The 72,089-nt window shown below is 35.6% G+C and overlaps 1 protein-coding gene across 1 annotated transcript; it reads left to right on the forward strand.

Annotated features, from left to right (window-relative positions):
- Window positions 1-28,999: 28,999 nt before the first annotated feature.
- LOC108488616 (sulfate transporter 3.1-like) lies at window positions 29,000-33,989 on the forward strand. Its single transcript, XM_017792906.2, has 12 exons — window positions 29,000-29,438; window positions 29,548-29,755; window positions 30,133-30,304; window positions 30,451-30,516; window positions 31,446-31,559; window positions 31,810-31,926; window positions 32,192-32,318; window positions 32,476-32,762; window positions 32,856-33,046; window positions 33,145-33,230; window positions 33,315-33,391; window positions 33,488-33,989. Exons 1-12 carry the CDS (start codon window positions 29,120-29,122, stop codon window positions 33,674-33,676), a joined length of 1,953 nt encoding a protein of 650 aa, XP_017648395.1. The 5' UTR covers window positions 29,000-29,119; the 3' UTR covers window positions 33,677-33,989.
- Window positions 33,990-72,089: the final 38,100 nt, after the last annotated feature.

Here is a 72,089-nt window from a genome sequence, read left to right on the forward strand (position 1 = left end):
GATATGCGACTGGCCCAACTCGTTCGGATACTTCATATGGCCCGATGAACCTCGGACTCAATTTGCCCTTACGACCAAATCTAAGCACCTTCTTCCAAGGTGAAACTTTGAGAAAGACCTTGTCTCCAACTTGATATTCAATATCTTTTCTTTTCAAATCCGCATACGACTTTTGGCGATCCGGCGACTTTCAAACTTTCACGAATTACTCGAACTTTTGCTCGGCATCCTTAACCAAATCAACCTCAAGAATTTACCTTCACTAAGTTCACCAGAATAATGGAGTGCGGTATTTACGATAGTATAAAGCCTCGTAAGGCGCCATCTTAATACTTGATTGAAAGCTATTGTTGTAAGCGAATTCAATCAAAGGCAAATATCTTTCCCATGAACCACTAAACTCAAGGATGCAACATCTCAACATATCCTCCAGGATTTGAATTATCCGTTCGGATTGACCATCGGTTTGGGGATGAAAAGCAGTGCTAAAATGCAGCTTGGTACCCAAAGCCTCTTGCAATTTCTTCCAAAATCGCGATGTAAATCTTGGGTCTCTATCCGACACGATAGAAATAGGCACCCCATGCAATCGAATAATTTGGGAGACGTATAATTCTGCCAATTTATCAAGCGAAAAATCCGTGCGGACAGGAATAAAATGAGCAGACTTGGTCAGTCTATCAACAATGACCCAGATCGCATCCTTCTTACTTGCTGACAATGGCAGTCCGGATACAAAGTCCATGGTGACTCGATCCCATTTCCACTCGGGTACCGTGATCGGCTGAAGTAATCCCGATGGCACTTGATGCTCCGCTTTCACTTGTTGACATATTAAACATCTCGAAACAAAGTCAGAGATGTCTCGTTTCATACCATGCCACCAAAACCGACGTTTCAGGTCATTGTACATTTTAGTACTACCCGGGTGGATTGACATTCGACTACTGTGAGCCTCGTTCAAAATCATCAAAACAAGTTCCGAATTCCTTGGAATACATAATCGACCCTTGAACGTCAAGCAATCATGGTCGTCAATCTGAAATTCTGATTCCTCCTTCGAAACACATTCGGCTCGCTTAGCGACCAATTCGGCGTCGACCTTCTGAGATTCAAGTACTTGTTGAATCAATAACGGTTTGGTCTCTAATTCGACTACTAGCACCTCATCGGGTGAAACGGATAGATGAGCATCCATCGCTCTCAAAGCAAACAGTGCCTTGCGACTTAAAGCATCGGCCACCACGTTGGCCTTTCGGGTGATAATCAATGATGAGTTCGTAGTCTTTCAACAACTCAAGCCAACGTCTTTGTCGCAGTTTAAATCTCTCGAGTCATCAAATATTTTAGACTCTTGTGGTCCGAATAAATGTGACACCTTTCTCCAAACAAGTAATGCCGCCATATCTTCAAGGCGAACACTATGGTCTGCTAGTTCAAGGTCATGGGTCGGATAGTTTCTCTCATGCGGCTTTAGTTGTCTCGACGCGTAAGCCACAACTCGACCTTCTTGCATCAACACACAACCTAACCCAAGCAAGGATGCGTCATCAGATATGACAAACTCTTTCTGGGACTCGGTTGTACTAGCATTGGGGCCTCGGTTAAACAAGTTTTTAGTCGATCGAAACTTTCTTGACACGTTCGACCACTCGAACTTAACATCTTTTGGAGTAGTTTCAGTCATCGATACAGCTATCATCGAAAAACCTTTCACAAATCGTCGATAGTATCCGCAAGCCCCAAAAGCTCCTAACCGGTAACATTCCTTGGAGGTTTCCAATCGACTATGGCGAAATTTTGTTCGGTCGACTCGAATACCCGTCTGAGATATCACATGACCCAAGAAGCTAACCTCCTCAACCGAACTCACACTTGCTGAACTTAGCATATAAGCGCTTATCCGTAAAATTCGCAACACTATCCTCAGGTGTTCAGCGTGTTCGGTCTCATTTTGCGAATAGACCAAAATGTCATCAATGAAGACAACTACGAACCGATCCAGATATGGTCTGAAGATCCGATTCATCAAATCCATAAATACCGCAGGGGCATTAGTAAGCCCAAATGGCATCACTAGGAACTCTTATTGACCATATCTCGTTCTGAAGGCAGTCTTGGGTACGTCCGAATCTCGACCAAGAATCGATAATAGCCCGATCTCAGATCTATTTTCGAAAACACTGAGGCTCCCTTCAGTTGATCGAACAAATCATCGATACGCGGTAACGGATATTTGTTCTTTATCGTCGCTTTATTAAGCTGACGATAGTCGATGCACAGCCTCATGGTTCCATCCTTCTTTTTCACAAACAACACTGGCGCACCCCAAGGAGAAAAACTCGGGCGAGCAAAACCTCTATCCACCAATTCTTGCAACTAAGCTTTCAACTCCTTTAATTCCGTTGGTGCCATACGATACGGAGCTATCGAAATTGGAGTGGTACCAGGTACCAATTCGATGCCAAACTCTATTTCCGAACAGTGGCAAACCGGCAATTCTTCGTGGAAAACATCCGGTATTCACAAACCAGCGCGCAGATTCGGGTTTCTTTTCCGACTCCTTGTCATCGAGCACATACGCAAGGTACGCCGCACTTTTTCTTACATATTTCGGGCCAACATTGCGATATTACGGTGGCAACCCCTTTAAGTCCGTAGACTCAACCCGAATTATCTTGTTATTCGCGCACCTCAGATCGATAGTCTTGCTTTTGCAATTTACAACCGCATCGTGCATGGTCAACCAATCCAACCTAAGAATAACGTCGAATTCGTCGAACGGCAAAAGCATCAAGTCCGCCGAGAAAACAAGAACCTCAAACACTAGGGGACTTTTCTTACACACTTTGTTGACAAGCACGTAATGACCCAAGGGTTTGACACCGAATTACAAACTCGAGAGACTCAATAGGCAAAGTCTTCTTGGATGCTAAGGTTTCGCATATATAAGAATGAGTAGAACCAGGTCAATCAAAGCAATCACATTAGTATCGAAAAGAGTGAAAGTACCGGTGATAACGTCGGGAGAATGCCTCCTCTCGTCGTGCGGATGGCATATGCTCTAGCAGAGCGCTGGTCTCGGATCGAACAGCCGTGTCGGTGGCTCCTCTCGATTACCACCCCTACCTCCCGAAATCCTCGAGGGTCTACCTCTAGTCGTCGCCCCACTAGATCTTGCACCTTGCATCTTATTCTTCTCATCTAGTTCGTGCAATCTCTAATGAAGTGGTCCTTGAACCACATCCGTAATGAGCCAGGTTAACGGACTTACCCCAACATTCACCTAGGTGTCGTCTTCCACATTGGGGGCATTCAGGTCGCTCTTGACGATTATTGCCCACACTAGCTACCGATGTAGCTCGGGAGTCCGTCAATGGTCGGGCTCTGATGGAAATTCCATGATCGCCCTCGACTTACTAGTGTCCTCCCTGAATTTCTTTACGGTCGAGAACGGAGCTTTACTCGCCGATCTTTTACGATAATCTCTTGCTTTAAATTCAGCCTTCTTCTTCTCCTTTCCAAGTTCTTCCGCCTTGCAGGCTCGTTCGACTAGTGTTACGAACTCCTTTATCTCCAAAATACCCACTAGTAGCTTTAAATCTTCATTCAATCCTTCTTCAAATCTTTTGCACATAGCAACCTCATCAGCCACACACTCCGAGCATACCGACTAAGTCTTACGAACTTATGTTCGTATTCAGATACTGTCATACGGCCTTGCTTGAGCTCCAAAAATTCCTTACGTTTCGATCGATGAACCGTTGACTAATATATTTCTTCCGAAATTCGTTTGAAAGAAATCCCAAGTAACTTGTTCCTTTGGGACTATGGAAATCAAGGTCCTCCACTAATAGTAGGTGAGTCTCGTAACAAAGATATAGCACACTTAAGACATTCATCGGTGTGCATGAGTTCATCAAACACTCTAATGGTGTTATCAAGCGAATTGGCCCTTTCGGCATCATCGGTAACTATGGCCTTAAACTCCTCGCCCCACTTCCTAATCAAGTCCACGGTGGTTTACTCAGCCTCACGGGATCGATGGCGATGGCATCACAGCTCTTAGGGTGGATTATTTAAATTCGGGAATGGTTGGACAGCCGGATTAGTTCGGGCATACTGCGCGACCCACTCATTCATCATGGTGAAGAAGGCTTGTTTCGCCCCTTCATTTTGATTATTCGCGGATGACTGAGGCTCAATAGGCGGTGTCCCTTGCACAGGAGCAGCCGCTACACTTTCAACGTCATCCGCCAAGGGTGTCTCTATCCCGAGTTCCATCGCTAATCAAAACAAAAATTTCAACCGTCAGAAGTCATCACATTATTAAGCACTAACAATTTGGCATGTATAGCTAGACTCACACGCTCTATGGTAGTCCTAGAACCGACTAAACCATAGCTCTGATACCAATAAAATTGTAACACCCCGAACCCGTGACCGTCGCCGGTGTCGGACACGAGGGGTTAACGGGCCAAATCCTCTCAAGGTACCAACCAATTTGGCATTTCCAGACAGGCTGGAAAACTGCGTCACTGTCGCCTTAAAAATCATATCTCGAGTTCCAAAACTCGGAAACTGATTCTGTAAATTTTCCCTGAATTTAAACTCATATATCCATCCATGTATTTATTTCTAGAATTTTTGGTCGGGCCAATTGGTACAGTTTATTAGTTAAAGTCACCCATGTTACAGGGGTCGACTACACTGACCTTCGCGCGTTACAACTTGAATATCATCTCGTACAGAGCTCTAATGCTCATGTTGTTTGTTTCTAATGAAACTAGACTCAAAGGGAAATCTATTAATATAAGGCATGACTTCTAATTGTTTCTGGATAATTTATGGTAAATTTTCAAAGTCGCGACAGGGGACCCAGAAACAGTTCTGGCCCTGTCTCACGAGAACTTTAATATTTCTCAGTATACTGCTCATATGGTCATTTCGTTTCGTCCATATAAAATAGATTCATCAAGGTTCAATTTCATAATTTACTCACTATTTAATTCTACTTCTACTATTTTAGTGATTTTTCAATCTCATCTCACTGCTGCTGTCCGCAACAGTTACTGCAGAGACTATGCCAATTTCATGAATCTTTCCTTGGCCTTAATCATCCATCATACATGACACAAATTATGGCCACCTTATCAAAATTAAAGTTTCTAAGACTCGTGGCTATAGGTTCTAGCATCCCACTCGACGACCACATAGGCCATTTTCACATGGCTTAAAGTTTACAACCCACAGTTCAACAAAATATAATAGCCTATACATGCCAAATGTTCTTCAACAACGAAGACAATACCAAAAGATTTCAGCCGGTGTGATGACTTCAACGACGGTTCCGATCACGCAAACAATACGAGTCCGAGAGACCTAAAATGGGTGACAAGAAAACACCGAGTGAGTTTATAACTCAGTAAGTCATAAGCATTCATCAATCCACTGATAAAGTTACTACAACATGAACAATAAACGAGGCTAGGTACTCATCCATATCGAATCTATACCATAATTCCTCGGACCTTTTGGTCCAATCTCATACCAAGTCATACATCCACATTTCATATTCTACACAACAAGATATTTGAAGCATTTTCACACACTAACTCATTTCCACCACAATCATACAATTTCAATCATCACATAGATTTAAGGCTTACCAAATTCAACCCCGAGCATGAACGTATTTTCTATTCGTCATGAGCTCGAGGTACTTACCCGATCCACTGTCCATACTCAACTCGATGGAGACACACCCTCCATATATATAGAGTACGCACACACGTGCTTAATACTCGATTTCGCACACTTAGTGCCACGCAATTTAAGCCCGCACACATAGTGCCATACCCTTCGAGCTCGCACACCCAGTGCAGTATTTTTCCAGCATGCACACTTAGTGCCATATATTTCCAGCATGCACACTTAGTGCCAATCTCGTCACCGTACACACGTATTGCCCGCACACTTAGTGCCGAAAGCAAACCTTCTACACATTTCACTATTTCTTTTACATTCAACAATTGTCATCACTCCATACACATACAATTTCATTTATATATATATATAGCATCCCATTAAATACAATTGCATAGATTTTACAATCATTTAAGCAATATCAAACATATGTGCTTAATGACTTACCTTGTGTTGGGCAAAATGGTTCCAACTCGGCTACTCGATGTTCTTTCCTTTGCCTTTGCTTGTTTCTCCACCTCGAGCTTCTTGAGCTTAGTCAATAAATTAACTAGTTTAACCGTCTTGCCAAATATTTATACATATATACATGACATCAACTATACTATCATCATTAATACATCAATTCACAAAATTTTATCTCATGAGCATATGACCCATTTTTACCCCATATGGCGAATGCTTCATTCATTACCCAACTAGCCATTCAACAATTTTCAACCTCATTACCACCCTTTTATGTCTAATTGTCTAAATGAGATTATCAACATGCCTATCTATAGCCGAATGTGCTAAAATTGATCTAACATCACCTACACACTTGATTAAATGGCGAATACCTATACTATCAATTATGGCATCATTTTTTATTCTTTCAAACACTTAGTTTTCCTCCCATGAACACTTGGCAATTTCTTTTCTCTTCTAGCATAGCTTCACACCTATTTGTAACATCCTATGAATCCACATACATCACATTTCTACATAAATTTCTTTTACTTTTCTTCTACTTCCATTCACAACATCAAAGACACCATACACATATATCATTACAAAGCTTGACACTTAGCATGCAAATGACATCCACACAAACCCACCTTAGCGAAACTTAACTCATCTTCATGCCTCACCACCACAACATCAAACATCAAACATCAATGATACCAAGAAGACAACACCCATGGCGAATATCATCCCCATTTCATGGTAAAGGTTTAGACCATGGGTTAGGTGGAACTCAAACTATCAACTAAAACATGCATGAATCTCATGGATAACATCAACATACCTTAGTCTAGCAAACTCCCATGGCTGATTTTCTCAAGCTTTCCCCCTTTCTTCTTAGTACATTCGGCCAAGCAAGGAGAAAATGAGAGAATGAACACTTTTTTTTCCTTTTCTTTGTTTTCTTCATATTCTCTTTCTTTTTTTTTCATTTCTTTATTCTTTCTACATAATCCACTAACTAAACATGTTGGCAACATGTTTCCACTCATAGCATGGCCGGCCATCATGCTTCATTTTGGCTAATTTGACATGCAAGGACAACACTTTCCCACATGTATTAATAGGCCACCTTACATTTGCCTAGCACATTTCTAAATTTTCTCACATAAGTCCTATTTGATAAAAATTCACTTACACTTAACAAAATCCAAACATGAAATTTTCACACATGCATATATGCATATAATGAGCATCAATTATGATGGTTAATTATTATTATGACTCGGTTTAGTGGTCCCGAAACCACTTTCCGACTAGGGTCAATTTAGGGATGTCACACGGGTACAATGCCAACATCCCAAACGTGGTCTGTAACAACCCAAACCCGTCCCGGACGTTATGGTCGAATTCGGCGTGTCACATTGAAGTGTTTTAGCGAAAAATTGTGTTTTCATTGAAAACCCTTCCTAAAATAAAAGAAAATCCTTAATTAACAAGAAAACTTCTTTCAATCACTTGTTTGAAACATAAGATTTGATGAAAACATGTCACTTAAAAATTTAGTTGCGGAAACGCAGAAAAAACATACTATAGTTTAAGAAACCATGTTCAACTTCTTATAATTACATCACATAGAAATAATAATCCAAATAATAACAAAATGGAAGCCCTATTACAATCTGATTTGAATAGTACTTAATAAAAAAGAAACTTATATGTTTTTTTAAAAAAAAAAACAAGTCCAAATTATCTTGCTAGCTGGCCACCCAGAGTCCCTCCAAACATCGAACCTTCTACTGAGCATCACCTGAAAATAAAATAAAAGAGGGGGTGAGTTTTTGCAAACTCAGTGTGTACAACCCTCATCGAAAAACAAGCACTCAAAAATCATCATACAACAAACATGCAATGCAATCCCATCCCAACAATCCATCCGCTACACACCAGCTCCATCCCTCGTCACACCATGTGGGGATATAAATATCAACCCACCCAATTAACACATCAATGGTAGCCCGGTTGCGGAACTACCTTGATTTACATATTGGGCTTTAAAAGCCGTCGGCGGATCCACGATTGTTAAGCAACCATGCGATCCTTATATACTTCCTCCGTTCCATAATTCCTAACCCATATGCAACCTAAGCAGAATATCATATGTATGTAATAGATATGCATATCACATCCATAAAACTTACATTCAACACCTAGGGGTATTTTGGTCATTTTCGCCATTAGGGGCATTTCAGTAATTTTTCCTTTAATATGGTTTTCACTTACATCGGCCCGTTAACAAATCTCGTGAGCTAGATGAACGAATACTATGCGCCAGGTAGGATTCCAGAGAAAATGAGGTGGGTCATTAAGACCGCTTAAGTACCAAGCTCTTCCTAGATCCAATCCTAGACATGCATATACCCGTTGCCACACCTTCACCCTTTGACTTATCCACGGTCGCAATATATTAATTAAGTCTTATGTAGTTATCATATACTAGGCCCAAAATCCCTTACAAAGCCCAAACAAATTCACATACCTGTATCTGGCCCATTAAGCCCAATCATATTCATATGGCCCATTAGGCCCAAATCACCTGTATATGGCCCATTAGGCCCAAATCACATTTATATGACCCGTTAGGCCCAGTCATATTCATATTCATGCTCACATACAAATTCCTATCACATAGCATCAATATTCAATTTTTGCCTATTATGGGCCCAACAGCCCATCGGACCCATTTAGCCCATTCTGGCCTGTATGGCCAAATCACAACCCAAGTCCACGAAATCGCCTGTGGGTCTCAGGCAACCTATTGGTCTCCCCTTACGAGTGTTCGCGCACCCGCAAGACTGCTGTAGCCAAACTTTCGGCTTTTCGGCATTTTAGATTTTCGACATTTCGGCTTTTGCCGATTCATAGTGTGTGTGCAGTGTATGTACACACCTGGTAAGCAAGCGTGCCATGATTCCCTTAGTCACCAACCTACAAATGTTATCACCCTCAATTAATCGCATGTTTAATACATATTTTACCCAAAAACCGAAACCTTACCTTAACGTTACCTTGAACACCAATTCTTAATAGCTTCTCCTTGATCACGTACTTCCTAGATCTGCATTAATCTTACTCATTAAAACCAAATACTAGGGGAATCACAACCAACATAATTCACCCCCTTATCTCACTTAAGATTATTCGGCCAACCTTAACCAAAAAGAGAGGAATACTTACCAAAACCGCAAAACACCTTAGGAGAAATTCGGTAAGAGCTACAATCCGAGATCCGATACTAATTCCCTACCAAATTTTATTAGACAGAGTGAGGGACAATATTCGATACTTAGCAAAGAAACCGATTGGAAGAACAATACTTACACTAGATTTGACCAAAGTAGAAGGAGTAGTGATTGCACCAAGGGTATTCGGCCAAAAAGGTTCGGCCCTTTATGATTTTGTATGGCAAAAGAGGGTTATTCGGCTCTAAGGAAAAAGAAAGAAAAGTCAGCAATGAGGTAGATGAAGAATAGAATTCGGCAAAAGGAAGAAGAAAAAGAAAATAAAGGCAGAGGGTTTTTGGCTTTTAGAGAAAAGAGTTTCTGGTTACAGGGTGAAGGAAATTCGGCATTAGCTTCATACCCTAGCACTCGGCACCTATTTATAAGCCTTATAGCCGAATTTTCCCATACCTAATTCCCCATTTAGCTCCATCACTTCTCCCTTCTCATCTCCTCGTTTTTCTCTCTGATAACCCATTGATATTTTCCTTAATTTTCTCTCCTGAACACTTCCCTTGGAGTCCACTCTCACACCACTTCCATCCTTCTAGAAGGCCAAAGTTAAACTTCTAAAACACTAAGCTAGGATTCGAACCTTGGACCTCCTTGCTAGCTATTAACGCCACCTCCCTACACTCTAAGTGGCGTTACTTAGCCACTCTTCTATAAGGCTTTTTAATACTATTTTCCCCTAACTTTATTTAAAAGCCCAACTACTTGCCAGCCCTGATTGTTTTATTATCTAAACTATAATTTCATTTATTCCTAGGTTCGAACTCAAACCTTAATTAAGACCTCCTATAATTATCACATGGCTAGGAACATAAAACACAATTTTTATCAAAACCGAAAACAAAAAAAGTTTGGGATTTTGGGATTTTCGGGTTTCGAGATTTTGGGGGCGTTACATGGTCTTACATGTAATTTAGTATCAATGCCTCTATCCCAGACAGGGTCTTACATGAAATCAGATACGATGTCAATGTCCCAGACATGGTCTTACACATAAATTTCAAATCAAGGCATGTGTCCCAAACACGGTCTTACACGATATCTCGGATCAATGTCAACGTTCCTTTAGAGACATACAGAGCTTTTCAAATACTAACATATTATTGGAATTTACTCGAAATTCATTCATCAAGCTCTCAAGGCCGTCCAATACAGATTACAGTTTATATGTGCATAATTTAATCAATTTAACACGAAATTGTAATTTGACTTACCTCATACGAATTTCGGAAGGAAACGAGTCGACTATTCAACTATCTTGGACTTCCCTCGATCTAAGTCTGATTTTCTTTGTTCTTGATCTAATACAATTCAAATTCAACCATTCAATCATTCATTTCATTCAAAATAACCCATGAACACATATTTAGGGCACTTTACATTTTAGCCCTTACATTTTCACACATTGACAATTCAGTCCATTTTTCACAAAATCAAAAATATGCAAAATTTCTTTGCAACAAGGGCTAGCCAAATTTTCATGGCTTCTATATAAACCTACACAACATGTTTATTTCACATTTTTGTCCCCCAAAACATTATTTTCACAATTTAGCCTAAATAGTTCAATCTCATCAAAAATTCAAAAACAAAACTTATGAACCATCTACCAAGCCTTCATAATTCATCCAAAAACATCACAAAACTCATGATATCAATAATGGCATTTCATGAAATCATTAACAGAAACATAAATTCAGACATGGGCTCAGTAGAACACAAAGCAACGATCACAGAAATGTAAAAATCATCAAAAACCGAGCAAAATAAGCTCACCTATTTAGACATGCACTAGCCGAACATCAAAATGCTTCAATGGCTTCTTCTTTCTCTTAATTTCGGCTAAACAAAGTGTTTTTGCATGCCTCTTTTTTTTATTCATTAATTTACTCTATTTATTTCATAGTTTACCATTTTGCCCATGGCATATATCATTGAATTTTTACCAACTAATGTCCATCATTGTCCACCATTAATATTAATGGAATAATTGACATGCAAGGACCCTTATTTTAATGCTTCATAGCTATTAAACACTTTAAATAATTAGCATACAACTTTCACCCTTTATGCGATTAAATCCTTTTTCATAATTAAGCACAAAAACAGACAAATTAAATCACAGAAATTTCACGGATGCAAATTCATTCATCATGGACACAGAAAATAATATTAAAATATTTTTTGGACTCATATTTGTGGTCCCGGAACCACTATTTTGACTAGGGTCAAAATCAAACTGTTACAATATGATTGCATTATGTTTAAGATACATGATGACCTTGTGGTGAATTATGTTTGATTGAATGATGAACATGAGGTATGATGCAAATTATGTGTTCATAAGCTATGACATGGGAAGGTAAATGTGTGATAAGACTTTTGAATGGAAACTATGTAAATATACCCATAAGATACTTGTGATATATACCATGCTGTGATTACAATTTTGAATGAAGTAAAGAAATGGCATGGAATGCTTATTATTTTTTATACGGGCTTACTAAGCTTTAAAGCTTACTCCCTCCTTTCCATTTCTTTTAGTGTTGTCAAGTTGGCTCAGGTTTGGAGATCATCGGAGGCAGCATCACACTATCAAGCTATCACCTTTGGGGTATTGATAAACCTTAAGTGTCTTCGAGTAAGTGGTATGTATAGGGACTTAGATATTATGTTATGTGTTCTTATGATTTAGCCAAATGTATCAGCTTATATCGATTTATTGTATATGGCCATGAGATGTGGCTCATGTTGATTATGGTTTGTAAGCCTATCTATCCATGCTATGTTCTAGTACTTTGTGATGTGATAAAGCAGTCATGCTTATTTGCTATGAATGGTTAGTGTTATGACATATGTGCATGATGAATGCTTTATGACCAATTGAAATGGTCATAGCCAAGAAGTAATTGTGTGATATGGTAATAAGATGATGATGATTGAACATGAGTGCTTGATGATTAAGTTAGGATTAACTGATAAGTTAAAAATCATGAATTAATGGTAAAAGTGGTAACACAATGGCAAGGCCAATGAATATGAATTGTTGTGCCTAGACTTGGTATCACATGAGTATGTGGTACATATGAATGATGACATGCTAAGAATGTGTCTTAAGAAAGGATGCTTAATCATTAAACTAATGTTATGATATGTGTCTTTGATGTATATAAATGTGTAAGGGATTAAGGATAACAAAAGGCTTGGAAAATAGCATAAGTACTGGTCACACGGGCAGAGACACGGTCGTGTGTCTCAACCGTATGGAGGACTCGACCTGGAGACATGGGCATGTGTCTAGGGCGTGTGAAGTCTGTAGCATTTTGTGAGAATTTAATTCGTCACACAGCCTAGCATACAGGCGTGTGGCTTGGCCGTGTGGTTCAATTTGTTTTGCTAACGTCATAAGCAGAGAGTTACATGACCTGAGGACATGGGCGTAGAGGGCACATGGGTGTGTCCCTGTGTCCACACAGGCGTGTGAATTGTTGTAACACAATGGCAAGGCCAATGAATATGAATTGTTGTGCCTAGACTTGGTATCACATAAGTATGTGGTACATATGAATGATGACATGCTAAGAATGTGTCTTAAGAAAGGATGCTTAATCATTAAACTAATGTTATGATATGTGTCTTTGATGTATATAAATGTGTAAGGGATTAAGGATAACAAAAGGCTTGGAAAATAGCATAAGTACTGGTCACACAGGCAGAGACACGGTCGTGTGTCTCAGCCGTGTGGAGGACTCGACCTGGAGACATGGGCATGTGTCTAGGGCGTGTGAAGTCTGTAGCATTTTGTGAGAATTTAATTCGTCACACAGCCTAGCACACAGGCGTGTGGCTTGGCCGTGTGGTTCAATTTGTTTTGCTAACGTCATAAGCAAAGAGTTACACGACCTGAGGACATGGGCGTAGAGGGCACATGGGTGTGTCCCTGTGTCCACACAGGCGTGTGACCCTGTTTCATGGAAAAATTTTCTAAGTTTTTTTTTTAAAACTTTCCAAAGTTCTCAATTTAGTCTCAAATCAATTTTAATGCATGTTTTGGGTTCGTAGACCCAAATAAGGAACGAAACGCATGTGTTTGAATAGTTTTGAATATGAATGAAATTTTGTGGTCCAGTTTTGCATGTTTGTGTACATTTAAGTCTAGTAATGACTCGTACCCTGTTCCGACGTCAGACACGTGTAAAGGGTATTACAAATATTCATTAAGTGTTATCTCATATCCATAATACATATACTGCAGTTAAAAACTCTATTAATGCTTGAATCAATATTTACCATGTCAAAACTCATTCAAGAAACATATATAATTCATTCTTTCCTTTCATTACATTTATATATCCATAGCATGTCATAAGCATCTATATGTCAATAAAGCACATCTTATCTATATGAGATCAACTATACATGCCGATTCATTTTCAACTAAACATGACATAACACATACCAAACAATATTATGAAATCAAATCAAATTAACAAAAACTAACTCGTTGTCTGCTCTTTTCTTTTCTTTATCCCTTGACATTTCGTCCTTTTATTTAACCTCGTTCAATAATACGATTATAGAAACAATATTAGCTTCTCATTGTCAAACAATTGAGGCATTCAAATCGTACATATTATTCATACCTTTTGTTGTCATCACTTAAAATCCTAATATCCAAATTTCCTATATTTTACAATCTGCCTTATCAAATCTAAATCCAACTTCATATTTGTACTCTAGGGACCTTGAACTATCATGATATACTAATAAATACTATGGTTTTAATTTCTTACAAATAGGCCCATTACAATTCAACAATGACTTTAAAGCTTAAACTTAATTAAGCTTTGTTTCAACATCACCCACTTTATTTCTAACACGTGTAACACATAATATCAACTCAACGACTAATATTTCATGATTTTCTACTTGAATTATCTAAATTTTCTTTATTGGCAACTTAATTTAAATTCAAAAATCTAAAATCTAACCATTGGGTTGGTTAAGCTAGGCTTTGGGTTTTTCCCAACAATATATGTCTCTATCGTTTGGGAATCATCCACTCTGATGCTCAAAACATGTAACACCCCGAACCCGAGACCGTTGCCGGTGTCGGACACGAGGGGTTAACAAGCCAAAACCACTTATGGCACCGACCAATTTGACATTTCCAGGCAAGCTGGAAAACTGCATCGCTGTCGCCTTAAAAAGCGTATCTCGAGTTTCACAACTCGGAAACTGATTCCGTAAATTTTCCCTGAATTTAGACTCATCTATCCATCCAAGGATTTATTTCTAGAATTTTTGGTCAGGCCAATTGGTACAGTTTATTAGTTAAAGTCACCCATGTTACAGGGGTCGACTACACTGACCTTCGCGAGTTACAACTTGAATATCTCTCTGTACAGGGTTTCAATACTGATTCCGTTTGTTTCTAATGAAACTAGACTCAAAAAGGAATCTGCACATATAAGGCATGACTTCTAATTTATTCTGGATAATTTATGGTAAATTTTCAAAGTCACGACAGGGGACCCAGAAACCGTTCTGGCCCTGTCTCACGAGAACTTTAATATCTCTTGGTATACTGTTCATATGATCGTTTCGTTACTTTCATATGAAAATAGACTCGTCAAGGTTCGATCGTATAATTTATTCACTAATTAACACCATTCCTACAAATTTTTGTGATTTTCCACATCCACGTCACTGCAGCTGGCAGCATCTGTTTTTAAGGTAGGCTTTACCTATATTGTAGTTCCCATGGACCAACTATAGTCTAGTCATACTTAGGTCCAACATATGATCATATTTAGCCATTCCAATGGCTGATCATGTGACCAACTCTCTCATTCCAAACCATAATCACATCATGAAACCAAATATAATTACAAACCACATATGGTCAAATTCCATACTCCACTTTTACGAACCATTTTCGCATGGCCGCACACATATACATCACAAGTACTTAAAAACAACCGAGAGTAGTCCTATACATGCCATATCCAAAACTCAACTAAAGGAGTACCAAAAGGGCTTTGATAGTGTGGTTGACTTCAACTTCTATGATCCCGAATCCGATCGCTAACGAGCAAAATCTATAAACAGAGAAACAAAGAAACGGAGTAAGCAATTTATGCTTAGTAAGTTTTGAGCCATAATATACACACAACCAAAGCATAGCATTCAAGTAGCTAAACAATAATTCATATGCACAATTTCTCAAAGACATGCTTACTTCACAATCCCAACTCTTATATTCATACACAAATAACGGCCTAGTTAATGCCGATAGCTCATTTATCATTAGAGCGAATATTCATACAAGACTTACTCATAGTGTGCGAAGCACACACAAAACATACCTTGTTGTTGGGAATTTCACAAGTGCATTAACTGAAAATTTTCCAGCAAGTTCAAAGTTCTCGAATCACATACCTTCGGAGTTTATCCGGATATAGCTACTGTTCAAACGCCTTGGGACATAGCCGGTTATGGTAACCCGCACAAAGGCCTTCGGACTTAACCCGGATATCACAATTTGCACAATTGCCTTGGGCTTAGCCCGGATATCATAACTCGCACAATTGCCTTGGGCTTAGCCCGGTATCACAATTTGCACAATTGCCTTCGGCTTAGCCCGGATATCACTCGAACATTCATACACATCTTTGTTTCAATTTCATAACACAACTTTTATGCACAATTCCTTAGCAAAAATATCATTTCGCTCAATGGCCACATACAAAGGCACAAATTCGATTGCTCATTACTTCATTCAATCAAATCAAAATCTAAGTTTCGATACTCAAAACTTACCTCGGACGTGGTCGAACGATTTCGACGGCTATTCGACGACTTTTTCCTTCCCTTATCGGATTTAGCTCCCTTTGCTCTTGAGCTTAATTTAACAAATAAATTGGTTTTATCATTTGAGCATCGAAGAGGAATTCAAGATACCTAGCCAATATATATGCTCATTAGGCATCAAAGTCACATATGTACGAAATCACGAATCGAACTCAACACATTAGTTAATATTCCTCTTAGCCAATTTTCTAAGCCAAGAATAGGCATCAATATGCTTGCCTCTAACCGAATGCATGCACACCAATTTCCCCTCATGTGGCGAATATGCATGTCCATGTTGAGGCCAATTATGCACTTAATACCACACAAAAACAGCATGCATTTTACTAACTAACGATTACATATTGTAGCTCAATACACATCTCTCATGTACTTCATAACCGAAACATCATCACAAGCAAATATATACCTTGAAATAGTATATATGTCATGCCAATACATCATGTGCAAACATGTATACACATATAGGTGCAAGGTCAATCTCAAGGGTTCATACCCATCCAAACACAAATTTTACCAATCAAGTAACAAGCATAAATCATGCTCATGAATGCACCATGGCCGAATACATCACAACCATACTCTTTCAACTTCGGTCATGGTTAAACAAAGAATTCAATGTCTTACTCAAGATTGCTACAAAGAAATTTCAAGAGTAGTCAATCCATCATTGCATGCATCATTAGCAAGCTTCACATTTAGCATGCAATGGCTTCAACACAATAACAACCTTGGCCAAATACCATTTCCATGGCATAACAAGGATTTGAACCATGGCTAACATGAACATCAAGTTAGCAACTAAAACATGCATGAATCTCATGACACAACCTCATACATACCTTAATCTTGATGCAAGTATAGCCAAAATCTCCTTCTAGATCTCTTCCAAACCAAAAAATGGAGCAAAAATCCCTCCTTCTTCCTTAGTTTTGGCTCAAAGAAAGGATGAACAAAATTTTTCTTTCTTTCTCTACAACTCACGGCAATGGGGGGGAATACCACACTCACACACATTTTTTTTTCATTCTTTTCTTACCCATACACCTTTGTTTATTATTTCTCCCTAATGCACCAACAAAACATGTTTCATGACATGTTTTGCCCATCCTCTCTTGCCATGGCTGGCCACTTCATGTTGGGGGGGAAATTTGACATGCAAATCCCTTATTTTTGCATGCATGAGCAACTAGTCATCACACATTTCCCCATCATACTTTCAAAGTTCACTACTAGGTCCTTTCTAGTGAAATTCACATTTATAACACTAAATCGAAACATCAAAAATGTCACACACAAATTAACACATATCATAGGCATCAAAATAAATTTTAAATTATTTTTATGCCTCGGTTTTGTGGTCCCGAAACCACATCCCGACTAGGGTCAATTTTAGGCTGTCACAAAACAGGGCATCTCATCAATTGGACTTGATAAACAACATAATAATCTTTCAATCGATTTGCTCAATTTTGATTAGACTACAGGCTATTTGAATTTCTATTAATATAAGTTGTGTTCTCACATTATGATCCAACCACATAATGTAACTTAATATTAGTTAAACGTAAGATAATCAATAAGCCAAATTTTGCATACATTTTGCTTTGCATACAAAAACTATTGAGGACATATACAAATGATATTAATGTATAATGAAATTTTATTTAAACCAATTTGTTCAAAAAATTACAAACTTAAATTGACAAATATACTACACTTAGGGCACTAGATCCAAATGATTTTGGCCTAAGATTTGTAACCTCACATCAATTTTGATAATATTTGACCTTAGAACTTCGTATGTGGACTCTTTTGAGTTTGACTTTTACTTGTAGTGATCTGTAAACTCCCAATGCATCGACTTGCATGTTTTAACTCTAAAATTTTATGTAATATGATTGTATTAAAGTTTGATTGAGTTGTTTCGGCAACGAATGTAGTGCTTTACATTCTATCATTTTTTGGACTAGGTGTAATGTGTTACTCTAAGAACACACATTTTGTTGCTCTTTGAAAAAATTGGTGTAGTAGATCATCTCGACCATCCTTAAGGTATATGATCCATTTTATCCACTACAACTGGAATACCTTGCACTAAGAGAAAAAGAGTAGCGACATTTACCATGAGGGTTTATTATTACTCCAAGAGAATGCCTTTTTCCTTGAAGAAAAACTGATGTAGTGGATAATCTCAAGCATCCCCAAAAGAGATGATCAAGATAATCGAGTTCATATGTCCTATCAAGAATAGCTCGCACCAAGAGAAAGTGAGTAATAAAATTCACCTAGAGAGTTCATCTACTACTCTATGAAGATTGTAACGCCCCGTACCCGAGTCCGCTGCCGGAATCGGACACGAGGGGCTAACGGCTTAAACCATTCACTTTTACAGTCCATTTTAAAATTTTTCCAGGCAGTCGGCTAACTGCGTCACTGACACTTTAAAAATCATAACTTGAGTTCTACAACTCAAAAATCAGTTTCGTAATTTTTCCCTGAAACTAGACTCATATATGCATCTACAAATTTTTTTCTATAATTTTTGGTCAGGCCATTTAGTACAGTTTATTAGTTAAAGTCTCCACTATTACAGGGTGCGACTACACTGACCTTCATGCATTACGACCTGGATATCTCCCTGTACAGGGATTCAATACTGATGCCGTTTGTTTCTATAGAAACTAGACCCAAAGAGGAATCTATACATATATAGCATGACTCCTAATTATCTCTGGTTAATTCACAATGAATTTCCAAAGTCAGAACAGGGAATCCAGAAACTGTTCTGGCCCTGTTTCACGAAAACCTAATTATCTCGTAACATACAACTCACATGACCGTTTCGTTCCTTCCATATGAAAGTAGATTCATTAAGGTTCATTTACATAATTTATTCACTATTTAATTCCATTCCTACTATTTTTAGTGATTTTTCACATCCACCTCACTGCAGCTGTCAACCTCTGTCATTAAGGTAGATTTTACCTACTTCATAATTTCCTTGATTCAACTAGCCCTTTTAACATACATGGCACAAAAGATAATCACGATTAACCATTCCAAGGGCTAATCGATTCTAAACATTACCACATCTCTTAATGAACAACATACAAAATGATCATGATACCATGCCAAGGTGCATACAAGCCATTTTCGCATGGCTAAAAGTTTACATACCAAACTTTCAACAAAACATATTAGCCTATACATGCCAAAATGCTCTCCTAGACCCACTAAGAAGAAAGTACCAAAAGTTGCTAGCCGGTGTGATGACTTTGACGACGGTCTCGAGCACACCAAAATGGATCAAGAACCTAGGTAAGCAACAAACAAGCACACCAAATGAGTACATAACTCGAAGTCATAAGCACTACTCTACCATCCAACATTAATAATCATTTTTTGTTTCTTTCAAATCATAACAACTATGCTACAGTTTCTTAAATTCTTGGTTCGATCTCATGCCAAGTCCTTCAATTAATTCAATGCCAAGTCAGCCCAATCAATGTAGACCCATTTCCTCAAGTTTGGAACAACGATGCACTAGATAAATCTATGCATACACCGCACAACCTCAAATTCGATATTTAGTTAATAGCTCAATCACTTACCTCATTCATCACAATTTATACCAACAACCAAACGTTGCACACATAGTGCTTATTATGTTCGCACACATAGTGCCATAGTAAATCGCACACATAGTGCTATAGTAAATCGCACACATAGTGCCATAGTAAATCGCACACATAGTGCATTTGAGATTCCTCATGCTTCAACCTCCCAATCGGCACACATAGTGCCACTTAATTTTTGCACACATTGTGCCCTATGTCAATTCATCATGGTAAAGCAATTTGCTAAATTCAAATTGTACATATGGTCATATTAACAAGTAGGAGAATCACTCCGAAAAATATCTATCCAAGGAGTTCTCACAACAAGTGCTTAAGGACTTACCTTATGTTGAGTATAACTGTTCGACCGGCTACTCGATGTCCTTGGCTTTGCCCTTGCTTGTTTCTCCTTCTTTAACTTCTCGGCTTAATAGATAAATAAACTAGTTTAATCATCTTGCTGTACATTTATAATTCAATTACACATGCATATATATATTTGCATATTCGCAACCCTCTTACTAATTACCCATTTAGTCGATTATATACATGATTAAAGGTAACATCATGAATGGGCATACTTATATATATATATACATACCCGATTGTGCACCAAAATTTGACTCAACATCACCTACATACTCACTTTGATGGCCGAATATATATATACATGTATAGTGTTATCTACAACATCACCTAAACACCTAAATTTTTCTCATGCACACTTGATCAACCTTTTTCCCAATCTAGCATAGCTTCACCTCCATTTGTGATATCATATAAATTTGCATGTTGCTACATTTCTTAAGTTCAACATCTCTATGTCCATTATAGCCACTCCCATAATCAAATTCTAAAATCGGCAACATCCCTTTCAACTATGTTAGCGAATACTCCTCCCTTCTTAGTCCCAACTTCGCACCTCCAACAAAAGGACTTAACATCTTCCCTTTCATGCTAACATAACAAGCAACTTAGTTCATCCATACAACTAACATGTTAATAGCATCAAGGTATCAACTAAAATTTTTAAGCTTCTTGTCAACTTCCAACTCTCCGACAACCCCAAATCCAACCTTGGGATAGATAGTATTTAGACCCATCACCCAAAGGTTGTGTAAACTTCAAAAAAATATCATTGAACATACCTTGATCTAAAGGACCACCTTGGCCGAATCTTGCTTCCTCTTCTTCCTCTAGTTACGACAATTGCAAAAGAAAGAAAACATGAGCACTCCTTCTTCCCTCCTTATTAAGCATTCAAACTCTCTCATTTTCATGCCACAAGAAGTGAAAGAAAATGATGAACATTTTTTTCTTTCTTCCCACCCTCAACTCACGGCAATGGGGGGTACACCCACACCATTCTCTTTCCTTTTTTTTTTTCTTTATTACCCATGTTTCTTATTTTATTTTTTTCTACATACCCACTAACTAAACATGTTTGCAACATGTTTCCACCCATAGCATGGCCGGCCATCATGCTTAAATTTGGGTAAATTGACATGCAAACCCACTTTTTTTTCACAACATGCACTTATAGGCCACCCTACATTTGCCTAGCACATTTCTAAATTTTCTCACATAAGTCCTATTTGACAAAATTCACTTATAATTAACAAAATTCAAACATGAAATTTTCACACATGCATATGTACATATAATGAGCATCAACTATGACAGTTAATTATTTTTATGACTCGGTTTAGTGGTCCCGAACCCACTTTCCGACTAGGGTCAATTTAGGGCTGTTACAAAGATGCCTCTTGCCACTCCTTAAAGAAAAACTTATGTAGTGGAGCATCTCAACAATCTTAAGGAAAATGATCGAGTTCATCCGCTACATTGTGACTCGTTTGTGCCAAGAGAAGAACAATAGTAAAATTTGCCAAGAGAGTTTATTCACTACTTTGAAAAGAAGCCTTTTTCCATTCCTTAAAGAATAATTGGTGTAACTAATCATCTCAATTATCCTCAAGGGAGATGATTGAGATGATCGGGTTCATCCGTTACTCTAATAATAGCTCATGCCAAGAGAAGAAAAGTAGCAAAATTCACGAAGAGAACTCATACACTACTTTAGGAAGATACTTCTTGCCACTCCTTGAAGAAAAAATGGTGTAGCGCATCATCTCAAGCATCCTCAAGGGAGATGATTGAGTTCATTTGTTACAACAGGAGGACCTTGGCCAGGTGAAACCATCCTTCAATATCATCTTGGGAGTTTGTCCATTGCTCTAAAAGGACTTCAAACCACGTTAGGTCATGTTTTAGATCTTCTTGGAGGATTATCAAATGAAATCAACTTAGACTTCATTCCCTAGCATCACCATCTCATTCAAAACCGCCTTAGGCGTCACCATCAATGATCTTATTTGAGGATGTTCTGCCTTCGCTCACCAGCATCGCTCACTCTTAAGAACCGTGTAACACCCCTTACCCGTACCCAAGACCAGGACAAGGTACAAGGCATTACTGTACATAAACAGGGCATTTTTGAAAAATACAGGTCATAAAATTTCATTCCAAATTAAAACTGACCAATCAAGATCATATTATCCTTATTATGGACCTACGAGGTCCTAAAACATACATTAGATGAAATCCGGAACTAAACCGAGAACTTAAAAAAATTCTAAAAAAGTTTCTAGGTTTAAGCCTCACACGCCCGTGTGGAGGCAATGCACATGCTCGTGTCCCATACCCTTGTGGAATTACTAAAATTTATTTTTCATTTCAAACCTACAGGAGTTTTCACACGGCCGAGCACACGCCCGTGTCCCTCACACGGCTTAGACATGCCCGTGTCCAAAAACCTAGACATTTTGTTTATGATGCCATCGCTCATTTAGGGGAACACAGCCAAGGCACATGCCCGTGCACTAGGCCGTGTCCTCCACACGACTAAGACACATGGTCGTTTCTCTACCCGTGTGTTTACTATCATGCATACTGACTTAGAAATTTTAGGTGCAGGGGACACACGGCCATTCAACACGCCCATGGGGCAGACTGTGTGTCACACACAGTCTAGACACACACCTATGTGTCTACCCGTGTGGACCATTTAAAGGCTATTTTCCAAGCCAATAGTCACCCATAGTCACTCATACATTCAAATACTTTATAACATGCAACATGACATATTCAAGCACTCAAATATTCCACACCATGGCACTCTCACATCTTCATAAAGTCATCCTAGTGCACATTCATCTGTAACTCTATTTAGAGGCATTCCACACCAATTTCATGCATTATTAAACTTATTATCATGACTTCAAATTGTGCATTCATACTTATAGTCATTTTAAGCCATTAGGTCATCCCTTATCCTTTAGCACCTAATTTATACTTTATCATACATTCATCGATCAACAACATATCACATCATTATCCTGCACTCACCAAGCAACAACATATCCTACCATCAAAACACTAACACATGCATGCATAGGTAATTAGATTACAACCCAAATGGTCAAATATGAGCCATATCACATGACCATTACAAAATGAATCACCATTATATAGGCCTTCACAATTTGGCCAAATAGCATGACACACACCACAAAATGACCAAGTTTCCTATACATCTCATACTCAAAATAATAATTCCACTATACGCAATAGTCTTTTGATAGTGTGATCGAATAGTCCGACAGCTTCCGATCCCTGAGCTAGCTTGGCGGAACTACAAAGGATGGAAAGAAAGGGGAGTAAACATTAAAGCTTAGTAAGTCCACATACAAATAATATGAAATGGTAGTAAGAAATCAACATGCAGAAACATAGCAACATATGCATAAAGATTATTCATTATTCAAACCTTCTTGCTTACTCATCATACGAACATATATATATATATATACACATACGTGCTCATTATAAATCGATCTTTATTAAGGCATTACTCATAGGTTTAGCATACATATCTGTACTCATCGTAAAGTATCCATAACCATACCTCTTCATATGTCCTTCTCGGGACTCATTACATTCATTACGTTACTCGTTGAACTCTCAGAATACTATTGGATACGCGGAAACCTTGCACATAAGTGCCACATATACAACGTAGCTGAAACTACCACATAACATGTAGCATATCCATAATGAACTCGGATCTCTCAACAAGCTCGGATGTTAAGTGAATCGCATCCATTATGAACTCAGACCTCTCAACGAGCTCGGATGCTCGCATCCATAATGAACTCAGACCTCTCAACAAGCTCGGATGCCACATATCTCACGAACTCGGACCACTCAATGAGTTCAGACGTCTTAGTTCCTAGTGACATGTCACTTGTATCCTAAACTATTCCTAAGGTTCAAATGGGGTTTTTCTCATTGCACATAGCATCTCCATTGTACTTGCTCGTAACGTCGTAGATAACGACCATAATAACATTCATGCTTTCATAACAATCAGCAAGCATATAGTTCATCATTACAATAAAACATTTATTAAAATATATATTAAAACATTAAAACATACTACAACACCACATTATTTGCATATGTACTTACCTCGATACAAAATGATGATAATCGAGCTTAATCGTCGTGTACTTTATTCTTTCCTCGATCAAGTCCCGGTTCACATTTTTCTTGATAATCAAGCTTGAAAATGTTGAACAAACCCTAGCTATGGTGCCTTACAATTTTCGACAATGAAGGAAGAAGATGGACACCAATTTTGACTTATTTTTCCCTTTTTATTCTTTTAATTACCAAATAACCAAAATACCCTTAAGGTTTCTCTTTTACATTTTTCCTATGCATGTCTGTTTTTGTCCAAAATTATAGAAATTGGTAAAATTTCTAATTAGGACCCTCTAATTCAATATCTAATGCAATTTCATGCTTAAAGCTTCTAGAATGCAAGTTTTACACTTTATTCAATTTAGTCCTTAAAATGCAATTAGACATTTTATGCATAGAATTTCTTCATGAAACTTTCACACATGCAAGCATCCATAACATAAACCTCATAAGAATCATAAGATAATTATTTTTATCTCGAATTTGTGGTCTCGAAACTACTGTTTTAAGTAGGCCCTAATTCGGGATGTTACAAACCGTTTCTCTCAGTGTTCTAGTCCGAGAACTCCCCTTCCCCGCCCCCCAATCAATTAAAATGCACTACAAAATTAATAACCACAATATATAAGGATTTAAACCAAATTTTTTTTGGAAATGACACATGGACTTTAAACTTAAGACCTCAAAGTTCTTAGATAAACTTAGTTTTTTTTTTTTCTTTTTTTTGTACAAAGCAAGAAAATGTTATGGCCATGAGAAGCTAATAAAGGCTTTTGAAGTGCATGTTGCCCATTGCTTTGCTTCTTTGCATAGTCGATTGTTGCCCATTGCCTGTTGCTGAATGGTGACAAATTGGAGGAGTTGTTTGACATTCTCAAGAGTCGGTTGGAGTTTCCATCCAGCTTAGTGTGTCCCACTATAATGTTTTCCTTTTTTTTTTTCTTTTTTTTTTCTTTTTTTGCCAAGAAGCCTACAAGAAACAATATAATGAGCTTTAAGAGTCAAAAGTATAGAACATACGATAAAAAGTCTAGTCTAGAATTTGCTTGCAAATTTGAAGCTTTGAATAAACAAAAATTGAGAACCTTTAAAACCCTGAGCAATTACAGTTGTACCAATCATACCAACATGGATAAACAACTTGTTTATAAAGTTTTAATATCATTAATATATCCACGTATCAAACTTTTGATATAGGTTGAATAATTAGAAAGTTATTCATAATAGAATTTCACAGTGCTATTTCAAAATTATTTCTAATGATCAAAATATTAATCTCGAAAAGTTCTCTCTCAAAATCAACTCTAGGATTTGGGAAAGAAGATCAAGATATATTTTTGGGATTCATTAATGGATCTAAAATTACATCGGTAAATTAGTTTTAAAAATTCACATTAGTGTTGTTTTTGAAAATTTAGCTCCACCATTATGGAGATTAAAAAAGGAATTGCTGATTCTCTACCAGGTAATATACCCCACTGAACAGAAATTGGGAGGCATATTGGCATGGCCGTCAATAACATCATTCTGAAACACCAAATATTTTTAATCACATCTAAAAAAAAATAACAAAAATTTCCCGTATCTTCCGGAAATTCTTGGGTCCCATTGCCCCACTACATTACTGAGTCACGTGTGGCAGGCTAAATCACCATCTCCTGTTAAATTCAACCATTCTTTGTAAGATAAACATTCAATGGTGAAAAAATTTTGAATTAAACGATTTAATAAATATTATTTTATTATCTTAATTTGATTCAATTTTTTGAATCAAGTTGAATGTTAAAATTTGAGTAGAATTGAATTAAATGAAATTATTCAATTAAATTAAAAATGTCAAATTAAAGTCTTATTATAGTATAACTAATTTCATATTAGAGCACATAAATTTGAAATTATATAAATTTAAAAAATAAAATAAAAATAAAATAAAATAAAATACTTTAGTATAATAAACATGAATCATTATTTAACTTATTTTGGTCCCAAAATTATTATTTTAGAAAACTTTTAACTTTCTTTATATATTCTTTAGAATTTTTTAAAATTATTATAATTTTTTTAAAATATAAATTTTGAAAGTTTTATAAATATTTTGAATTTTAAAAGTTATTTTGAATTTTTAAAATTGTTTTGAACATTTTATAATTTGTTGAGAGATCAATTTGCTCATTTTAAAATTGATAGGACCAAAAGAGTATTTACACCAATCTATTATTCGAGTTATTCAAATTGTAGAATTCAACTCGATTCAAATTTGAAACTCGAATTACTTATTCGAGTTGACTCTAATAACTTGATTTGATTAAGTAAAAATTTAATTTTTTTCGATTTTTTCAAATCGAATTAAGTTTTACTCACCTTATAACACCTTATATATTTGCTAGAATGGCACTTGATAGTGAAGATAACATAAGCAAGATCTTACAACATGTTTGCTTCAATGGAATTGCAACATGATTACGTCCCAATTCTGACGGGACCACCATTCCATTGTTTGGTTCAAATCTATTTTACAAATGTGGATTCAGCATTGACTTAAAAAATTGAATAGCTTAAAAAATTTCCTCTTCGGTTACCCATCAAAAAATCACAAATTTACAAGCTTATATAATATATAAAAACCTGGGGACGTTATTCTTTCACCATTTTTTTTTCCAAACATTCACTTTTCATCTTTCTATTAAATTGAGGGAAAGGAAAGTTCAAAACGTTAAAGTCGTCTCTAGGTAATCATCAATTTTAATGGGAAAGATTAAAGATTCTTGAAAACTAAACAATATAAGTCTTTAATATTTGAGTTTGATTTGGATTTTTGAATTGTTGTTTTCTTAAATTATTCAAAAACTTGAAAACTGAAAATTTTGAGTAGTTGATACTTAGATTTGATTTGAATTTTTTAAATTTATTTCTCAAAGTGAAACAGTTGGAAGGAAAACAGCATTGAGAATTGAGACGAAGAGCTAAATAAAACAAAACAAGTTTACACCTGTTACAAATGTTATTATAATAAATATTCTACAAATATTTTATTATATTTAAATGATATAATAGCATGTATTAAAGAATAATATTTTCGTTATAAAATAATAGATTTTTTCATATATTATTATATTTTAAATATATTATCACATTTAACATACTTTTGAATTTAGATTATTCTATTATAATTTTATTACAAAATATATTATATAAATTTGATAATTAATATATTAACTTTTAAAATAATAATTTTAATAACATTTTAGATTTATTAAATATATAGCCTACCAACAAAGCCATTTTATATTAAAACTGTTATTATAATTTGTACCAGAAAATGTTATTATAATTTATATAGTTGATATTATAATTATAAAACGTTAAAAATTAAAAATATTATTTTTTATAAATGATTTATAGTAATTTTTTTATTTTAATAATAAACATAACATATTTAAAAGTTTTACAACATATTAATATATAAATAAAATATTATTTTAACCTAAGTTTAAAATTATCATTTTAGTCTATTTATGATCTATTTTGTGGTATTATATGTTAATCAAATATTGTAATAGTTGTTTCATGTATATTCCATTAATCACTTTCATACCTATTCCATTATCATATAATACTATTTCATTATAGTTTGATTTCATTACAACAAATCACGCATATTGTTAATGATTTTAAGGGTTGTAAATCCAAATTATAACTTCAAATGTTTTTTTTTTTCGGCAAAACCTTTTCTCTGTTATTTATTATATTTATAAGATTGTTTAGATCAAGTAAAAAGTTTACTATTTATTAAGTAAAATCGGTAAAAGGTTATGGTGAGAGAGTTTTTTTCTTCTTCTTTTTTCAACTCTCCTCATATAAGGATGACAATGAAGTAAGGCGAGGATGATTGTTACTAAATCTACTATGAAGCAAGGCAAGGATGATCGTTACTAAATCTACCATTACTTCACAGTTTTCATGCTCTATTCCACCATCTCCCTTGCACTATTATAAATAAATAATATTGAAAATTATTACTATTTTTATAAATATTAAATGCATCAATCTCCGCTCTAGTTTATTTCACTTTAATTTATTTATTTTTTACTATTTATCTTTAATAAATTCAATATTTTTAACGTGAAGTAAATATTTAAAATATAATTCGTTATGAATTATTTTATTTTATTTTTTCTTTATGGTTATATATATAAAACATAAATTCATAATTCATTTTGTAAAGTGGGCTTCCATACGGTTCAAAAAAAGAAATCCACGTTACCTTTTGCCGCATCCAATTTATTTTTTAAAAAAAAATCACAAAATCGATTTAAAAAATTATAAGGGGATTCGGATTTTGATATTCTTACAGTCATAGGTAATAATCAAGATCCACCATATGAATTTTAGTCAGAAAAGACTCACTATATGATTATCTGTGATCCAGAAGATGAAATAACATGCCACGTGTTAGTTGAGTGTGGGTCCTTTAAATCACTTAAAAGTGTTATAAGTCTCTCCACCACCTTATAAAAGGCTGCCCCCTCGATAGCCTTCACCACAACAAAACGATCGCAAGTGTGTGACTTCCATTATCAATATCTCCAAAGCAGCTCTTATTTAATCTGCAGCAAAACCGACTTGGTTTGCCTGATAATGGGAAGTACCGGAGAGTATGAGAGCCAGCGCCGGGTACCGGTTCCTCATTCGAAACCATTTCTTAAGTCTTTACAAGCAAGACTCAAGGAGACTTTCTTTCCTGATGACCCTTTTAGGCAGTTCAAGAATCAGCCTACTTCCAGCAAGTTCTTGCTCGGATTACAATACTTTGTACCAATTATTGAATGGGCTCCTCATTACACTTTCGACTTCTTTAAGGCTGATTTGATTGCCGGTATCACCGTTGCCAGCCTTGCCGTTCCTCAAGGGATAAGCTATGCAAGTTTGGCTAGCATTCCACCAATTATTGGACTTTGTAACTTCTTTATTTCCTTTTTGATCCCTCTTATTCTTTGTTAATGAATAAACCATCGTGTTTTCGAAAATTTTTGAGATTTGAAATCATGAACTCCATTGGAATGCAGATTCAAGCTTTGTTCCGCCGCTGCTATATGCCATGTTGGGGAGCTCGAGAGATTTGGCAGTGGGAACTGTCGCTGTCGCATCACTTCTAATATCTTCAATGCTTGGCAAGGAGGTTAGCCCTACTGAAAACCCCAAGCAATATGTTCAGTTAGTCTTCACGGCTACTTTCTTTGCTGGAGTGTTCCAAGCTTCCCTTGGCATCTTAAGGTATAACCAATATATTACTTTTAATTACTATTTGCTTTAGCTTTAATTAATGTCGCTGTTACTATTAATTAAGGCCTTAATTAAACTGTTAGATGCAAAACAAAGACTGAAGAAACTTTCGAATAATTACTTAATTTGCTTTCCAAAATATATTGAACTAATATAATATTTTGTATACATAAAATTATGCTAATTTAAAAATATTGTAAAAATTAAATTAAATTTAAATTTATATACCTCATTGAATTAAAGATGATATATAATTTTGATATTTATCTATTATATTATTATAAAATAATTAATTCTTAATTGACATTTATAGCAACGATTAACCGGATCAGTTTAAATATTAAATTGTGTTTGTTAAATATTTGTAGACTTGGATTTATCGTGGATTTTCTGTCACATGCAACCATAGTGGGATTTATGGGTGGAGCAGCCACGATTGTGTGTTTTCAACAATTGAAAGGGATTCTTGGTTTAATTCATTTTACTCATGAGACTGATCTTGTATCTGTTATGCGCTCAGTTTTCAGCCAAATTCATCAGGTTTAATTTAATTTACAATCATTTTCTTAACTATTTCTAACATTAATTATTGTTCATAGTTTTTTTGGGGGTTAAAATTGTTATATTAGTATAAACTAAGAAATTGGAAAATAGTTAACTATATTTGCGGTGGTTTAAACTTGCAGTGGAGATGGGAGAGTGCTGTTCTGGGATGTTGTTTTCTTTTCTTCCTTCTCCTCACTAGATACTTTGTGAGTGCATCTTTAAATTCCCTCTTTTGCTTCTTATTATTTTCCATTGACAAGCTTTTAAAACTAATATAAATTGCCCGGTGATTGGTGCTCATGTATACAGACTGTCTACATAAAGCTTTTGAGAAAAGACCCACCATTTAACTTAATTAAATTCATGAACATTCACCGGAATTCATCTATATGCAACCGCTATGTATTCTTACCCATGCTTTTTGATGCAATTCTACAAATAGAAGACATTCATAATGAGCAACACTTGTGGATATACGTTTCCACTAGAAGGATTTGTTATTCTATATATTCTAACTTTTTTTTTTTGTCATTTGCATGAATTTTTTTATCATTTTAATTTTCTAAATTTAATCAAATTACAGTAAAATAAATCTATCATAAGAAAATTTTAAGAACATTAACGTGATAACTGGTGTGGCAGTTCAATTTACTTCATAAAAATTAAAATATTAATAATAATTAAAGAACTTAACACAATTTTTAAAATTATTCATAAAATTTAAAATTTATTCATACATGTAATAAAATTTATTCATGCATGTAACACATGAAAAGTTGTTAGGTCAATACCATTAAAAATTTAATAGCGTAATAATTTTTTTTAAAATTTAAAATTAAAACTAAAATGATAATAAGGAAAAAATTGAGATAGAAGTGACAAAATAGATAAATATTAGGAATTAAATTTACTCATGTTACTTATTTATTTATAAATATTAATATAACAATATATTTAAAATTATTATAAAAGTGATTAAATGCAATGGTAAAATGTATTATGCATTCAAAAACGGGTAAGAGGAGAAGAAGAGAGATAATTGCGAATTCCAAAGCTAAATTGACTTCTGATTATCTTTTTACCCTTCTTTGGACTCCATTATCTAAAAACTGATGGATTTCTTCAATCTCTGTAGAGCAAGAGAAAGGCAGCTTTCTTCTGGATAAACGCCATGGCACCGCTCACCACAGTTATTTTGGGAAGCCTCCTCGTTTATCTGACGCATGCAGAAAAACATGGCGTTCAAGTGGTCAGTCTCCGTCTCTCTTTCTCTCTACTTATATATGATATTTTTTTTTCTTTGGGTAACATATAATGTCAATATTTAATACTAAAAAACAAAAGAGAAAGATACAAAGTCACTTAAAGGCAAACTTCCAAATATCTTGTGACAGAAAATTGTATATTGAAGCAGTGAAATATCTCTGCAGGCTGATTTGATGAGATGAGGTTTCAAGATAGGTAATATTTATGGAAAATTTTAATGGTTTTCTCTACAGATTGGGCACTTGAAGAAAGGGTTGAATCCACCGTCTGCATCAGACCTGGCGTTTGGGTCGTCCCACTTGATGGCGGCTATAAAAACCGGGATCGTCATTGGCATCATTGGCCTTGCTGTGAGTTATCTCATCGTTATATTTAATTCCTAAACCTTTTAACATCTCGTCAGTTTTGTCACTAGCATGTTCCCCCACAGTCCAACTCCACAATGCTACGTGATATTTGCCTCATACTCTGCCTTAGGGCATGTCATCTTGTTTTCTTGTGTAGCCCAAATGTTTTGCTTTGCTTAATAAATAAATACATAATAAGTGGTAGGTTAAAAATATTCGAACTTGAGTTGAGCATTAATGTAGAGGTTGACTGTGATGAAAAAGACAGGAAGGAATTGCAGTCGGAAGAACCTTTGCCATGTTCAAGAACTATCACATTGATGGGAACAAAGAAATGATCGCCTTCGGGATGATGAACATTGCTGGCTCATGCACCTCCTGTTACTTAACTGCAGGTACTGGTCAAGCCCTGTTTTACCCGAGGTTTGGCCCTTTAATAATAAATGACAAGGCCAGAAATCCTGGTCCTATTTGATCCATTGAGAATGCTCCTAGTCGTACAAAATACCCGTCATTTCATGGAAATTTTCCAACTCCTGGCTGTGACTTCAGGACCATTTTCAAGAACTGCAGTGAACTTTAATGCTGGAAGCAGAAGTGCAGTCTCCAACATTGTAATGGCAACAGCAGTGATGTTTACGTTGTTATTTCTAACACCATTGTTCCATTACACTCCTCTTGTGGTACTTTCCTCAATAATTATAGCAGCCATGCTTGGCCTGCTTGACTATGAAGCTGCAATCCACCTTTGGAAAATTGACAAATTCGACTTCTTCATCTGCTTGGGGGCATATCTCGGTGTTGTCCTCGGAAGCGTTGAGATTGGTCTAATCATTGCGGTAAGCATTGTAAATTTTTAGCCCTAGTTATAAGCCCTATAAGGTAACAGAAAAATTATTGATAAAAAAAAAAAAAAAAAACTGCCGATGCAGATCACTGTTTCATTGCTAAGGATTATTCTCTTTGTGGCGAGGCCCAGAACGATGGTTTTAGGCAATATTCCAAACTCTGGGATCTATAGAAGTATGGACCAATACCAAATCGCGAACAGTGTTCCAGGGATCCTCATACTGCAAATAGACGCCCCTGTTTTCTTTGCCAATGCAAGCTATCTAAGAGAAAGGTAGCAAAAAGCTTTTTGATTTAAGCTACTTAACGTAGTTAGAAAGGTTAATTAAGATGATTACCATACGATTAATCTTCCCACTATCATTTTTCTAGGATCTCGAGATGGATTTATGAAGAGGAAGACAGGTTAAAATCTGCAGGAGAAGCTAGCTTACACTATGTCATATTAGATTTGAGTGGTAAGTGAAGAAGATGAGTGGAAGAAGCACAGGAAATATATGTAAATATCTTAATTCTAACAATCGAGAAATTTTATTTTACAGCGGTAGGTAGCATTGATACTAGTGGAATTAGCATGCTCGAAGAACTCATGAAGAATGTCCATAGAAAAGGTCTACAGGTATAAACTATTTTCTACCACATTTCAGTTTCTACAGTTGTTCTCGCGTCCAAAATTGTTAGCTTAAATGAATGTTTTTGCCACTGATTTGATCAGCTTCTGTTGGCTAACCCGCAAAGCGAGATGATGAAGAAGCTAGACAAGTCAAAACTCATTGACAAGATCGGGCAAGGATGGATCTTCTTGACAGTAGAAGAGGCTGTTTCAGCATGTAATTTCATGCTGCACACATGCAAGGCAATTCATGTAGCAGTTGACCAGAATGCTGAAGAGAATAAAGTCTAAGATTGTAGTAATATATATATATATATATATATGCAAGTCGAATCTATTAGACGAGTAAATTTATTGATGCTAAGAAAGGTGCTTTGCGGTTATCATCCAACTATTCTGGTTGAAGAATAAGAGGAAATGAGAAGAAACTTTTGAGGAAGTGATTCAGGGTATAAGCTTCGTAATATTATACATGAATTATGTATGTAGTTCTCACCATATTGATGATCCTGCTGGGATCCTTCTATGCTTAACTAGTGTTTATCACGCAATCAAAGTAATAACAGTTAGGCAGTTTAATACAAGCAGGATTTAATTGATATAATTGTTGTTAAAAGTCAATTATTGTTTTTAGAAAGATATTAATATTAGGAGATATTTAATTAAAAATATATTTATGATATTAGGGTTTAGGAGGTTTTTTTGGTCTAGAGTCCTCGTTTTCCTTAGCTTACAAGTCTTTTATAGCAATAAAATTATGTAAGAATAATTAAATTTAATAGATTTAAGAGTCTCTCTAGCTAATCTAAGGTAAGGGACTCCTTTTGAAGAGTTCCACACATTCACCATAGGGTATTCGCAAGGAAGAAACAAATCCAAGGGGAAAAGCCACATTCAGTCAAACGAGTCATTTGATGACTCAATTCGTAACTCAGGATCATAATAAGTTTGCCTTAGAGCTAGACACCATGGGTGATTCCAACCTCAGACAGTAAGTTTACTGGAAATTTGGAAGAGTAGAGTTTAGGATGGCTGAAAGCGTTGAGAAGTTGGGTAATAAGCTATTGCAACAATTGTAGTTGTAGATACAAGAATTGAAGGGAAAAAGTGTAATAACTCTTAGCCGGTTCAATGATCGTCACAGATAGATAATGTCACGTTAACAATTTATTCGCTTTTTTTCATAATTTTTTTTTAACAAAATCATCGTTGCACCCATTATTGGAATTGTAACATTCCAAAAAATTTTATGTCCTACAAGACACTATTTCGGGAGGAGTACAATAAATTTCTAAAAAATAATATATGGATTAACTAGTGATTTTATAGTAGAGTGTGGCATTGCGAATTAATATTGAAGAGTAATAATGTCATTAAGTGAGCCATGAGATTAGTTTTTGAGAATCGAAAATTTAGTTATTTGTCGGAAATTCCTTAATCAAGTCATTTTGGGATTGAGAAATTTCTAGAAATGGGCATAGTGTTGAAATTTTGGTTTATTAACGACTTAATTCCTAGTATTTAGTAGCATTGATTAGTTCGTAATTAGAAATTAAAATTTTGGCCTGAATAACAAATTAAAGAAGCCAATGTTTCATAACTAGAAAATAGAATTAGAACTATGAGAGGTCCTTAAATGGTAATTTGTCCAAGTTTACTTAAGAATTAGAGAGGCCAACGTCTCAAATGGTTAATTGGAAGGAGTGGTTAAGACTAAGCAATTTTTCATGATTGAAAATTTTTCACTAATTTTTCACTAATTTTTCTCTTATCTTTTTCATCAAATCTTGATTTCATATCAACAATTTCAGATCGGTAAGCTTAATTTCTATTAAATTCTTTCATAGAAGAAGATTTTAAAAACAAATCTCTAACATTTTTCTCTCTTTTTCCTAGTTATCGTTGGTTTTGATGTGTAATACGAGGGATTTAACTCTTGAGTTTTCTTGATCAATTCTCTGATTTTTTAACTAGGTAATATGTTTTATAACTTTAATTTATGATTTTTTTTTAGTCCTTGGAAATTAATTTGTAAGAATTCTCATCATTTTCGACATTTTTGAATGTATAGAGAGAGAGAGAGAGAGCGCTTCAATTCTTTTGGTTTCTTAAATTTCTGAGTTAGTTTATTGATTATTATGAGTTTAGAATATTGTGGGAAAAGTAGATTTTAAGTTTTGATTAGAGATTTGATTGAGTTATGAAATTGTGCTATTATTGGGTGCCTGAAAAATAGAGATGGAAACCTTGAGATTTTGTTGGGTTAGAGTGTTTCTAGAGTGATTTTAGGTTCCAAAACTTAGTTCTAAAGATAGATTTTAGTTTCGGTAAGCTTACGTTAGAGTTCTATAAAATGACTTTAGGAAGTGAGGAGGAATCTTGCTTTATCAAATTACGCTCATTAGTAGAATTAGAAGCTTTAAGTGTTGAATTATGATTTTCTAAATTTCTTTTGTTGCTTTGGATGTGTGAATGTAGTCGAAGAGGTGGCCAAGTCATCTAAGGCCAAAGGAAAGGAGGAAGTTTTAGAAGCTTAATTAGTTTTCGGTTTGTGCTCATTAGAAATCGATTTTTACTATATATAATATTATAAGTTGATTAGCTTAGGATTTTGATGCCTATAGTTATCTTGTTATAAATGTTGGCTCGTGATGTTGATTACGTGTAATGGTTTACCAATGACACCTACGTGACGATGAATGAAGCTAATGTGTGAGCATGTCTAAATATGGTAATTTCGTGATTGAAATTGTATTTTAGTGTGATAAAAGGGTGTTTAATTGTTTATATGGTCCAAATAAACAACTATGTGCTCTATTAAACTACTTGGAAGGTGTTTGTGTATAGTTGGCATGTTATAGGATGCATATGTGTGGGAAGCATTATTGTGGCACATGTCTTTGTTGTTAATTGACGTTTCTGTGCACTCACTTTTGGTATTTGTGTGCATACATGGAGTGTTTGGGGAAGTCGTGTTATACACACGAGCCATATTGTACATTTGGGGCCTGTGCCCATACCATTAGAGTGTTCAAGGACCATCTATATATTCATTCATAAATTCCTTGTTGGATAATAAGGGCAATTGTTCTTTCGTAAATGGAAATTTTTATTTTGAGAACTTAAAAGTGTTATTAATATGAAATCAAATAACAAATTTATGTAACACCTCACTACATGACTCGATTGCTGGGTCCGAGTTACAAGATGCCACATTCATTATTGGAGCAACTACGATAATTCATATTCAATTTATACCATTATACATTTAATTACGAGCAATACATGCATATAATATGATATACAGTCATTTTCAGGTCTTACACGAGCTTACGAAAGCTTTATTGCTAACCCGAGATCGAATTATGACTAAATTGTAATGTTTTGAAAATTTCATGTTGAAATCGTGACTTTGGGGGTTCCTCATCGTGATGCAACATGCTAACTTGGCTTTGTTGCAACGACTAATGCTCGACGTCATGACATGACATACTGTTTCTAAATGGTACCAATTTGGCGCCAATCTACAAATACCAAATCAACCAATTCATGTTTTTATACACATTTTCAGCCACATACTCATTCTTAACAAGTTCAATTCTAAACAAAACAACCTTATTTTTAATTGTACAATTACCAAACATTATTTGCATTATTTCCATACAATGTATAGCTTCAAGTCATGGCATAACCATCCACAACATCTAGCATATGAACCTTTTTTAAATCAACCTTAACATAACAGCATTTTGGAAACATTTCAACCATTATCAGACACTCAATTTCATGATCTAATCATTTGGCCATTCTTAAAATACCAATTCTAGCTTCAATTATAACATGATCATACATTATACCAAAATTGACTTAACCTAGGTACATACATTATGTTAAACAAAATGGAATTATAGAAACTTTGTTGAGTTGCGGATCGCTTCTTGGATGCTGGATCTATTGCACGCACTCTCAGGAATCAACTATACCTGCACATGGAGAAAATAAATTGTACGTGAGCGAAAACGCTCAATGGTATTTCTATGATTCAAGTCAATACAATACAAGTATATATATAAATGCAAAAATTCTACTCTAATTCAATTATGGCCAAATCACATACATATTCATGTCAAAACTACCAAGATCACATAACTTGCACTTATCTATTTTGCACCTCAGCTCATTACTTAAGTATCCAAACATACAATTTTTCATTTTTCATTCATATCATTTACCTATTCATACACAGTTATCAACTTGTATATATATACTCAATTTCATTTCATCATTTCAATCGTTTTTTAGCCTATTAACTCATTAATATTTAATCGACCCCTAGAGCTCATTTTCAACGCATTTCGCATGTCGTCAAAACTCATGTTTCAATTGTATTTTAGTTCACATGCCACTTAGTCAATTCATTATTTATAATCAGACATGCACTCACAACGGATATGCAGATCCATCATCCCGAGTTACTCGACAACGATGACTTTAAACATGTACATATTACCACCCTGGGTTGTCTAGCAACAATGACTTTATATGTACAATCTACCACCTCGGGTTGCCCAGCAATGATAATTTTCAATCAATATCTAGACCCTATAGCATGCCAACTATATCTGACCCCATCCAAAATAGGATAATCAATCTTTCAATTTCATTATATGATTTAATCCATACTCTATCGTGTTTCTATTCACCATAAATTTTGTGACACCCTAAACCCTAAACCAACCCAAATCCAAAGGGACACATAGCCACCAAAGTGACTCTCCAGCACAAAACCACCCCAAAACACACCCCAACCTTGTAACACCTCAATTCTAACTAATAGCTGTCTAATCTTATTGTGGATTTGTGAACCATTTCAAAACTATTTTTAAGGACTTAACCCTAAGGGTATTTTAGTAATTTTACCACTTAAAACTAAACGATCCCAATTTTAATTTTAAATGATTACCAACTTCCTTTTAATTAATTTTGGGAAACCCTTAAAATTAATTTTAATTAACCATTTTCCTTAATCCATTTACTAATTAAGGCTATATAAGCTAAGTTTTATTAATTTAATCATATATATACAATTTTAATTAATCAAATTTTATAAACATGTATTCATAATTTAAACATTCAAAATCATGCTTAACAAACAATAATTAAAGCATAGAATGGACTTACCTTAGCCACAAAGCTATCCACTCCTTGAAAAGCTACAATTAAAATGTATTAGGAGAAATTTCATACTTCAAACACCATGTTTCCAATCACCATGTAACACCCCGAACCCGTGACGGTCGCCGGTGTCGGACACGAGGGGTTAATGGGCCAAATCTTCTCAAGGTACCAACCAATTTGGCATTTCCAGACAGGCTGGAAATGCTGCGTCACTGTCGCCATAAAAATCATATCTCGAGTTTCGAAACTCGGAAACTGATTCCGTAAATTTTCCTGAATTTAGACTCATATATCTATCCATGGATTTTTTCTAGAATTTTGGTTGGGCCAATTGGTACAGTTTATTAGTTAAAGTCACCAATGTTACAGAAGTCGACTACACTGACCTTCGCGCGTTAAAACTTGAATATCTCTCTGTACAGGGCTTTAATACTGGTGGCGTTTGTTTCTAATGAAACTAGACTCAAAATGGAATCTGCACATATAAGGCATGACTTCTAATTCTTTCTGGATAATTTATAGTAAATTTTCAAAGTCACGACAGGGGACCCAGAAACCGTTCTGGCCCTGTCTCACGAGAACTTTAATATCTCTCAATATACTGCTCATATGGTCGTTTTGTTCCATCCATATTAAACTAGATTCATCAAGGTTCAATTGCATAATTTATTCACTATTTAATTCTACTTCTACTATTTTTAGTGATTTTCAATCTCACCTCACTGCTGCTGTCCGCAACAGTTACTGCAGTAGACTATGCCAATTTCATGAATCTTTCCTTGGCCTTAATCATCCATCAAACATGACACAAATTATGGCCACCTTATCAAAATTAAAGTTTCTAAGACTCGTGGCTATAGGTTCTAGCATCCCACTCGGCGACCACATAGGCCATTTTCACATGGCTTAAAGTTTACAACCCACAGTTCAACAAAATATAATAGCCTATACATGCCAAATGTTCTTCAACAACGAAGACAATACCAAAATATTTCAGCCGGTGTGATGACTTCAACGACGGTTCCGAGCACGCAACAATAAGAGTCCAAGAGACCTAAAATGGGTGACAAGAAAACACCGAGTGAGTTTATAACTCAGTAAGTCATAAGCACTTTACAATTATCCATTAGCTAAATTCATCACAAAGTGAAACAATGAAACAAGGCTAGGTACTTCATCCATATCGAAACTATACCATAATTCCTCGGACCTTTCAGTTCAATCTCATACCAAGCCATACATCCACATTTCATATTTATACGATAAGATATTTGAGGCATTTTCACACACTAACTCATTTTCACCACAATCACACAATTGCAATCATCACATAGATTTAAAGCTTACCAAGCTCAACCCCGAGCATGAACATATTGCCTATTCGTCATGAGCTCAAGGTACTTACCCGATTCGCTGTCCGGATTAACTCGATAATGTCGCACACTCAGTGCCAATTGTAATACAAGAGCATATAGTGAATCCGCACACTTAGTGCTATATATTTTCAGCTCGCACACTTAGTGCTATAGAATCAAACTCGCACACTTAGTGCTGTACAATTTTAAACCCGCACACTTAGTGCCAATCTTGTCGCCGTGTCCATTTATACCCGCACACTTAGTGCCGTGACCAATACCTTATGCATTTTGCTGCCTTTATACATTCAACAATGGCATCATTCCATACACATACATTTTCATTTACACATCAATTCATTAAACACAATTGCATATATATTATGATCATTTAAATCAATACCAAATATATGCTTAATGACTTACCTCGGATGTTGTCGCACGTTTTCAATGGCTATTCAATTACTTTGTCTTTCCCCTTGTCCAACTTTGATCCTTTGAGTTCTTGAGCTAGTTCACACAAATTTAACTTATTAAAACCTCATTATGCTAGCTTATGGCCGAATATGACAAGGAGTTTAAATGGTCATATGGCCACCCTTTTGCTTGGATACACATTGGCCATGCACATTTTATATTACATCAAGCAATTCAATACAATTCATTCAAGCATCAAGGAAAAGCTAAGGCCCTCAATAGGCTACCTAAGGCCGAATATACACATCAACATATGTATTCGTTCATGTGGCGAACATACACATTCATGTTAAGGCCGATTTCCACAGTTGATACATTCAACAAGTAAGGTCGCTTGTATCGACTTAACACCAATTTGATTCAAGTTCACAACTAGGCTAGTATGCATATATACACTAGTAAATCAAACACTAACATTTGTACTTCACCTTACTAGCACTTCTCATTCAAATGACATGAACAACGAACATAGTTTCCTTTTATTTCCTACCATGGCCAAATGCCATACAACACCATACCATGCATCATTACAAGCTTTACCTTTAGCATGCAAATAACATCCACAAATCCACCTTAGTTGAACCTTAACTCATCTTCATGCCTCACCACCACAACATCAAACATCAAACATCAATGATACCAAGAAGACAACACCCATGGCGAATATCATCCCCATTTCATGGTAAAGGTTTAGACCATGGGTTAGGTGGAACTCAAACTATCAACTAAAACATGCATAAATCTCATGGATAACATCAACATACCTTAGTCTAGCAAACTCCCATGGCTGATTTTCTCAAGCTTCCCCCTTTCTTCTTAGTACATTCGCCAAGCAAGGAGAAAATGAGAGAATGAACATTTTTTTTCTTTCTTTCTTTGTTTTGTTTCTCTCATGTACGGCAAGGGGAAGCATCCACACTTTTTTTTTTTTTTGTTATCATCATTTTCTTTTTCCATTTCTTTAATGCTAACTTTCTTAATTTATTGTTTCCTACATGCATCACTAGTCTAACATGTTGGAGACATGTTTCCACCCATAGTATGGCCGGCCATCATGCTTCATTTTGGCTAATTTGACATGCAAGGACAACACTTTCCCACATGTATTAATAGGCCACCTTACATTTGCCTAGCACATTTCTAAATTTTCTCACATAAGTCCTATTTGATAAAAATTCACTTACAATTAACAAAATCCAAACATGAAATTTTCACACATGCATATATACATATAATGAGCATCAATTATGATGGTTAATTATTATTATGACTCGGTTTAGTGGTCCCGAAACCACTTTCCGACTAGGGTCAATTTAGGGATGTCACAACTCTCCCCCACTTAAGAAATTTTCGTCCCGAAAATCTTACCGTAAATAGGCTCGGTATCGCTCTTTCATAGAGTCCTCAAGTTCCCAAGTGGCTTCTTCCATTCCGTGTTTATGCCACAACACCTTCACTAACGGGATTTTCCTATTGCGCAACTCTTTACTTCCCGCCTCATAATGCGAACGGTTCCTCTTCATAGCTCAAATTAGGTGAATCTCAATCTCGGATGGAGCAATTACGTGCGATGGATCGACCTATATCGTCAAGCATCGAGACATGAAAACGTTGTGAATCCTTTCGAGCTCGGGGCAAAATTAATCGATATGCGATCGCCCAACTCGTTCGGATACTTCATATGGCCCGATGAACCTCGGACTCAATTTGCCCTTACGACCAAATCTAAGCACCTTCTTCCAAGGTGAAACTTTGAGAAAGACCTTGTCTCCAACCCGATATTCAATATCTTTTCTTTTCAAATCCGCATACGACTTTTGGCGATCCGGCGACTTTCAAACTTTCACGAATTACTCGAACTCTTTGCTCGGCATCCTTAACCAAATCAACCCGAAGAATTTACCTTTACTAAGTTCACCCGAATAATGGGTACGGCATTTACGACCGTATAAAGCCTCGTAAGGCGCCATCTTAATACTTGATTGAAAGCTATTGTTGTAAGCGAATTCAATCAAATGCAGATACCGTTCCCATGAACCACTAAACTCAAGGATACAACATCTCAACATATCCTCGAGTATTTGAATTATCCGTTCGGATTGACCATCGGTTTGGGGGTGAAAGGTGGTGCTGAAATGCAACTTGGTACCCAAAGCTTCTTGAAACTTCTTCCAAAATCGCGAGGTAAATCTCGGATCTCTATCCGACACGATGGAAATAGGCACCCCGTGTAATCTCACAATCTGAGAAACGTACAATTCGGCTAGTTTGTCCATTGAAAAATCCGTACGTATGGGGATAAAGTGAGCCGACTTAGTCAGTCTATCGACAACGACCCAAATCGCATCCTTCTTACTCACTGACAATGGCAGTCCGGATACAAAGTCCATTGTGACTCGATCCCATTTCCACTCGGGTATCGTGATCGGTGAAGTAATCTCAAGGCACTTGATGTTCCGCTTTCACTTGTTGACATATTAAACATCTCAAACAAAATCGAGATGTCTCGTTTCATACCATGCCACCAAAATCGACGTTTCAAATCGTTGTACATCTTCGTACTCCCCGGGTGGATTGCCATTCGGCTACAATGGGCTTCGTTCAAAATTATTGGAATAAGTTCCGAATTCTTTGGAATACACAGACGACTTCTAAACCTCAAACAATCGTCATCATCGATTTGAAATTCCGAGTCCTTGTTCGAACACACTCATCCCGTTTTGCAACCAACTCATCGTCGACTTTCTTGAGCTTCACGAATTTGACGTATCAATAATGGTTTGGCTTTCAATTCAGCTACTAACACATTGTCGGGTAGGATAGACAAGTGTACATTCATCGTCATAAAGCAAGCGGTGATTTCCGCTTAAGGCATCCGCAACCACATTAGCCCTTCGGGTGATAATCAATGACGAGCTCATAATCTTTTAACAACTCGAGCCATCGCCTTTGTCGCAGATTTAAGTCTCTTTGGGTCATCAAATATTTGAGACTTTTGTGATCCGAATACACATGGCACTTCTCACCAAATAAGTAATGTCGCCATATCTTTAAGGCGAATACGATGGCGACCAATTCGAGATCATGGGTCGGATAATTTTTCTCATGTGGCTTTAATTGTCTCGACGCATAGGCCACAACTCGCCTTTCTTGCATCAATACGCAACCCAACCCAAGTAGGGATGCGTCACTATAAATGACAAACTCTTTGCCCGATTCGGTTGCACTAGAATTGGGGCTTCGGTCAAATAAGCTTTCGATTGATCGAAACTTTTCGACATTTCTCCGTCCATTCGAACTTAACATCCTTTTGGAGTAAGCCGTCATTGGCGTGGCTATCGTCGAGAAACCTTTTACAAATCGTCGGTAATAACGCAAGCCCCAAAAGCTCCTAACTTCGGTAACATTCCTTGGTGGTTTCCAATCGACTATGGCGAATTTTGTTTGGGTCCACCGACACCGATGCGGACACCACGTGCCCCAAAAGCTAACCTCTTTCAACCAAAATTCACATTTCTTGAACTTTGCGTATAATCGCTTATCTCGTAAGATTTCCAACACTAGCCTCGGTGTTCAAGATGTTCGGTTTCATCTCTCGAATAGACCAAAATGTCATCGATAAATACAACTACGAACCGATCCAAGTATGGCCTGAAAATTCTATTCATTAAATCCATAAACACCGCAGGGCATTAGTGAGCCCAAACGGCATCACCAAGAATTCAGAGTGACCGTACCTCGTTCTAAAAGCGGTTTTGGGTATGTCCGATTCTCGGACCCTCAACCGATAGTACCCGACCTCAAATCTATCTTTGAAAACACCGAGGCTCCCTTTAATTGATCAAACAAATCATCAATTCGTGGCAATGGATATTTATTCTTTATCGTCACTTTATTGAGTTGACGATAGTCGATGCACAACCTCATGGTTCCGTCTTTCTTCTTCACAAACAATACAAAGCGCCCATGGAGAAAAACTCGATCGGCGAAACCTCTATCCGTCAATTCTTGCAATTGAACCTTCAATTCCTTTAATTCCATTAATGCCATACGATACGGGGCTATTGAAATCGGCGTAGTACCGGTACAACCGATGCGAATTCCACTTCTCGAACCGGTGGCAATCCGGTAACTCCTCGGAAAAACATCGAATACTCACAAACCACGGTACCGATTCGAGTTTCCTTTCCGTCTCTTTACTTCCAAACACATACGCAAGGTATGTTTCACCCCTTTTCACATACCTCCGAGCGGTCATAGAAGATATTATCGTGGCGCTCCTTTTAAATCGAGAGACTCGACTCGGACTACCTCATTATTTGCACTCCTCAAATCAATGGTTTTCCTTTTGCGATCCACCTTTGCATCATGTACGGTCACCAATCCATACCAAGAATAACATCGAATTCATGAAATGGTAGAAGCATCAAATCGGCCGGAAAACAGGATTCTCGAATTATTAGGGGGCATCTCTTGCACACTTTATCAACGAGCACGTATTGACCCAAAGGGTTTGACACTCGAATTACGAACTCATGAGACTCAGCGGTAGAGTCTTCTTGGATGCTAAGGTTTCACATACATATGAGTGAGTAGAGCCGGGGTCAATCAATGCAATCACAATAGTATCAAAGAGAGTAAAAGTACCAGTGATAACGTCAGGGGAGGATGCCTCCTCTCGTGCGCGGATGGCATATGCTCTAGCAGAGCACGGGTCTCGGATCGGACAGCCAGTATTAGAGGCTCCTCTCGATTACCACCCCTACCTCCAGAGATTCTCGGGGCCTACCTCCACCGTCGTTCCACTAGGTCTTGCACCTTGCGTCTTATTCCTCTCATCTAGCTCCGTGCAATCTCTAATGAAGTGGTCCTTGAACCGCATCCATAACAGGCCCTATTAACAGACTTACCCCAACATTCACCTAGGTGTCGTCTTCCACATTGGGGGCATTCAGGTCTCTCTTGACGATTATTGCCCACACTAGCTACTGAAGTAGCTCGGGAGTCCGTCAATGGTCGGGCTCTAATGGAAATTCCCGCAGTCGTCCTCGACTTACTGGTGTCCTCCCTGAATCTCTTTACAGCCGAGAACGGAGCTTTACTCGTCGATCTTTTACGGTAATCTCTTGCTTCAAATTCAGCCTTCTTCTTCTCCTTCCCAAGTTCTTCCGCCTTGCGAGCTCGTTCGACTAGTGTCACGAACTCCTTTATCTCCAAAATTCCCACTAGTAACTTTAACTCTTCATTCAATCCTTCTTCAAATCTTTTGCACATCGCAACCTCATCAGCCACACACTCCCGAGCATACCGACTAAGTCTTACGAACTCATGTTCAGATTCAGATCTGATCATCCGGCCTTGCTTGAGTTCCAAGAATTCCTTACGCTTCGATCGATGAACTGTTGACTAATGTATTTCTTTCGAAATTGGATTGAAAGAAATCCCAAGTAACTCGTTCATTTGGGACTATGGAAATTAAAGTCCTCCACCAATAGTAAGTGAGTCTCGCAACAAGGATATAGCACACTTAAGACATTCATCGGTGTGCATGACAGTTCATCTAACACTCTAATGGTGTTATCGAGCGAACTCGGCCTTTTCGGCATCATCGGTAACTATGGCCTTGAACTCCTCGGCCCCACGCTTCCTAATCAAGTCCACGGTGGTTTACTCAGCCTCACAAGATCAAGAATCGGAGGCATTGCGGGCTCTTGGGGTGGAGTATTTAAATTCGGGAATGGTTGGACAGCCGGGTTGGTTCGGGCATATTGCGCGACCCACTCATTCATCATGGTGAAGAAGGCTTGTTTCGCCCTTCATTTTGATTATTCGCGGATGATCGAGGCTCAACGGCGGTGTCCCTTGCGCAGAGCAGCCGCTACACTTTCAACGTCATCCGCCAAGGGTCTCTCTACCCCGGGTTCCATTGCTAATCAAAACAAAAATTTCAACCGTTAGAAGTCATCACATTATTAAGCACTAACAATTTGGCATGTATAGCTAGACTCACACGCGCTATGGTAGTCCTAGAACCGACTAAACCATAGCTCTGATACCAATGAAATGTAACACCCCGAACCCGTGACCGTCGCCGGTGTCGGACACGAGGGGTTAATGGGCCAAATCTTCTCAAGGTACCAACCAATTTGGCATTTCCAGACAGGCTGGAAATGCTGCATCACTGTCGCCATAAAAATCATATCTCGAGTTTCGAAACTCGGAAACTGATTCCGTAAATTTTTCCTGAATTTAGACTCATATATCTATCCATGGATTTATTTCTAGAATTTTTGGTTGGGCCAATTGGTACAGTTTATTAGTTAAAGTCACCAATGTTACAGAAGTCGACTACACTGACCTTCGCGCGTTAAAACTTGAATATCTCTCTGTACAGGGCTTTAATACTGGTGGAGTTTGTTTCTAATGAAACTAGACTCAAAATGGAATCTGCACATATAAGGCATGACTTCTAATTCTTTCTGGATAATTTATAGTAAATTTTCAAAGTCACGACAGGGGACCCAGAAACCGTTCTGGCCCTGTCTCACGAGAACTTTAATATCTCTCAATATACTGCTCATATGGTCGTTTCGTTCCATCCATATTAAACTAGATTCATCAAGGTTAAATTGCATAATTTATTCACTATTTAATTCTACTTCTACTATTTTAGTGATTTTTCAATCTCACCTCACTGCTGCTGTCCGCAACAGTTACTGCAGTAGACTATGCCAATTTCATGAATCTTTCCTTGGCCTTAATCATCCATCAAACATGACACAAATTATGGCCACCTTATCAAAATTAAAGTTTCTAAGACTCGTGGCTATAGGTTCTAGCATCCCACTCGACGACCACATAGGCCATTTTCACATGGCTTAAAGTTTACAACCCACAGTTCAACAAAATATAATAGCCTATACATGCCAAATGTTCTTCAACAACGAAGACAATACCAAAATATTTCAGCGGTGTGATGACTTCAACGACGGTTCCGAGCACGCAACAATACGAGTCCAAGAGACCTAAAATGGGTGACAAGAAAACACCGAGTGAGTTTATAACTCAGTAAGTCATAAGCACTTTACAATTATCCATTAGCTAAATTCATCACAAAGTGAAACAATGAAACAAGGCTAGGTACTTCATCCATATCGAAACTATACCATAATTCCTCGGACCTTTCGGTTCAATCTCATACCAAGCCATACATCCACATTTCATATTTATACGATAAGATATTTGAGGCATTTTCACACACTAACTCATTTTCACCACAATCACACAATTGCAATCATCACATAGATTTAAAGCTTACCAAGCTCAACCCCGAGCATGAACATATTGCCTATTCGTCATGAGCTCAAGGTACTTACCCGATTCGCTGTCCGGGATTAACTCGATAATGTCGCACACTCAGTGCCAATTGTAATACAAGAGCATATAGTGAATCCGCACACTTAGTGCTATATATTTTCAGCTCGCACACTTAGTGCTATAGAATCAAACTCGCACACTTAGTGCTGTACAATTTTAAACCCGCACACTTAGTGCCAATCTTGTCACCGTGTCCATTTATACCCGCACACTTAGTGCCGTGACCAATACCTTATGCATTTTGCTGCCTTTATACATTCAACAATGGCATCATTCCATACACATACATTTTCATTTACACATCAATTCATTAAACACAATTGCATATATATTATGATCATTTAAATCAATACCAAATATATGCTTAATGACTTACCTCGGATGTTGTCGCACGTTTTCAATGGCTATTCAATTACTTTGTCTTTCCCTTGTCCAACTTTGATCCTTTGAGTTCTTGAGCTAGTTCACACAAATTTAACTTATTAAAACCTCATTATGCTAGCTTATGGCGAATATGACAAGGAGTTTAAATGGTCATATGGCCACCCTTTTGCTTGGATACACATTGGTCATGCACATTTTATATTACATCAAGCAATTCAATACAATTCATTCAAGCATCAAGGAAAAGCTAAGGCCCTCAATAGGCTACCTAAGGCGAATATACACATCAACATATGTATTCGTTCATGTGGCCGAACATACACATTCATGTTAAGGCCGATTTCCACAGTTGATACATTCAACAAGTAAGGTCGCTTGTATCGACTTAACACCAATTTGATTCAAGTTCACAACTAGGCTAGTATGCATATATACACTAGTAAATCAAACACTAACATTTGTACTTCACCTTACTAGCACTTCTCATTCAAATGACATGAACAACGAACATAGTTTCCTTTTATTTCCTACCATGGCCAAATGCCATACAACACCATACCATGCATCATTACAAGCTTTACCTTTAGCATGCAAATAACATCCACAAATCCACCTTAGTTGAACCTTAACTCATCTTCATGCCTCACCACCACAACATCAAACATCAAACATCAATGATACCAAGAAGACAACACCCATGGCCGAATATCATCCCCATTTCATGGTAAAGGTTTAGACCATGGGTTAGGTGGAACTCAAACTATCAACTAAAAACATGCATAAATCTCATGGATAACATCAACATACCTTAGTCTAGCAAACTCCCATGGCTGATTTTCTCAAGCTTCCCCTTTCTTCTTAGTACATTCGCCAAGCAAGGAGAAAATGAGAGAATGAACATTTTTTTTCTTTCTTTCTTTGTTTTGTTTCTCTCATGTACGGCAAGGGGGAAGCATCCACACTTTTTTTTTTTTTTTGTTATCATCATTTTCTTTTTCCATTTCTTTAATGCTAACTTTCTTAATTTATTGTTTCCTACATGCATCACTAGTCTAACATGTTGGAGACATGTTTCCACCCATAGTATGGCCGGCCATCATGCTTCATTTTGGCTAATTTGACATGCAAGGACAACACTTTCCCACATGTATTAATAGGCCACCTTACATTTGCCTAGCACATTTCTAAATTTTCTCACATAAGTCCTATTTGATAAAAATTCACTTACAATTAACAAAATCCAAACATGAAATTTTCACACATGCATATATACATATAATGAGTATCAATTATGATGGTTAATTATTATTATGACTCGGTTTAGTGGTCCCGAAACCACTTTCTGTAACACCCCTTACCCGTATCCGAGGAGGGTTAAGGTACGAGGCGTTACCAGACAAACATACAAACATTAAACTAAAATACGAGCCATAAAATTTTATTCATATTTCAAAGCGTTCATTCTCTTACACATAGTCCCTTATTTGAGTCTACTGAGCCCAAAACATACTTTAGAAAGGGTTTGGGACTAAACCGAGAACTTACGAAAATCTTGGAAATTTCATGCTTTAAGGCTCCACACACCGTGTCCCAAAGTCGTGTTCCATACAGTTGAGACACATGGTCGTGTCTCTCACATGTGGAATATACATAGGCTATTTTCCAAACTTTGGTCAACCTTGATCTCTTACACACTTATACAAAATCAAAAGCATATAACATGGTATTCATTTAATGATTAAACATCCTCAATTAAACCACAAACATAGCATTTGTATGTCATCATACATGTGTCTCTCATACTCATTTTACCTTGTTTATTATAGTACCACTTATACATTTATACCAAGATTATCATCTTACTAAATATCTTCACTTAATCATCAAGCATTCATATTTAAAGCTAGATCATATCTTTATAAAATACCACGACTCGGATCATAAAATAGCATGTTTGTCGAAACATTTCAATTCAATTCCATACCCAACAAGCATTACATTGAGACTAGTCATATATATATATATATATATATATACACATGTCATGATACATAACATTCTCTTTTATTTTCTTATAAACACATATCATTTATTTCATTATATCAATATTTCATATACCATAGTTTCCATGTATTCCACATATATTTATTTTCCTCCTCCTCCTCTCCATTCCACATCCTTAATGTATATAGCATTCTTGTAAGTACGATTTCACAATTTACTAATAAATGTTCACATCAAACTGTCTACACGAGTCATAGTCATTTAATTATTTATAATTCGAGATACAGAGCTCCAAATTAAGATCCGTAAATTTCCCTGAAACTAGACTCACATATCGTTCCACCATAAAATTTTCATAATTTTGGTTTATCCAATTAGTACAGTTTATTCATTAAAATTTCCCTGTTTCACTTTCTGACAGTTCTGACCTCTCTTCACTAAAAATAATTATCTCATAGTACAGAACTCGGATAATGTTCTTGTTGATTTATCTTGAAAATAGACTCATTATGGATTTTAAAAATATAATTTTGAGCCTCTAATTATTTTTCTCCAAATTTTGTGATTTTCCAAAGTCAGAACAGGGGATCACGTAATCATTCTGAATCAGTCTCACGAAAACATAAATATCTCAAAATATAGAACTCCTTTTATTTCTATGTTTCTTTTATATGAAAATAGACTCATTAAGCTTTAATTTGATATCTCATTCAGTCTCTGATTCAATTTATAATATTTTTTGTGATTTTTCAAAATCACGTCACTGCTACTATCCAAAACAGTTTTATTGCTAATTCACTCTTTCACACTTTCTTTGTATTAACCTCATTTTAACATTTATATCACAAATCATTTTCACCACATTTCATACATCACAAGTATAGGCCCATGATCACAAGATCACCATAAAATCATCCTCATGTATAACTTACTTGTTTATAACCTTACCACATCCTGGTCACTTAATGAACACATCACCTTACCACATCCCGGTCACTTAATGAACACATCATTCACATAACCAAGTTCTGCACATATTCATCACAAAACTCACAAAGCAATACTTAGAGAGTCTCCGTTGAACACTTGGATCAATCCTCGATACTTGGTGGTTTTAGCACATAGCTCCACCCATCATATAGTTCGGCTCTCTTGTACACATGGTGAACACTTAGTACCACCCATGTGACCTAGCCAGCTTTATCTCGTAGCTCTCTTGTCTACATGGTGTCCTTCACTTGGAACCACGCATGTGACCTAGCTACATATATCCCGTAGCTCTCTTGTCTACATGGTGTACACATAGTATCACCCATGCGACCTAACTACATCATAATGTCTTGTAGCTCTCTTGTACACATGATGTGCACTCAAGACTATACATGTGACCTAGCTACATACCATCTCAGATCATCCAATCTTTTCAAGGTTCAATCGGATTTCTCTCTTTTCCAACAATTTCACCAATCAAGTAATTATCCACAAACATATTTCCAATATTTTTATAAAATATCATAATACAAGTAATAGTAATGTATTACTTACATATAAACTTACATCTCATTTAATATCAACGCAATAACATTAAATTACACATTGTCTTATTAAAAATCATATGAACTTACAATTTCCCATAATATCCATAATCATAGAAATCACATTTATGTATGATAATTCAATGCACTTCATGTACCATAGACATATTTTTAAATCAATTCATAAACTTGGCACCATAATCATTTAATTTAACATAATTCAATTAATTCACTAAATTTAACTTTCAAATATAAATTACAGCATTATTGTTGTATTATTATCATACCAACTTACATACTTTCAACACCTCGGAGATCATAGTAAATATATCAATTTTACATTGAAACATGCATAAATTAATACTTATTATACATATGAACTTACATTGATATTAAAACGGCCATTTTACCAACTTTCTCAATTTTCGATTTTTCTCTCATTCTAGGTTCAAATCTCGTTTTCCGGGATCTAAATCATCATATTTTACTTATTTAATTAATGTACTATTCAAAACAGTCCTTAACTCAAACTTTAGAAAAATTACAATTTTACCCCTAAACTTTTGCATATTTACACTTTTGCCCCTAGGCTCAGGAATTAAACTTCATCCCTTATTCTTATGTTTTATGACATGATGATCACTTTTCCCTTCTATGGCAACATCAAATTCTCACTCTAACATATATTTATGACTATTAGGTATTTTTACCGATTAAGCCATTTTGCTCGTTTTCACTTAAAACCGAGTTGCACAAGTTCTGTAACATAATTTAAAACCTCATATTATATCATAAAACACCAGAATACACAAATTTTACCTATGGGTATTTTTCCAAATATGAACCCTAGGTTGAATTATTGCTAGCATAAGCTAAATCAAGTTACTGGGACTCCAAAACGTAAAGAACTTGAAAAACGGGTTAGAACGGACTTACAATTGAGCTTGGGAAGCTTGAAAACCCTATCCATGGAGTCTCCTTGGTATACACGTCCATGATGAAGAAGATGAGCAAAATTGGCTTTTAATTTTGTATTTTAATTCATTTTACCCTAAATGACCAAAATACCCTTACTACTAAACTTTCCAAAATTCCATCCATGTCCAATTTTTGTCCATAACTTAGAAATTGGTCAAATTTCTATTTAAGACCTCCTAATTAATATTTCAAATCAATTTCATATTAGAAACTTCTAGAATGCAAGTTTTGCAACTTATTCAATTTAGTCCCTAACTTCGAATTAAGCACTTTATGTATAGAATTTATTCACGAAATTTTCACACAATCATGCAATCATATCATATACCTCAAAATAATCATAAAATAATTATTTATATCTCAAATTTTGTGGTCCCGAAACCTCTGTTCCAACTAGACCCAATTTTGGGCTATTACACTTTCCGACTAGGGTCAATTTAGGGATGTCACACACCATGATATCACTTAGCAACATACCATAATCCACACAACATTTAGCCATAAAAACAATCATTAAAAAAACAAGTATAACATCTTAAAAATAAAATCCAAATAAAAGTCTCAAATCTCCATTACAAGTATATCAAATTATCCCACTTAAGTGCGACAATGCCCTCTAATGTTTCTAAAGAAGAGTTCTTAATCTATACTACCAAATAGCCTTCAACTTGGACCAGCCTTGCCCTTGCTCCTCAACTCCCCAAAGTTGAAAAAAAAAAACTTTGCACAAAGCTGTGAGGGTGTGAGCTAAAAAAGCTCAGTGAGTGGCCATAAATTCAATAAATAAATCACACCAAAAACATACTTAAACTAAGGCAAATCATGTATCAAATTTCAAGTATATGAATCATAGTTTCAATTATATTTTCATGTTCAATTATAGCATTCAATTGACTGAAATTTCCAGCAATAATGCAACATCATAACATCATAATTCCATATGTTATTCCACGAGTAAAAATCACATTTATTATAGCATATGGAAACATAATTTAATTAACAAACAAACACTTATATTGGCAAATGACATCCATGGCAAAATATAAACATGTGATCATGCATTGGATAAATGGATCTCCGATCTCCCAAATATCGAATACATGTTACAAGCTATCATTAACAAAAAAGAAAATCAAAAAAATCATGAACTACATGGATCTAAAATGCCTTTCCAATCTACCTTACCGAAAACTCACGGTATAACCGAAACACAAATTCCAACCCTTAAATGACCTTCTCTGCAACGCAACGCAAAATCTAAGCATCAATTTCATCAAAAAAAAACTGATGGGCGTCAAAACTACCAAATATAAATTCTTACGACAAGATAACACTAAATAGCAGTATAGAGCAGTAGGGTCGAATCCACAGGGATTGGCTATCTAATTTGGCCTTTTTCTGATAAAAAATGATGTGAATGAATGCAGAATTGGATTATAAGGTTTGTCAAAGTTGTGGATTTATTCTAGATCTCTAGACGAACTTAAATTGAAACAAGAAACAACAAAAACAGATTAGTTGTCACAAATGAGAGTCAAATGAAATTAAAATGAAAGAAAGATGAACCGGCTAGTAAAGAGTCTAAAAGAGAACGAGTTAGGGTTTCTTGGATGGAAAGAAACTGTCATTGGACCTCAAGAAAATGCTCTGACCAAATCTGGAAAAATAAAACACAAACAGATTTGTTAGAAGTGATTTTAAAGACAAAAGCAAACTATTTTGTGCAAGAATGCTTGAAACAACAAGAAAAGAATAAAACTACTAATTTTGATGTGTTTCTTGATGGAACAAGGTAGGAGAACATCTTTCTTGAAGCAACTTTAACATAGAACAAAAATCAATAAAATCAACAAGCCAAAACAGCAAGAACTAACTTAAATAAGCAAGAAACGATAAATTAAGGATAGAAAAGAGAAGATGACGCCTTAAGAAGCCTTGGAAACATTAAGAATCCACAACACCTTTCAATAGCTCTAATTCCCCTTCCAAGAAAGAGACCTTGGCAAGAAAAAGCTTGAAGATGATTCCCACAACCTGAAAGATTGTTAAAACAGCTTCTAAAAGAAACTCAAGAGCAATTCTTAAAGAAATACTCAAAGAGAATTATTATTAACTTAAAAAAAAAACATAAATCAATTATGTGTGTATAAGGGTGAATGTCCATGCTACTTATAAGCCCTTAAAATAAATTTTCCTAACCCTAATAGAATACCTAACATGACAACTCATCAAATAAAATAATTCTAAGTGTGGACTTTTAATTGAAATTCAGCCAAAGGAATTAAGTGGGCTCTTTGGGCTGAATTCTTACATGATAATCCACCTATTAAAATAAAATTGGACCTATAGTTTAAATATTTTACAATTTGGGCCACTTTGATAATTTGGCCTGATATTCAATTAAATTACTTTCCAAACTTTAAGATGGGCTTGTAGACATCTTAATGGACCATTTTTTTAAGAACTTGGTCTTGTGATTCATTTGCTCTCGAAATTGGCTCGTTCAAGCTCGTACATGAAATCCAATGTGCCATGGCTGGAAGATTCGGTTTCTTAGACCAAGATTTCCAAGATTTGAAATCTTGATTTTCTTGATTCTTGAAATTGTCCAAAACAATAAAATTGGACCAAGATTCGGTTTCTTGATTTTCTTGAAAATAAGAAACTGAATCTTGATTTTCTTTTTCGATCATGTGCGCATCTAGGGCCTTGGTAACGAAGTCTTGAATGGTCTTGTTCAATCTTGCTCGAATTTTCTTAGCCTTTGACCTTAAAATTGGGCCTTGAGGAAATTTGAGCTCATCATGTTCATGAGTCTTATTTTGGGCCTTGAGTGATGTGATCCGGCCCAGGTAGATGAGTCGAATTCACGTAGTTGCCCGATTGTAGTTTGAGAGAGTCGTTCGTGCCTCGAATTTTAGTAATAAAAGTAAAATAATGGATTAGAATAAGCGAAAGGTTTCAAGAAGGGTAAGTTTAGTAATAGGTTCGGTTATGTGTACCAAAGATGGGTGATGGATAAATGAGTCGGTTTGGTTACAAGAAGGAAAAGTTGAAAGATGGGGAATGGAAAAACGAACTCAACGTCAGGAATGATTCAACACTAAGAAGTGTCACCCCGGTTCCTATATTGTTAAGGTGAAAAGATGGATAGATGGATAGGTGAACGCCACACCAAGATTGGTGATAAGTTCAAACAAGATTATTGATGCCACTAGCACAAGCCAGATAAGTCTTTCGAAACTTGTACGAGATATGAGAGGAAGCAACCTCACAAGAACAAATGTTCATTAACTTTTTGCCAAAATTTTTATTGAATTTAATCTTGTGAGAATTTTCTTCTCTAAACTTTGTTTGAGACTTTGTTGACTTATCTACCTAGTAGTAGCGTCAACCCTGTTTCGTTCGCCCATATACCAAGGTTCCTACTTTGTTAAGTAATGGGTCGAGGTTCTATCATTTTCATTTTCGCCTTGAAAGCCTATAAGAATTTGGGTCGATATTTTCTAATATTGGTTCGTGCTTGCTTTTGAGTTCCTTCTTTCCATTCTTTCATTTACTTTAAACTGAACCTTAATATTCATATTTTAAACCCTTCATTTGAACCCCTTGAATAGCTTCCGCATAATTTATTTAGAAACATCTTTTTTGAACAAACCGAACGATACTTTCTCGTAGACAATCGGGCAAACTCGCATACGACTCGACTCTCCCCGAGGCGGTTCGTATCATTGAGACTCGCATCATTTTTCGTGACAATATCGTTGTCGCAATCACTGTCGTGCCCACAACCTGAGCGTAGCAATGATGAAAAAAATAAAAATGGGGGGTTTAAATTGATAAAGATAATAAAATAAGGAAATACAGAATATAATAAAATAAAATAAAAACATATTCGAGATTTCAAAAATAAATTTAAGCAAATAAAGTAAATTGGTAAATAAAATATTTTCAAACTTAGCCTTAGCCTTAGCCTTGATGTACTCTAATCTTGAATCAATCCTTAAAATAGATTTTTTCATTCAAGCGATAAGCTGGTTATAGCAATCGAGGATGCCTCAAACCGCCAACTCTTCCTCTTGTAGTTGATCTTGGTATGACCAGCAAATTGACCCTTGTCAAATTTCTAACCACGTGGTACGTACTCGTAATTTAAGACTTCTACAGCCTTGAGATTTGAAAAGCCCATCTCAAATTAATGGCCTCAACCGTTTGGGTCGTTTAAATCTGATCACAATCTCCCTTAACGGAATCCAACTAGCTTTTTTCCAATTGAAAACACCAATTTGTTCAAGGGATTTTGAATACAGCACAACTGACTCAACTTCCCAACTATACGCCAAACGATTCCAACCCAATACGCGTTTTTTGAATTGAAATCAAATCGACTTTAAGGGACGAATTTCTACTACCCCGTATACCGGAGAGATAGCGAATATTGAATTTCAAAGTATTTATTGTGAGTTCATATCTCACGATTACTTTGTAGAAACGATAATCGGGCTAAGGCTAAAAAGGGATTAGTTACTCATAAAAAGAATAATGCTTGAAAATAAATGATTTAAATAGAATTATGGAAAGTAAAAAGAGAAGGGCTTGAAAGGCAAATAGCCAAAAAGTTGAAAGTAAAAGAAAAAGAGTTGAAATGGCAGAATGAAAAGTGACGCAGGAGGAAAAAATAAAGGAATTTATTAAATGGCAAAGGCCAAAGTGTCTGTTTAATTGGCTGTAGCCGCTAGGTTTTTATACACACTTCCAGTGCTAAAATTTAGTTAGATTTTTACTAAATATTATCACTAAATAAATCAAAATTTTAAAAATCAAATTTAAACTATAAATTAAATTTAAATTAATTACGAACAATATAAAAAATCCTTCAATCTTTATCTAGTCACTTTTTTTTTAATATTTAACTTTCAATCTTTATCCAATCAACTTTAAATCTTCATTCTTTCAATCTTGCCCTCCTCTTTGCCTTTTTGTTCCAATTTAACCCCCTTTTTAAGAGTTTGAATTCAACACAACAACTTCATTCCTGATAAGAAAAAACCAAATTTAATAGCATTTTATTCAATAATTAGCCAAAAATAAATATATTAAAAATAAACATTTATCTTGCTATCACAAATCGTTTCATAATTTTTCGAAAAATCAACTCATGTTCTTAGTTAAAAACAGATTTGTCAAAATTGATTAATCAAACGAGTTTAATATTTTGTTTTCTGATAAAAAACCTCTTAATAAACATGATTTGAGCTTAGATATCCATTTAAACTTGGATTCCAACTCAAAACCATGAATTCACCATTGATGAATTTCATGTTCAAGAAAGAGGAGATCAAGATTTGAAAAACCATTTCAATTGATTTAAATCGAAAATAATGATTAAAAAAATTTTAAAATGAATTTAGAGTTGAGAAATCACCTTCAATCGATCTAGAATCATCAATATTGAATATTGGATCAAGATCTTTGAAGAACTCGGATAAGTTTTTTCGTAACTTTGAAAATCTTTTCTAGAGAATTTGGAGGAAATAGAAGATGAGATCTAATCTTTGATATGTGGGCTCCAAAAATGAAAATGAAAAACGAGAGAAAACGCTTAGAAATCAAGTGAAAATTGTGTGTGAAGTGAGGGGATTGCAGTGTTTTTAAGCTAAAAAACCCCCCACCTGATTTTTAAAAATTAGGGAAATTGCCATCAGGCCACTCCCACAATTCCCTTGTTTTACAAAGCAATCATTTCCCTCCAAAGTTCCGAAAATATGGGTAATTTGTCATAAAACCACTCAAACATTTCCCTTGTTTTGCAAAATGGTCCTATGTAATTAATATTTTAAATTCTCTCAATTAAACCCTCATTTTAATTTATTTTTCAATTCTAATTTGACCCAAAATATTTATTTTACCGAAAATTATTTAAAACTATAATATTAATTTTTCTAAAAATATTTTTATTTTCTAGAATATTATTTCTAATTTTAAATGAAATTAAGCTAATTAAAAATTTACTAATAAACCCGATTAACTCTTAATTTTCACTCAGAACCTGGTAAACTTACCCGAAACTACTAGACCTATTTTTAGGGCCTTACAACATCATCATTCCATCGTTTAATATAGCATGCTTCACCTCAATTTCATACCAATTATCATATATCAATCAAATCATACAACTTTCTATTCAATTTAGTCCCTGTCTCAATATTAAATCTCAACTATAGCAATTCAATTCAAATAACCATTGATAACTAACCTCAATATTATATAATGTAAAATTTCATGAATATGCAGTAATTAAATTGATCTCGAATCATAGAAATACAAATTGAAAGCTTGAGTCACTTGTCGTCAGCTCTCGCCTTTCTTTTCCCTCTTAACGACTCTACGTCTTCTTTATCTACGAATAATAATTCAACAATAACACAATATCAAATTCCATCCAATTTGTATTCAAATACAAAGTCAAACATATTTTGCAATTTATACAATTTAGTCCCTAAACTCGGGGCAAACATAACTTCCAATTTAAAGCTTCGAATCAAAATCCAATTTCATATATATTTATTAGGGACTTTCTACTTCCTATTCCTATCAAAATTTCATAACATATTTTCATTTTATTCAATTTGGTTCCTAATGTTAGAAACTAACAATTAAGCTAAATTAACTTTACAATCTAGTCCTTTTCATCATCTGACCTTAAAATCTATCAATTTCACACCTAAATCTTCAAGAAATTAACAGTGACAACTTTCTAAAACTTTGACAATTTTACAAATTGGTATATGGGCTAGCTAAATCAAGCTTCCGTGATAAAAAGTCTATAAAATTACAAGAAAATGACTTAGTTTCATTACCTAATTGATGGTCGGTTGTTTGGAAGAATTTTCAAGGGTTTTCCAAGCTTCCAACCATGGTGGACAGTAAAGAATGATAAGATGATGAAAATGCCACTAACTTATTTATTTATAGTTTAATTAATCTTAGTTAATTAAGTTAATTAGGTTTGATTAAAATAATTTGTTATTAATTAAGCTTAATAGAAATCATCATTACTCTCAGTTAGCCTTAAGAAAAAAAGTGGTTTAATAATCATTTTAGCCCTTTAGATAAATGCTATCTAAGTTCCCAAGTCATTTCCTAATTAAAAATTTATAGCAATTGGAATTTTACAATTTAGTACCTGGATAAACTACCTATCTAGTAATCCAAGTTTATCCCCTTTCCTATTTTGGTCACCCATTTCAAAATTTTGTTATTTTAGTCACTCTCGTTTAATAAGTTGTCAATTTTAGTTACTCCCGTTAGATAAGTTGTCAATTTTAATCGCTCTACCATTAAATGTCTTTAGTCCTAATTCTAGCCCTTAACATAGCATATTTTATCAATTTAGTCCTCTAAAAATTTAACAAATTTAACCATTGATATTTACACATTTTGTCAATTTAGTTCAAATTCTAAAATTTATAATTTTAAAAACATGAAAAAAATATATTATTTATTATAAAAATATAAAAATATAAAAAAATTAACAATCTCATTATAGGCTATGATTATATCTGCTCTTTTTGACATAATAACTAAAACTATCTATAACCCGCCCCCAACCCATAAATAGAAGGATAATGCATTTTAACCAACTCAAGCCCACTTCCTCCTACATTGGTAACAATGTCTATACCAAAAAACTATGACTAAAAAAAATTAAAAATATCAAAAGATATATAATTGCATTATAAATTTTAAATAAACATAAATTTATGAAACATACATTTCAAATTAATAATTTTAAATATATTTTAAATATTTTATATTTTTCTTGTTATAATAAACAATATATTATTAATTTTTAAAATTATGAATTTTAAAATTTAAACTAAATTGACAAAAATGCAAATATTAAAATTTAAATATGTTAAATTTGTAAAATTAAAATAAAATTTACAAAATGTTTTAAGAAAAAATTTTATTATTTTACCAAAATTGCCATGTCAACATTTCATCTACCAACCAAAGATATTTAACCATAAAATATCTAAAATTGATAAATTATCTAATAGAAGTGATTAAAATTAACAACTAAAATAACAAATTTCTAAAATAAGTGATCAAAATAAAACATGAATAAACTCAAATGATTAAATAAATAAATAGATTAAATGATTAAATAAATAAATAGATTAATCTAAATATTAAAACTTTTCAAAAAAACACTTTCGCATTGCAATGCTAGACTAACCCATAAACCCACCTACTGGAGAATTTCACCTGATTCTTTAGCAATTAGCTTGATTTTTAAAAGGATCCAACGCTAGTTTTTTCAATAACACTAATTGTATATATGCTACATACCAATAGACATGTCCAAGGTGTAACAGATTGTCCACTCAATATTAAGTTGAAAAATCATCTTTAACACCAAAACCATGAAGCAATTCTCTACTCAAGTTTTCAAAAACAAAAATGATCAACAAAACTCTGTAAAGTAGAAAACGCATTAATAAATTCAAGCTCCAACAACTTCTGGAGTAGACCCAGCCATTGTCTCATCCGCTGGCCTCTCTAATTTCACACCAACATCTTCAGAGTAATCACCGTGAACCTAAACGAATGAAAAAAAAAAATAGAAGAGAAACTAATCATGCTATGCTATAGAGATACTTTGATATTTTGTTCAGCTATAAAGATACAGTCCTAAGGCAAAGAATGGGATTTAGCAACTGGAAACACGAAAATATACACACTTTTTCATATACTTTTTAACTCAAATTTATGCAGTTTCGATAAAATTTTTTTCAAAAAATATTTAATTATTATAAAATAATTAAATTGTACTTAAATTATTAACATGTTGAATTTTACTTAATTTTATAGTAAATTTTGATTAATTTTGATCATTTTCAACAGATCTGCACAAAGGGCGAAAAACGACTCGGCAGACACTGCTAGAAGCACAAAACCGATAAGCAATTTTGAAGCATCAAGGTGAATTAATTTTTCAGCCTAAGACGGTCCAAATTATTTGTACTAATGCATAATGTGACAGCCCTAAATTGACCTTAGTCAGAAAGTGGTTTCAGGACCACGAAACCGGGTCTTATAAATAATTAAAAGTTATATTCTGTGTTTATGATGTGAGTAAATGCATGTGTGAAAGTTTCATACTTTAATTTGGTCAGTATATGTGAAATTTATTAGTAGGGACTTATGTGAGACAATTTAGAAATGTGCTAGACAAGTGCTAAAGTGGCCTATTAATATATGTGGGAAAGTGCTTGTACTTGCATGTCAAATTAGCCAAACTATAGGTAGTGGCCGGCCATGCTACAAATTATATAATCAAAGGTGAATTTTCTATTAACTTTAATTAGCTAGATGCCATATTAGTATGGATGATGTAATAAAATAAAGAAATGATAATTAAAGGAAGAAAATGGGTGAAAGAAACAATGTCTTCATCCATGTTTCTTCCTAGTCGATTCTAAAGAAAGAAAAGAACAAGAGCATTCGGTGATCTTGAACTCAAAATAAGGTGAGTAGTTCATGCTAATTCTTAAAAATTTTAGTATATTTTGAGTTAGTTCTTAAGTTCTTTGCTTAACCCATGACAAAATTTTGAGTTGGGTAATGTCTTAAGCTTTCGGCCATAGTAGAAATTAAGGGGTTAGATTGTTGTTTTTTTTGTGGTTATTTGAAGTTGAACTAGTTAATACTTAAGTGTTAGTATTTGTACATGAAATAGATGAATGTGGAATTGTTGAGTTATTTGAACAAATTCGCTTTGTAATGGATTTCTTTTAGTATAAACCTTGAGTAATGCTAGACATAGATTTTGGTTTTGATAGTGCTAATATGAGTTTAATTAATTCAATTTTGATAATATAATGATAGCTTAAGATAAACAAAATTCGGTTATGAATTTTGTGTTAAATCGAAAATGGATGCTAGTTGAGCTATGAACAATTACTTAATAACGAAGAGAATATAAGCTAAATGCTAAAGTAGCATTCAACCTCGGAGTAAGTTAAATTGGTAGGAAAATAAATTTTGAGATGGAAAATTATGTGTTTGACTAAAGAAAAGAAATCGTTGAAGAGTGTTTGTGAACTTGGTGAGTGTATTCGGTTAGGGAGCAAATGAATAAAAATTTGGAATTTGATTTTTGTTTGGGTATGTATGACCAAGTATATTCGGCCACATACATGATATAATTACATGATGTTATATTATGATTATTGAGCTTATGTATGTGGGTGCATGTATATCTAGTAATATAAGGTCATTTGGTTTTGATAGTCGACTGATAAGTCGTTACTTTAATTACAAGAGCATTTGGTGAAAGTAACATTTGTGTATGAACATATATTAGTTATGAAATCGGTAGGTTTATTGTGGTAATGATAATATATTAAAATGAGATGGATATTTGATTACCGAATGCGAATAATAAGTAAACACTATTGATCGAAATATTAAACGTCTCTATTTATACTTATGTAGCTCAAGAGCAAGTGGGGTCAAAGTTGGATAAGGAAAGGAAAAGTGATCGAATAGCCGTTGAAATCGTTTGACAACATCCGAGGTAAGTTTTCGAATAATGGAACTTAGTTTATGATTTGATTAAGTCATGACATATAAGCATAACAATTAAACGGTGATATAATGATTCTACTTGAATTATATATTGAGGTGATTAGTTTATACCTATGACGGGTAGCCGAATGTGTATAGAGATCATGTTATAAAGCAAATCGAAATCATGCTCTTTGTATGTGGCTATTGAGCCGAAAATGATAATGGTTGATAAGCGTCTTGTGTTTGAATTCTAATTATGATAATGAAATATGGATGTGTCATGATTTATTGGTACATGTGCTTGATTATTCGGATGATATCCGGGCTAAGTCCCGAAGGCATTTGTGCAAGTTACTATACCCGGGCTAAGTCCCGAAGGCATTTGTGCTAGTGATTATATCCGGGCTAAATCCCGAAGGCATTTGTGCTAGTGATTATATCCGGGCTAAATCCCGAAGGCATTTATGCTAGTGACTATATCCGGGCTAAGACCCGAAGGCATTTGTGCGAGTTGCTATATCCAGCTAAGTCCCGAAGATACTTGGGTTTGGAAGTGAACGATCTTGCTGTAATAAATTCAATTAATACGCTCGTAAAATCCAAACGATAAGGTATGTTTCGTATATGCATCGGAAAAGTCGATTCGTTTTAAATAGTATTCGTTCAATTGATTAATGAACTTTCGGCCTTTAGTTAGGTTTGATACCTTGTGTATGAATATATTGATTGAAGCGTGAAGTAAGTATGATTATGAGAATGTGCATATATGAAGTTATTCATTTAGCCATATGAGTGTTATACTTTAGTCGAAACTAATTCCATTACTCAAAACTTACTAAGCATTAAATGCTTATTCCGTTTCTTTGATTCTCTGTTTTATAGATTTTGGTTCGTCAGCTATCGGACTCGGGATTGTCAAAGTCGAAGTCGTCCACACTATCTAAGCCCTTTTGGTACTCTTTTAGTTAAACTTTGATAACGGCATGTATAGGATTGACCTTCGTTGTTAATTAAGTACCTTTCTGGTATTGAATATATTCGGTTGGCCATGCGAAAATGGCTTATATATTTTGAGCATAGCGTTAAAATCATTGTGTATATATATGGTTATTGAGAGGTGTGGAAATGCTTGGCAATGATTAGCCATTGGAATGGTTAATCACGATCATATTTGGTGCTATGTATGTCAAAGGGCTAGTTGAATCATGGAAACTATGAAACAGGTAAAATCTGCCTTAAAATAGATGCTGACAGCAGCAGTGATGTGAGTTTTAAAAATCACTAAAAATAGTATAAATGTAATTAAATAATGAATAAATTATGCAATCGAACCTTGATGAGTCTATTTTCATATGGAAGAAGAGAAAGGACCATATAAGCCATACTTTATGAGATGTTTAAGTTTTCATGAAACAGGGCCAGAGCGATTACTGGATCCCCTGTTCTGACTTTGAAAATTTACCATAAATTAACCAGAGATAATTAGAAGTCATGCTTTATATGTATAGATTCCTTTTTGAGTCTAGTTTCATTAGAAACAAACGTCATAAGTATTGAAGCTCTGAACAGGGAGATATCTAAGTCGTAATGCATGAAGGTCAGAGTAGTCGAACCCTGAAACAGGGGAGAATTTAACTAATAAACTGTACTAATTGGCTTGACTAAAAATTATAGAAAAAATTTTTTTATATGGAAATATGAGTCTAGTTTCAGGAAAAATTTACGGAATTGGTTTTCGAGTTTTGGAACTCGAGATATGATTTTTAGAGTAACTGTGATGCAGTTAGCCAGCTTGTCTGGAAATTTTAAAAATGAACTGTGTAAGTAAATGAATTAAGTCCGTTAACACGTTCGGGTTTAGCTATACTCATTGTGTGTGTTTGACTTAAAAATGTGTTTACTTATAGTAATGGGTCTAGTTGATATGGGGTAATCAGAATGACGAAGCTAGACAGGCTTTTTATAGCGTAATGAATGATTGGTTCAACCAATACATTCGAACTAATACGGCTGTTCCACAACCTCCATTCCCGACTAATACAACCCCTCAAGACCTACAATACCTCCCAGAATCGACCAAATAAGGTCAAATAAGCCCTAGTTGATGAATCGAAAACACGGGGCTATTGAATTTAAAGCTACTGACAGCAATGATGCCGAGCAAGCTGAATTTTGGTTGGACAACACTATTCGGGTACTCGATGAACTATCTTGCACACCCGATGAATGCCTAAAGTGTACTATCTCCTTGCTACGTGATTCTGCCTACTATTGGTGGAATACGTTGATTTCTGTTGTGCCCAGAGAGCAAGTAAATTGGGAGTTTTTCCAAACCGAGTTTCGAAAAAAATATATCAGTCAGAGATTCATTGATAAAAAACGGAAGGAATTTCTTGAACTTAAAAAGGTTCCATGTCGATTACTGATTATGAATGAAAGTTTGTAAGGCTTAGCCGGTACGCTCGAGAATGCATTTCTTCAGAAGCTGTGATGTGTAAACGTTTCGAGGATGGACTGAACGATGATATAAAGCTGTATGTTGGCATTTTAGAAATCCGAGAATTTGTGGTACTTGTCGAACGAGCTTGCAAAGCCGAAGAGCTCAGTAAGGAGAAAAGAAAAGCTGATATGGGAGCAAAGGAGTTTCGTAAGAGATCTTCGGGAAAGCCCTTTCAACAGTCATCGAAGAAATTTAGAGATGACTTAGGCCGGTCTAGAGACACTTCGGGCTTTTCTAGACGAGATCGTGATCGACCCCCTGTGAGTACACGAGTAACTTCGGTTGCCAGTGTTGGAAATGATCGTCGAGATAGAACAGAGTACCAGTATTGTGGTAAATGGCATTCGGGAAGTTGTAGATTCCATGACCGCTCCTGTTATAAGTGCGGATCAGCTGACCACTTTATCAAGGATTGCCCGAGACTGTCTGAACAGAATGTAAATCAGAGTGGGAAACCGGGTGCTACTACTGCTCGAGGTAGACCATCTAAAAATGCGGGGAATGCTAGTGGTGGTCAGAGAGGATCTAGAGATGTTACCACCAGATCTGAGGCTCGTGCTCCTGCCAGAGCTTATGCTCCTGCCAGAGCTTATGCTATACGTGCACGCGAGGATGCTTCTTCGCCTGATGTTATTACCGGTATATTCACTCTCTTTGATACTAATGTGATTGCATTGATTGACCCTGGTTCTACTCATTCTTATATATGTGAGACTTTAGCATCCAGTAAGACTTTACCTGTTGAGTCTACTGAGTTCGTTATTAGAGTGTCGAATCCCTTGGGTCATAGTGTGCTTGTTGATCAAGTGTGTAAGAAATGTCCCCTAGTAATCCGAGGTTCCTGTTTTCCGGCCGATTTGATACTTTTACCGTTTAATGAATTTGATGTTATCCTCGGTATGGATTGGTTAACCGTACATGATGCAATTGTAAATGGCAAAAGAAAAACCATTGATTTGAGGTGTGTAAATAACGAGATAATCCGAGTTGAGTCTACTGACTTGAGTGGGTTGCCAGCTGTAATATCATCGATGTTGGCCCAGAAATATGTAAGAAAGGGGTGTGAAGCATACCTTGCGTATGTACTTGATGACAAAGAGTTAGAAAAGAAGCCTGAATCTGTGCCGGTGGTTTGTGAATATCTGGATGTTTTTCCCGAAGAATTACCGGGTTTACCACCTGTTCGGGAGGTAGAGTTTGGTATTGAGCTTGTACCCGAGACTACACCGATTTCGATAGCTCCGTATCGTATGGCACCAACGGAATTAAAGGAATTGAAAGCTCAGTTGCAAGAGTTGACGGATAGAAGTTTCGCTCGACCAAGTTTCTCACCTTGGGGTGCACCAGTATTGTTTGTGAAAAAGAAGGACGGAACCATGAGGTTGTGCATCGATTATCGTCAGCTGAATAAAGTGACTATAAAGAATAAATATCCGTTACCACGCATTGATGATCTGTTTGATCAACTAAAAGGAGCCTCAGTGTTTTCAAAGATAGATTTGAGATCGGGTTATTATCAGTTGCGAATTCGAGATTCGGATATACCCAAAACTGCTTTCAGAACGAGATACGGTCACTACGAGTTCTTAGTGATGCCGTTTGGGCTCACTAATGCCCCCGCGGTATTTATGGATTTGATGAATCGGATCTTCAGACCATTTTTGGATCGGTTTGTAGTTGTGTTTATCGATGATATTTTGGTCTATTCGAGAAATGAAACCGATCATGCTGAACACCTGGGATTAGTGTTGCAAATTTTACGGGATAAGCAGTTATATGCTAAGTTCAGTAAGTGTGAGTTCTGGTTAAGAGAGGTTAGATTCTTGGGACATGTGGTATCTGCATCGGGTATTCGAGTTGATCCGAGCAAAATTTCAGCCATACTTAACTGGAAGCCTCCGAGAAATATTACTGAAGTTCGGAGCTTTTTGGGACTTGCCGGTTACTACAGACGGTTCGTAAAGGGTTTCTCGATGATAGCCACACCAATAACGAAACTACTTAAGAAAGATGTTAAGTTCGAATGGATAGAAAAGTGTCAGAAAAGTTTCGATCAACTGAAAACTTATTTGACTGAAGCTCCAGTACTAGTGTAGCCCGAATCAGGCAAGGAGTTTGTCATTTACAGTGATGCATCCTTACTTGGGTTGGGTTGTGTATTGATGCAAGAAGGTCGAGTTGTGGCCTATGCATCGAGGCAATTGAAGCCACATGAGAAAAATTATCCAACCCATGATCTCGAACTAGCTGCCATCGTATTTGCTTTGAAAATATGGCGACATTACTTATTTGGTGAGAAGTGCCACGTATATTCGGATCACAAAAGTCTCAAATATTTGATGACTCAAAGAGACTTGAATCTGCGACAAAGACGTTGGCTCGAGTTGTTAAAAGACTATGAGCTTGTCATTGACTATCACCCGGGAAAGGCTAATGTGGTTACAGATGCCTTAAGTCATAAATCACTGTTTGCTTTACGAGCGATGAATGTACACTTGTCTGTTCTATCCGACAATGTGTTAGTAGCTGAATTAAAGGCCAAACCATTGTTGATTCATCAAATTCGTGAAGCTCAGAAAGTCGATGATGAATTGGTTGCAAAACGGGCTGAATGTGTTTCGAATATGGAATCAGAGTTTCAAATTGATGATGACGATTGTTTGAGGTTCAGAAGTCGTTTGCGTGTTCCAAGAAATTCAGAACTTATTTCGATGATTCTGAATGAAGCTCATTGTAGCCGAATGTCAATTCACCCGGGGAGTACGAAAATGTACAACGATCTGAGATGTCAGTTTTGGTGGCATGGTATGAAATGAGATATTTCTGAATTTGTTTTGAAGTGTTTAATATGTCAACAAGTGAAAGCAGAACATCAAGTGCCTACAGGTTTACTTTAGCCGATCATGATACCAAAATGGAAATGGGATCGAGTCACGATGGATTTTGTATCTGGGTTGCCAGTGTCGGCAAGTAAGAAAGATGCGATTTGGGTTGTTGCTGATAGACTGACTAAGTCGGCTCACTTTATCCCCGTACGTACGGATTTTTCATTGGATAAACTAGCTGAATTGTATGTTTCTCAGATTGTGAGATTACACGGGGTACCTATTTCTATTGTGTCGGATAGAGATCCGAGGTTCACCTCGCGATTTTGGAAGAAATTGCAAGAAGCCTTGGGTACCAAGTTGCATTTTAGCACCGCTTTTCATCCACAGACTGATGGTCAATCCGAGCGGATAATTTAGATACTCGAGGATATGTTGAGATGTTGCATCCTTGAGTTTAGTGGTTCATGGGAGCGGTATTTACCTTTGATTGAATTCGCTTACAACAATAGTTTTCAATCAAGCATTAAGATTGCACCTTACGAGGCTTTGTACAGTCGTAAATGCCGTACACCGTTGTTTTGGACCGAATTCGGTGAGAGTAAAATTTTCGGAGTTGATTTGATTAAAGATGCTGAGCAGAAAGTAAAAATAATTCGTGAGAGTCTGAAGGCAGCATCAGATCGTTAGAAGTCGTACGCGGATTTAAAACGAAGAGATATTGAGTATCAGGTGGGAGACAAAGTGTTTCTTAAAGTTTCACCTTGGAAAAAGATACTCAGATTTGGCCATAAGAGCAAACTGAGTCTGAGGTTCATAGGGCCGTATGAAATATCCGAACGAGTTGGCCCAGTGGCATATAAATTGATTTTACCCCCTGACCTCGAGAAGATTCACAATATTTTTCATGTCTCGATGCTTCGACGTTACAGATCTGATCCTTCGCACATAATAAATGCCTCCGAGGTTGAAATTCAAGCCGATATGAGTTATGAAGAAGAACCGATTCGCATCCTAGCTCGTGAAATGAAAGAGTTGCGAAACAAAAGGGTTCCATTAGTAAAGGTGTTATGGCTCAAACACGGGATCGAAGAAGCTACTTGGGAAACCGAGAACTCTATGAAATAACGATACCCAAACCTATTTACCGGTAAGATTTTTGGGGACGAAAATTTCTTAAGTGGGGGAGAGTTGTGACAACCCTAAATTGACCCTAGTCGGAAAATGGTTTCGGGACCACGAAACCGGGTCTTATAAATAATTAAAAGTTATATTCTGTGTTTATGATGTGAGTAAATGCATGTGTGAAAGTTTCATACTTTAATTTGGTCAGTATATGTGAAATTTATTAGTAGGGACTTATGTGAGACAATTTAGAAATGTGCTAGGCAAGTGCTAAAGTGGCCTATTAATATATGTGGGAAAGTGCTTGTACTTGCATGTCAAATTAGCCAAACTATAGGTAGTGGCCGGCCATGCTACAAATTATATAATCAAAGGTGAATTTTCTATTAACTTTAATTAGCTAGATGCCATATTAGTATGGATGATGTAATAAAATAAAGAAATGATAATTAAAGGAAGAAAATGGGTGAAAGAAACAATGTCTTCATCCATGTTTCTTCCTAGTCGATTCTAAAGAAAGAAAAGAACAAGAGCATTCGGTGATCTTGAACTCAAAATAAGGTGAGTAGTTCATGCTAATTCTTAAAAATTTTAGTATATTTTGAGTTAGTTCTTAAGTTCTTTGCTTAACCCATGACAAAATTTTGAGTTGGGTAATGTCTTAAGCTTTACCATAGTAGAAATTAAGGGGTTAGATTGTTGTTTTTTTTGTGGTTATTTGAAGTTGAACTAGTTAATACTTAAGTGTTAGTATTTGTACATGAAATAGATGAATGTGGAATTGTTGAGTTATTTGAACAAATTCGGCTTTGTAATGGATTTCTTTTTAGTATAAACCTTGAGTAATGCTAGACATAGATTTTGGTTTTGATAGTGCTAATATGAGTTTAATTAATTCAATTTTGATAATATAATGATAGCTTAAGATAAACAACATTCGGTTATGAATTTTGTGTTAAATCGAAAATGGATGCTAGTTGAGCTATGAACAATTACTTAATAACGAAGAGAATATAAGCTAAATGCTAAAGTAGCATTCAACCTCGGAGTAAGTTAAATTGGTAGGAAAATAAATTTTGAGATGGAAAATTATGTGTTTGACTAAAGAAAAGAAATCGTTGAAGAGTGTTTGTGAACTTGGTGAGTGTATTCGGTTAGGGGGCAAATGAATAAAAATTTGGAATTTGATTTTTGTTTGGGTATGTATGACCAAGTATATTCGGCCACATACATGATATAATTACATGATGTTATATTATGATTATTGAGCTTATGTATGTGGGTGCATGTATATCTAGTAATATAAGGTCATTTGGTTTTGATAGTCGACTGATAAGTCGTTACTTTAATTACAAGAGCATTTGGTGAAAGTAACATTTGTGTATGAACATATATTAGTTATGAAATCGGTAGGTTTATTGTGGTAATGATAATATATTAAAATGAGATGGATATTTGATTACCGAATGCGAATAATAAGTAAACACTATTGATCGAAATATTAAACGTCTCTATTTATACTTATGTAGCTCAAGAGCAAGTGGGGTCAAAGTTGGATAAGGGAAAGGAAAAAGTGATCGAATAGCCGTTGAAATCGTTTGACAACATCCGAGGTAAGTTTTCGAATAATGGAACTTAGTTTATGATTTGATTAAGTCATGACATATAAGCATAACAATTAAACGGTGATATAATGATTCTACTTGAATTATATATTGAGGTGATTAGTTTATACCTATGACGGGTAGCCGAATGTGTATAGAGATCATGTTATAAAGCAAATCGAAATCATGCTCTTTGTATGTGGCTATTGAGCCGAAAATGATAATGGTTGATAAGCGTCTTGTGTTTGAATTCTAATTATGATAATGAAATATGGATGTGTCATGATTTATTGGTACATGTGCTTGATTATTCGGATGATATCCGGGCTAAGTCCCGAAGGCATTTGTGCAAGTTACTATACCCGGGCTAAGTCCCGAAGGCATTTGTGCTAGTGATTATATCCGGGCTAAATCCCGAAGGCATTTATGCTAGTGACTATATCCGGGCTAAGACCAAGGCATTTATGCTAGTGACTATATCCGGCTAAGACTATATCCAGCTAAGTCCCGAAGATACTTGGGTTTGGAAGTGAACGATCTTGCTGTAATAAATTCAATTAATACGCTCGTAAAATCCAAACGATAAGGTATGTTTCGTATATGCATCGGAAAAGTCGATTCGTTTTAAATAGTATTCGTTCAATTGATTAACGAACTTTCGGCCTTTAGTTAGGTTTGATACCTTGTGTATGAATATATTGATTGAAGCGTGAAGTAAGTATGATTATGAGAATGTGCATATATGAAGTTATTCATTTAGCCATATGAGTGTTATACTTTAGTC

Source organism: Gossypium arboreum, chromosome 10 (assembly GCF_025698485.1).
Source record: "Gossypium arboreum isolate Shixiya-1 chromosome 10, ASM2569848v2, whole genome shotgun sequence".
Classification (NCBI taxonomy): Eukaryota; Viridiplantae; Streptophyta; class Magnoliopsida; order Malvales; family Malvaceae; genus Gossypium; species Gossypium arboreum.

What these genes read in the sequence shown, in the direction of transcription:
- LOC108488616 (XM_017792906.2), top strand. Translation starts at nt 29,120, where the DNA reads ATGGGAAGTACCGGAGAGTATGAGAGCCAGCGCCGGGTACCGGTTCCT. An exon ending in GCTTCCCTTGGCATCTTAAG is followed by an intron (nt 29,756 to 30,132) that starts GTATAACCAATA and finishes AAATATTTGTAG; the next exon opens with ACTTGGATTTATCGTGGATT. An exon ending in TGTCATATTAGATTTGAGTG is followed by an intron (nt 33,231 to 33,314) that starts GTAAGTGAAGAA and finishes TTTATTTTACAG; the next exon opens with CGGTAGGTAGCATTGATACT.